We start from the raw sequence: 60948 nt of genomic DNA on the forward strand, positions 1-60948 counted from the left end.
AGTTATGGTGTTTTGGGTAAGTGTCTAATTCTATTTGCCTGTCTTTCAAGACCCTTCTTGTTTTGCCCTGAGTCTTGTTTCTAGTCTCATCTTCCTCTCCTGCACACCTACCTGCTGCTTTGGTCAAGTGGACTAATTCTACAATACCCGTAGTGGACTTGCACTTTCTAACATTTCTGACTTGGCCTGTGCTGGTCTTTCCACTGGCATGATCCCTTCATCTTTACAAGTCCACATGTCATAAATTTATAAAGACCAGGTATTTTCAACCTACTGCTACTTTTCCCAGTCAGACTTATTCTCTTCTAGTTCTGATCTCAAAGAGTACTTGTACCCATTTATTGAACTGACCACATCTTCCTTTACATTATAGTTTTTGATTCTGCACCTAGCAGAGATTATCATCTTGGTTGCATTTTATTTAACATGTTTATTTCTTCTCTAAGAAGTCATCTTCTTGAGGGCAGGTGAACTATGATATTGAACTTTGCATTAACAAACAAAATACAGTGCTGTTATTTAGTAGATGGCCCCAAAATACTTGTTAGGTTTAATTTATAGCACTAGTGTCCCTAATATAGCCCATGATTGATAAAAATTTACTAAAAAAATTGCTCCTATATCACAGTACACCTACTCTCTTCTTAGCACTCTATTAAATATTTTACACACATTGACACCAACATCAACCACTTTTTTCAATTTTTCAATTTTTTAATTGAAATATAGTTGATTTACTACATTATGTTAGCTTCAGGTGTACAACATAGTGATTCGATATTTTTATAGATTATACTCCATTCAAAGTTATTACAAAATAATGGCTTTATTTCCCTGTGCTGTGAAATTTATCCTTGTTGCTTATTTATATTATACAGAATAATTTGTATCTCTTAATCCTCTAGCCCTAACTTGCCCCTTCTCTCTTTCCTCTCCCCTTTGATACCCACTAGTTTCTTCTCTATATATGTTAGTCAATGTCTGTTTTGTTATATTTACTACTTTTTTGATTCCACATATGTGATATCAGATAGTATTTGTCTTCCTCTGTCTGGCTTTTTCACTAAGCATAATACCCTCTAGGTCCATCCATGTTGTCACAAATGGCAAAACTTCACTCTTTTTCATGGCTGAGTAATATTCCATTGTATATTAAATCACTACCAGTTTAAAACAAGTATATATATATAAGGCCAATATATAGGAAACTCATGCTAGACACAAATAAAAAAACTACAATTGATACACAAAACTAGAGAAAAAGGAACATAAGCATACACTAAAAAAAAAATCATCAAACCACACAAGGGATGAAACTAAAGGAAGAAGACAAGAGAAGTGATGAACTACAAAACAATCAGAAAACAAGTAACGAAATGGCATTAAGTGCATGCCTATCAATAATGCCTTTATATGTCAATGGTCTAAATGCTCCAATCAAAAGACAGGGTGGATGATTGGATAAAAAACCAAGACCTATCTACAAGTTGCTTGCAAGGGACTCACTTCAGAGCTAGACATACACAGACTGAAAGTGAGGGGACGGGTCTTTAATCCAGTTTGAGTTTATATTTGTATATGATGTTAGAGAATGTTCTAATCTCATTCTCTTACATGTAGCTTTCCAGTTTTCCAAGCACCACTTATTGATAAGATTTACATTTCTCCATTTATTCCAAGAGGGAAGTTTATAGCAGTAGAGGCCTACCTCAAGAAACAAGAAAAATCTCAAATTAACATCATAACCTAAAAGGAATTAGAAAAATAAGAATGTATAAAGCCCCAAGTCAGCAGAAGAAAGGAAATAATAAAGATATGATAAGAAATAAATAAAATAGAGACTAACCACCCCCACCAAAATAAAAAACAAAAACAATATGAAAAGGTCAATGAAAACATAAGCTGGTTTTTTGAAAAGATAAATAAAATTGATAAACCTTTAGCCAGGCTTATCAAGAAAAAAGAGAGAGGACTCATGCAAAATAAGAAATGAAAAAGGAGAAATAACAACTGATATTACAGAGATACAAATAAATATGAGAAAATACTATGAACAGTTATATGCCAAAAAATTGGACAATCTAGAAGAAGTTCCCAAATTTCTAGAAACGTTCAACCTTTCAAGATCGAACCAGGAAGAAATAGACAATCTGGACAGACCAGTCACTAGTAGTGAAATTTAATTAATAATAAAAAAAGCTCCCAGCAAATAAAATTTCAGGACTGGATGGCTTCCCAGGGGAATATTGCCAGACACATACAGAAGAGCTAGTACCTACCCTTCTCAAATTATTCCAAAAGATGTAAGATGAGGGAACACTCCCAAATTCATTCTAAGAGGGCACCGTTAACCTGGTACCAAAACCAAAGACACTACCAAACAAGAAAATACAGGTCAATATCTCTGATTAATACAGATGCAAAAAAACCCTCGACATCATTCATTTCTTTTAACAGTTAAAGGATGCCCTGAGAGTGGTTACTATAAACACCAAAGTTGAGGTTTGAACTTCAGATTGTCTTCAAAAGTTATGATTTTTGCCCTACTATTTAGTTTATATATACTTCAGCTGAAATAGTGAATGAGCAATTGAATGAAGAAGTGGATGCCTAAATCCCTCTCTGCAACATGTTTCTTAGGCTGACCACAAAAATGACTCATGGATCTTTGCCTTGGCTGTGTTTCTGAGCAGCACCAATGCCCACTACAGCATGAGAACCATCAAACACCACTGCTCTGAAGCAGCTACAGTATCCTTCCAGGAACTGAACGACCATGTTTTATTTAGCTAAAAGAAATGATAACTAAGACTATTTCTCTTTCCTGTGATTCAAAATCATGGTTGAAGATAAGAGGATGCCAAATGGAACTTTTATAAAATTTGTTTCTAAGTGACATCTGGAAATTGTCTCCTAGAGTGCTTCTCTTTCCTTAGATAATATCCCATCTGTATGGCTGGACTGAAAGAGCTAACCAAGGTAAATCCTCCCCTAAACCCCCAAAAGTAGATGATTCCAGTGAGTTTGTGTTTCTCTCTAGGTTTGTTTGGACTGTATGGGATTTCATAATGAAACTGAAGATAAACCAATACCCCAACATCAAAAATGAAAACCTGGGGGATGCCTTGAAACAGATTCCAGGTATCAGAGTGTGGCCTGGGTGGTAGATATTTCAGTAAGATGTGGGATTCAGCATTGAAGTTTTATTTGAGACTGGATGGAGACCCATGCTAATGGTGATTACTGATTTTTGAAAAATGATTGGGAATACTTTTTTGAATTAATTTTTATTGAAGTATAGCTGCTTTACAATGTTGTGTTAGTTTCTACTGTACAACAAAATGAATCAGCTATACATATATCCCTTCTTTTTTCTATTTCTTTCTCATTTAGGTCACCACAGTGCACTAAGTAAAGTTCCCTGTGCTACACAGTATGTTCTCATTAGTTATCTATTTTATACATAGTAACAATAGTGTATATGTGTCAATCTCAGTCTCCCAATTCCTCCTATCCCCCTATCCCCCTTGGTATCTATACATGTGTTCTCTACATCTGTGTCTCTATTTCTGCTTTGCAAATAGATCATCTATACCATTTTCCTAGATTCTACATATATGCGTTAATATGCGATATTTGTTTTTCTCTTTCTGACTTACTTCACTCTGTATGACAGTATCTAGGTCCACCCACGTCTCTACAAATGACCCGTATCATTCCTTATAATGGCTGAGTAATATTCCATTGTATATTTGACCACATCTTCTATATCTATTCCTCTGTTGATGGACATTTAGGTTGCTTCTATGTCCTAGCTATTGTAAATAGTGCTGCAATGAACATTGGGGTGCATGTATCTTTTTGAATTATTGTTTTCTCTGGGTGTATGCCCAGCAGTGGGATTCCTGGGACATATGGTCATTCTATTTTTAGTTTTTAAAGGACCCTCCATACTGTTCTCCATAGTGGCTGTACCAATTTACATTCCCACCAACAGTGTAGGAGGGTTCCCTTTCCTCCACACCCTCTCCAGCATTTAATGTTTGTAGATATTTTGATGATGGTCATTGTGACTGGTGATACCTCATTGTAGTTTTGATTTGTATTTCTATAATAATTAGTGATGTTGAGCATCTTTTCATGTGTTTGTTGGCCATCTGTATGTCTTCTTTGGAGAAAAGTCTGTTTAGGACTTCTGCCAATTTTTTTATTGGGTTGTTTGTTCTTTTTGATATGGAGCTGCATGAACGGTTTGTATTTATATTTTGGAGATTAACCCTTTGTCAGTCTCTTCATTTGCAAATATTTTCTCCCATTCTGAGGGTTGCCTTTTCATCTTATTTATGGTTTCCTTTGCTGTGCAAAAGCTTTTATGTGTAATTAGGTCTCATTTGTTTATTTTTGTTTTATTTTCATTACTCCAGGAGGTGGGTCAAAAAAGATCTTGCTCCAATTCATGTCAAAGAGTGTGCTGCCTATGATTTCCTCTAAGAGTTTTACAGTGTCTGGCCTTACATTTAGGTCTTTAATCCATTTTGAGTTTATTTTTGTGTATGGTGTTCGAGAGTGTTCTAATTTCATTCTTTTACTTGTATCTGTCTAGTTTTCCCAGCACCACTTATTGAAGAGGCTGCCTTTTCTTGCCTCCTTTGTCTTAGATTAGGTGACTATAGGTGCGTGGGTTTGTCTCTGGGCTTTCTATCCTGTTCCATTGATCTATATTTCTGTTTTTGTGCCAGTACCATACTGTGTTGATGAGTGTAGTTTTGTAGTATAGTCTGAAGTCTGCGAGCCTGATTCCTCCAGCTCCGTTTTTCATTCTCAAGATTGCTTTCGCTATTCGGGGTCTTTTGTGTTGCCATACAAATTGTAAATTTTTTTTCTCTAGTTCTATGAAAAATGCCATTGGTAATTTGATAGGGATTGCATTGAATCTGTAGATTGCTTTGGGTACTATAGTCATTTTCAAAATGTTGATTTTTCCAGTCCAAGAACATGGTATATCTCTCCAGCTTTGTGACGTCTTTGATTTCTTTCATCAGTATCTTATAGTTTTCTGTGTGCAGGTCTTTTGCCTCCTTAGGTAGGTTTATTCCTAGGTATTTTATTCACTCTGTTGCAATGGTAAATGGGATTGTTTCCTTAATTTTTCTTTCTGATGTTTCGTTGTTAGTGTATAGGAATGCAAGAGATTTCTGTGTTAATTTTGTATCCTGTGACTTTACTATATTCATTGATTAGCTCCAGTAGTTTTCTGGTGGTATCTTTAGGATTTTCTATGTATAGTATCTTGTCATCTGCAAACAGTGACAGTTTTACTTCTTCTTTTTAAATTTAGTTTCTTTTTTATTTCTTTTCCTCCTGTGATTGCTGTGGCTAGGACTTCCAAAACTATGTTGAATAATAGTGGTGAGAGTGGACATCCTTGTCTTGTTCCCAATCTTAGAGGAAATGTTTTCAGTTTTTCACCATTGAGAATGATGTTTGCTGTGGCTTTGTCATATATGGTCTTTATTATATTGAGGTAGGTTCCATCTATGCCCACTTTCTGGAGAGTTTTTATCATAAATAGGTGTTGAATTTTGTTGAAAGCTTTTTTTTGCCTCTATTGAGATGATCATATGGTGTTTATTCTTCAGTTTGTTAATATGATGTATCACAGTGATTGATTTTTGTATATTGAAGAATCTTTGCATCCCTGGGATAAATCCCACTTAATCATGTTGTATGGTCTCTCTAATGTGCTGTTGGAATTGGTTTGCTAGTATATTGTTGAGGATTTTTGTGTCTGTGTTCATCAATGATATTAGTCTGTAATTTTCTTTTATTTCAAACATTACATTTATTTTATTTTTTAACACCTTTATTGGAGTATGATTGCTTTACAGTGTTGTGTTAGTTTCTGCTGCATAACAAAGTGAATCAGTTATATGTATACATATATCCCCATATCTCCTCCCTTTTGTGCCTCCCTCCCACCTTGCCTTACATTCCTGGGTAAATCCCACTTGATCATGGTGTATGATCCTTTTAGTGTGCTGTTGGATTCTGTTTGCCAGTATTTTGTTGAGGATTTTTGTATCTATGTTCAACAGTGATATTGGTCTGTAATTTTCTTTCTTTCTTTTTTTTTTGTGATGCCTTTGTCTGGTTTTGGTATTAGGGTGATGATGGCCTCGTAGAATGAGTTTGGGAGTGTTCCTCCCTCTGCAGTTTTTTGGAAGAGTTTGAGAAGGATAGGTGTCAGCTCTTGTCTAAATGTTTGATAGAATTCCCCTGTGAAGCCATCTGGCTCTGGACTTTCGTTTGCTGGAAGATTTTTAACCACAGTTTCGATTTCATCACTTGTGATTGATCTGTTCATATTTTCTCTTTCTTCCTGGTTCAGTCTTGGAAGTTTGTACTTTTCTAAGAATTGGTCCAGTTCTTCTAGGTTGTCCATTTTATTGGTATATAGTTGCTTGTAGTAGCTTGTTATGATCCTTTGTATTTCTGTGGTGTCAGTTGTAACTTCTTCTCATTGTCTCTTCAGTTATTCCACACATGCAGGATTTACCAAGCCTATCTTGGGGATTTAATCCACGGTTTGTGCAGCTGCATGGAAAGATTTCCGCTCCTGTTCCTTAGTCGCACTGCCCCTGGGTCTCAGCTTTGGTTTTGACTCTGCCTCTTTGTGTGCCCTGCCGTCAGGCATCTGTTCCCTGCCCAGGCAAGAGGGAGCAAAAGTAGTGGCTGATTGGGGCACACTTACTCACTCAGGCCAGGGAGGGGTATGGCTGTCACAATTAGGTTGTTCATGAGTTGCCAGCGGCAGGGACCAGCAGGCAGTTGCAACAGACTGTGGTGCACTTCCTCTGGTGGGAGTCCCTCCCAGTGCCCACAGAGGCAGGAGCTGGTGGCTTGGGGTGGTGGTGGCCCCACCCTCCACATGCACTCAACAATGGCGCCTCACTTTTCAGGCAGACCTCGCTTCCTCTAGAGACATTCCTGGTCATGCATCCCCTCACTCCCATCCCTCTGCTGTATCCGTGCAACCAACTGCTCGTTTCCCCAGATCCTCTTCCAACCCCATGCTTTAGCGCTCAGCTCCCACCAGCATTGGTGGACTCTCATCTCAGGCAGGAGCTTCAGGTTGATTCCCAAGGAGGCTTTGGGATGTTCGGTGCTCAGGCCCCCGGAGCCCACACGGGTGGAGGAGACCCCCACCAGAGGGGTGGGTGAGCTTGCTCGGATGGGAGTCCCTCCCAGTGCCCGAGGAGGACGAAGAAGCTGCCTGTTGGGGAAAGGGGTTGTAATGTGGCCCCGCCCCTTGAGCACCACTCAACAATGATGCCCTGCTTCTATGGCATCCTGGACTTTTTCTGCAAACTTTCCCGGTTGTAGAGCTCCTTACTCCTGTCCATTCAGGTTGTCTTTTCACAGCCAACAGCAGTCCCCTCCCTGGGTCCGCACTCCAAATCCCACTTTCCAGCACCCAGCACCCCTCCACAGCAGGCAACTCATGACTCAGGCTGGAATGCGCAGTGCTGCAGTGTAGACCACTCGATAAGTTCTTACTTTGTCCTGACTTTCACATACTGTCTGCTTCATTCTCCTTTGGTCCCCTAAAGGTCCTTTTTTGTCCCAGCTGATTTTCCCACTATAAGGAAGTTTTTCTGAGTGCGGGGACCTCCCCTCTCTCCCCTTCAGCTTCCTGCCAGGGTTGCTGGTTCCTTTTTTGATTCCTCTTTTCTTCCTTCTTTCATCTTACCCAGTTGTGAGGGGATTTTTCTTGTCCTTTTAAGTGTCTGAAGTCTTCTGCTAATGTTCAGCAGGTGCTCTATAAGAAGAGCTCCATCTGTAAATGTATTCTTGAGGTATTTGTGAAGAGCAACAAATTCCGCATCCTCCTATTCTGCCATCTTGACACAGGAATACTTTTTAACGGGTTACTGTTACCTGAAAAACTTCAGCAACCAGAGTTTAAGCTCACTAAGGAAATTTAAACTCAATATTGGACCAAATGATCTTAGACAAATTTGTACCATATAAAGAGTTCCAGGTTACCATCAGTGCTATAACTTCCCAAGGCTCACATGCTTGTCTTCCTTACCAAATGCTCCTTTAGTTCTATATAGAGAAAAGAAGCTAATCAGATTGGAAGTTGCCATGCAAAAAATCACATTGAAAGAAAAGGACTTAAAAATTAAAAACATACATCACAAAATATATTTTACTAGTGCCTGGGTAGTTACATATTTCAGAGAAGGATATATACTTTAAAAAGTCAAGAATAGGGAATTCCCTGTGGTTCAGTGGTTAAGGCTCTGCGCTCTCACTGCCAGGGGCTTGGGTTCAATCTCTGGTTGGGGAACTAAGATCCTACAAGCCTCATGGTGCAACCAAAAAAAAAGTCAAGAAAAAAACACTGACATACCCACCAGTCAGATGACAAAATCCTTCATTTTACCTTTCTCACAACGTCACCTTTTCCCTTCTTACAGCCTGTCCAATAAAGGCCAACTCAGTAGATTTGGGGCTTCTTCAAATTCCAAAGAAATGTCTGGCCCTTGACAGGTTCCTGGAAGAAAACCTCTAAGTCCTTGAAATCCCTGCCTCATAAGAATATTTTGTATATCTATGTAGAGCTTAGAGCCATACCAGGTAGTTTATGCTGACAATGTGATGTATGGTGAGGGTCTTGGGGTAGACTGTATCAGTTTGACATCTGAAGGGTCTGGAGTCTGAGTAATTAAGAGGATTCCCACATGACTGCCTCCAGTTACACTACTGGACGCCAAGGCTTGAATCAGCTGACCTGGTTGGCAATATTCCATACATCTTGTCACACATTGTTTCTGGGAGACTTAGATGTTGCCTGTGCAACTCCACTGGGAGAGGACAATTAGGAGTCTTGCCTTGTCTCTCCTGGAATCCATTCTATGCACCTTTTGCTTTTGCTGATTTTGACTTGTAGCCTTTCATTGTAATGAACTGTAACTTTGAGCATAGAACTTTTTTGAGATTTTTGTTTATTTCTATTGAATTATTGAACCCATAGGGTGGCTTTGGGGACTCTTGAGTCCAGCTGGCTCTCAAAATGGGATTTTCTAGAATGACTCTGACTCACTGAAACAAGGCAAAATCATGGTTTTGGGAAAGGAAGTAGGAGAGGTAGTGATGAGGAAGGTCTTATTGTGCCCTAACTGAATAGGGCCTTAGCCTTCTCGATCCACAATCTTTAAATAGCCTTTTAACAGGGTTCTTGTTGCAACCATCAATGAGATCTTAAATAGAGCCTTTCAATTAGAAAGTATCAGATTTGACCTTATACTTAATATGGGATCCTGAACGATGTAAAATTTGCTTTGTTTGTTTCTAGATCTGCATGTGTCACCCTATAAAGTAGAGAAGAAAATTCTTTGACTCAGCATGGAGCTTGATGAACAATTTTTCACACAGGGTCAGCATTGAATTATTTTTTAAATGTGGGTGGCCATGCTACCTCATTTAGAATTGAGAATTAATTAGCATCAAACCTACATTACCTCTCAAAAGGCATCATTTGGACTAGAACACATTATAGGGATAATTCTCAGGTCTGGCCTATCATTAACCTCTCCTTACCCCAGTGAGATGGTGCTGAGGGAGTCTTAGGAAGATTCAAATGATGGATACTCTCAGTACCTAGGTCCAAAAGTCTGAAAATATTGGATGACCCCCTCACAGAGTACTCTAAGGTGGTAGAGAAGCAGACATGCATCCTTAGCTGCTGAAGTTGTTAAATGCAATATTTCACCTCTTGATAATTGGGAATTTTCAAAAGTACACTGTCTCTTTTGCAAGTTCAAGAACTGCTTAATGAAGGATTTAAAAAGAAATCTGAGTAATAAATGAAGAGATAAATCTACTGAAAAAAAGAGATCGAAACAGCTAAAAACAATGAAAACTCAGGATTTTCAGTTTCTTGATGAAGTTGGCAATGGGATCATTATGGGACTACATGGTGATGTTAAGCTTTTTGAAAGAAGAAAAACTTATTTTAAACTAGTCATGTACAAATTAAAGCAAGAATATCCCATGCAATTCTGAAATAACAATTATACATGAGGGAGATCCCTCTGTAATCATACGATAAAACGATCCAAAAATTAGCACACTGGTACTGACACCTGACTAAGCAGCAATCAAACAGAAGAGAAAGTTTAGAAATAGACTCAAATTCATATTGAAATTTCAATACTAGATGGATCTGGTGTTTGGCATTAATGAAAGAATATGGAGAATTCAGTAAAAGTAATACCATTTTTCTCTTTTTTGTTGAAGTACATTTGATTTACAATATTTTGTTAGTTTCAGGTGTACAGCATACACCAAAGTGATTCAGATATATATATATTTCAGATCCTTTTTCATTGTAGGCTATTACATAATACCGAATTTATTCCCTGTGCTATATGGTAAATCCTTGTTATCTATTTTACATATAGTGGTGTGTATCTGTTAATCCCATACTCCTAATTAAGCCCTCCTGCCCCTCTTTCCCCTTTGTTTTCTGTTTTGTAAATAAGCTCACTTGTATTATTTCTTTTATTTCTTTGAATCATCTTCAGTTTCCTTTATCAATATTTTATTGTTCTCAGCTTATAGGTCTTTGACTCCGTTGGCTAGATTTATAATTACATATTTTATTTTTTTTGACCCAATTTTAAATGGGATTGTTCTTTTACTTCTCTTTTAGATATTTCATTGTTAGTTAAAGAAATTCAATAGATTTATGTATATTAATCTTGTATTCTGCTATGTTGCTAAATTTATTTATTAGTTCTAATAGTTTTTGTGTGGCATCTTTAGGGTTTTCTACATAGAGTATCATGTCATCTGCATATAGTGCCAATTTTACCTCTTCCCTTCCAGTTTGTTTTTCTTTCTCTTTTCTGATTGCTGTGCCTTGGACTTCTAATTCTATGTTGAATAAAAGTGGTGAGAGTGGGCATCCTTGTCTTGTTCCAGGATTCAGCAGGAAGGCTTTCAGCTTTTCACCATTCAGTGTTATATTGACTGTATGTTTGTCATAAATGGCTTTTATTATGTTGAGATATGTTCCCTTTATACCCTCTTTGGTGAGAGGTAGCCATATGAAAAAAATACAAAATTGGAGACTCCCTTATTCCTTTTACCAAAATAAGTTTCAGATGGATCAAGTTGAAACATGAAAAACCGAACTAAAAAGTTAGACAAAGGGCAAGATGAAGAAAACATTTGCAACTTATATCAGACAAGGAGGTCATTTCTTCATGCCATTAGGAGCCTTGCATATATCAGTGAGAAAAAGAGCAATGGCTTCACAAAAAGAATCAGCAAAAATCGTAGAAGAAAATACGGATGTTATTTACTGATAACAAGCAGATGTGCAAATCAAAACTATGAGTTACATGTTTCCACTTCTAAAATTATCAAGAAATAACACATTTGTTGTGACACTTGATTGGCAAAGGGTTTGGGGAGAGGGGAATCTCTCATATTTGCTAGTTACAGTACAGATGGTAAAATTACTTATCAAAATTCTGAATGCATGAAAACCTCTGACCCAGCAAGTCCACATTAGGAATCTATCTTACAGATATACTTGCTGTTGTGGAAAATGACTTATGTCCCAGGATATTTGTTGCAGCATTGTTGTGAGAGCAAAAGATTGAAACAACTCCAAAATCCACCTGTCAGGTACTAGAAATGTAAGTCATGGGACATATGCATAAAGGAATACAGTCACTAAAATAAAGAGGGAAATACTATTTTAAGTAATGTGAGAAAATCTGCAGGATTCAATGTAAAGTGAAAAAAAGATGCATAAACTGTATAATTTAAATCATCACATGGATAAAATAATAATTTGTCCCACTCCTAATCTGCTGTCATCATGAAGCTTTGCCTTCTTATTTGCTCACCAGGATAAAATACCTTTTTTGGTCTACGCAACTACATCAAATGCCCAGGTTCTGTCCAAACCATGGGGACCAGGACAATATTTCAGTCCAAGCAGCATTTCCTATGACCTCTCTTAGTATAAACAACATAAATATGGCCAGTTGGGCTCTAATGTCTGATAGAGTTTTGGATGTAGTTAGTGCATTTTAAATACTTTAGCCAATAAATTACTAGTTGAATTGCAATACCTGCTACATAGAAAATACTCAGAAAATATTACTTGAAATAGTTTTCTTTTTCAAATTGGAAAATATCATCATATATGTGTACTTTTATAATGAAAAATATTGATAATTCACATTCATTGGAAATAAATTTGCAAAACACACAAAAATATAAAAATACCCTTCAATCCTTGCAATGACCTAGAAATGCTGTTAATTTTAGTGTGCTTATTCTTCTAGGATTTTATCCTTGCCTTACTGATTTATGTTTCTTTTAATTAGATCCATATTGTACATACCACAAATTAAATGATTCTTATCAATATTTCCAAGTTTATCTGCATGCAATAAATCACTTTGGGTTATCTGGGAAGGGGTTAGATCGGTAGACAGGAAATTCAGATCACAAAGTTCACATAACCTTTCTATCGTCTCTGAAATGATTTTTTGTTCTCTGTCGCAAACGAAGACTTCATTGGTCAGAAGAAAAACATGTGACTTCTGAGCATTAGTCAGATTTCAATGTAGCCCTGCTCCACTTTCACTTTCATTCTCAGTTATATTAATCGAAAACGGAGTATCAAATTTTGTCCTGAAGTTGACTCAGAAATTTCACACCCACAGAAGGTGAGGATAAACTTTAAACCTTATCATTTGCAAAATATTAATTAGACAGAAGAAGTTAGAGAAGGCAAGAGGAGAGACAGGTAAATTGTTGAGTTCTTCCCCAATTTCTCTCAGATAAACACTGTATATAGCCACAAATCTGTTGACTTACTGGTCATTTCCTCATCTGAGCCTATATTCCTGATAGCTTGGATAAGAATCTGAATTTTAGATCAGGTTTTAAATTGTCCAGATTTTCCACAAAAAGGGTCCAAATTCTATTTACTAACTGTGACATAAAAGAAGCAAGAGTTTTATTTTCTGTGGGTTTTTTTTTTTTGCTGCGGTTGTTATTGTTGTTGTTTTAACTTTGTTTTGCGGTACAGCATTTATAAGTAAATGTCCTAAGTGGCCCTTTCATTAGTAGAAGAACATTTGCAGTAAGTTTTAAAGCTTTAAATGAAAGCATAACATAGAAACAGAAAAGTGCTCAGCTCAAAAGTGTTCAGTACGTGAAACACACAAAATGAACCCATTCCTGTAATTGTTACCTAGGCAAAAAAAATAAAAAAGGGAGCAGTCTCAATACCCCAGAAACTTTCTTATGCCCTTTTCACTGAATAAACCCTCCATCCTGCTCAAAGATGCCTACTCTCCTTACTTTTCTCATCAGAAGCTAAGTTTGCCTCTTTGTGAGCTTTACGTAACTGGAATTCAACAACATGTATTCTATTGTGTCCAGTTTGTTTTCCTCAATATTATAACTGTGAGGTTAATCCGTGTTGTTGGGTTTAACTATAGTTTCATTATTTTCTTTACTATAAGACATTCCATTGTACAAATACATCACAGATTATTTAGCTATTTTACTGTGGATGGACATTTGGGTTACATTCACTTCAGAGCTTTTATATATACTGCTGCTTAGATCATTCTGTCCCTATTTTTTATGCACATGTAACTACATTTCTGTTGGATGTGTACTTAGGAGTGAAATGGCCAGGTCATAGGGAACTTAAGTTCAACTTAAGTCGATGATTCCAAACAGTTTTCCTGAGTCTACGTTGAGTCATCTTGAAATAAACACGTTTCCTAAAAGAAAAATAACCTTTCAGAAGCATTACTAGTCTGAAATAATGTGTGTATATTTAATGATTCTACCTCTTCATAGTGGCAGACAGTTTATATTTATTTGGATATGGTGTATCCATGGCAGCTAACAAAATAATGTGTGGAATGAACTTTGCTGTAAGTAGATATCTCTGATTCAACAGGCTGTGTATAATATTCCAGGAAGTGGGAGGAGCAAAATGGATGAAAAGGAGAGAAGAGGAAGAGAACAAGACAGAAGAAGGAAAAGAGAAAGAAAAAAGGCATCAAGGATGCTGATTCTGTCAAACTTTGGTGAAATATACTGGGCATACAATCTTAGCAAAAGTTAGCTACAGCTTTCCTCAGTTATAAGGACTTGATCTCTTTCTTCAGGTTTGCTCATTTCTCCTACACTTTGGGAAGAATATTTGCTGGGTAGCTCTGCCACTGTCACCTAATTCTGGTGGTCAGGTTTGGGGCGGAGCACCTCAAGATACACAGAATTAGCCCATCTGACAACCAGAACCCACTACGACCTGGGGCCCTGGACCCTTCAGAGGGCACTCATACACCTGAAACCAATACAACACTGTTGACCAACTATATTCCAATATAAAATAAAAATTAATAAAAAAAGAAAAAAATGTTGCCAGAATCAGAAGCATCTTGTAATTCTCCTTTTTATTTCTACTCAGAATAATATTAAGTAAAGAACTTATATCAGAATAAAATCCAACACCATCATGAAAATTATAAGACAAATCTAAGTAAAACCCCTAAGGTTACTGCCTCTTGTACAACATACGTATTTCACAGAGACAAGGGTTTCTTTTCGGTCATAGAACCATGAAGCTAAATCGAACATGAGAAGATGATAATGATGATGATGACAACAATGATGGTAACAAGTACAATAGTAAAGGAGGTCATATTCATGAAGTCATGTTTGAGCATCTTGAGGTAGATTTCCCACATTATGTCCTACCAGGTCAAACACCCAGGATGCTGTGAGCCAAACTCAGATGTAGACCTGACTGACATAGGGCATGTGCTTTTAAACATGATTGCATTTATTTATTCAATAAATAGTTATCAACCACTGACCATGTGCTGGACACTGTGGAAGGCATTGGGGAAGACAGGAGGAATACTGTGGTTAGTAAAACAGCCATGGTCCCCATGCTCATGCAGTTTTTTAGTTCACAAGTAAGACATCAACAAATTGTCACACCAATAAGTGTAATATTTCAGCTTCTGAAAAGCATTGTAAGGGACTAGTCCAGGATGCATGAAGAAGTATAGAGGGGTAACCCAATGTAGATTTGTTGGTCAGAAATGCCTCCCTGGGAAAATGAGAGTTAAGATGAATTTTTTTATTGGAGTATAGTTGATTTACAATGTTGTGTTAGTTTCTGGTGTACAGCAAAGTGATTCAATTATATATATATATTTTTTCTTTTTCAGATTCTTTTCCATTATATCAAGAGTTTATTACAAAATATTGAATATAGTTCCCTGTGCTATACAATAGGATCTTGTTGTTTATTTCATATACAGTTATTTATATCTGCTAATCCCAAACTCCTAATTTATCCTTCCTTCCCGCTTTCCCCTTTGAAAACCATAAGTTTGTTTTCTATGTCTGTGAGTCTGTTTCTGTTTTGTGAATAAGTTAATTGTATCATTTTTTAGATTCCACATATAAGTGGTATCACATGATATTTGTCTTTGTCTGACTTTCTTCACTTAGTATGACAATCTCTAGGTCCATCTGTGTTGCTGCAAATGGCATTATTTCATTCTTTTTTATGGCTGAGTAGTATTCCATGGAATATATATGTACCACATCTTCTTTATGCATTCATCTGTGGATGGACATTTAGGTTGCTTCCATGTAAGATGAATTTTTACTAGGAGAAGATTGAGTCAGGAAAGGAAGGAGGGAATGGAGTTCCAAGTAGAAGGAGACTTTGTTCAAAACTCTTCACTGAGGAACAGCTTGGTGTGTTTGGTCCTGAATGAAGGTCCATGTGGTAAAGTAGAGATAGCTTGGGTTTAGAGAGGAGGTAGGCAGGAGCCAGACTATGTCGATTCTTGCAAGTCACAGAGGAGACTGGATGTTATACGCACTGCAACTGGAAGCTTTTAACTTTTTAAAACTTTTGGGCATAAAACAACAGAATTCATTGTGTGTGTATTTTTTTTTTTTAAATCACTGCCTACTGAGTGGAGAATGAATTGAAAACAATCAAAAATAATGATTATAAGTCATGATATCAGCCCTATCAATTGTTCCCTCTGCAGCTTCCTGTATCGATCAGCCTGTTTGTAGAAAGATTTAAAAGATCTAAATGCCACACACTTGCTCCTGAAAAGCAACAATAAAAGGGAAGCGCTGGAACTCCCTCCATAGCCCCCAAAAGTTACAGGCATTTCCAGATATTATGTTGTTAAATGACCTACTGTAAATGTTTTCCTACTCAATGTTTTCCAGCCAGGAAAATAATCCCTTAGGTCAATTCAAGGTTACTCAAAACAGCATGTTCTGGGATGGAATTCATATCGAAACTGAAAGCAATAAACAGTTACTTTTATAACAGGCTCAATTCTAGGAAATCAGCTGCTCTTCTGTTCTAGCAAAACAAGAACATGACTCTTAAAATATTTAAACTTGTACCAGACTGCATAAAAATTGTTCAAAGGACAATGAAGCCAGTTCCTGAGGATGGCTTTGAAGATGGTTACTAGACACCTCCTTTTTCCACTGTGGCCCCCTGTGTTTCCCTGGCTAGAAAAATTTCACATGCAGCTTCTGCTTGTCTGGAAACATCACCAAAGGCTCAGAGCTCGCAAAATGTATAATTCATTTTAAGCCGCATGCCTCTGGACTCCTGTAGGACATTTTTTCACATGGTTTCCAGAGCACAGGTCTCTGTGCACAATTTACAATGCCCCACATTTTTAATTCAGCCCCCTACTCTCTAGCAGTGGAAGAGCTACTGGGATAACATATTATAAAAAGGTAAAGCATATGTTTAGTAGTGAACATTTCACACCAAAATTCTTGCTGGAAGGGGAAATGTTCATGTCTGTAAAAATTTATTGACATGCCTGTTGGAGCAGAGGTAGCAAATACAAGGATGTAAGTCCCAGTAGAAACCTGTTTATTCCAAAAAGCAAGGTAGTGAGTAGAGGAAAGCAGACAGAGTAAGGAAGAGAGAATGGAGTCATCAAGGTAGAAAGAGAATGAGTTTTGGTGGAGCAGAAGGCTTGTATACCCATCAAAGCTGTGATGAGAAAAGAAGTCTTAGGAAAAGAGATGCCCCCTTCAGTACACCTTTAATGGAATCTACTACACTTAATGTATGATTTTTATATAGCCTGCATTTGAGAGTAGGGTTTATAAGAGCTGCTGTTTCCAACTCTACCTCACATAAATTCCAATCCAAAAACTGAGTGTTCACCTTCACCATGACTGAAAATTCATGCTACAATAGATCAGACAATGACTCAGTATGGTCTCAGCCAGCCCTGGAGAACCACCTAAATGTCATATCACAGGAATAAAATGGAGTCATTCTTTGATCTGATTTTCCCTTTAGGGGATGTATTAGTTAGGATTTCTAGAGAAGCAGACCCAATAGGAGATGGATCTATCTATCTATCTATCTATCTATCCATCTATCTATCTACCTACCTACCTATCTAGAGGTAGGGGTGTGTGTGTGTGTGTGTGTGTGTGTGTGTGTGTGTGTGTATAGATAGATAGATAGATATAAAAATAAAAAGATAATATGTCTATCTATCTATGTATCTATCTGTACACACACACACACACACACACACACACACACACACACACACATATACATACATTAAGGATTTGGCTCTTGTAATTAATTGAGAAGTCCCATGACCTGCCATCTGCATGCTGGAGGCCCAGGAAAGCTGGTCGTGAATTCAGTTTGAGTCCCAAGGCCTGAGAACCAGGGAAGCCATTAGTGTAAATTCCATTCCAAGGGCAGGAGAAGATGAAATGTTCTAGCTCAACAGTGAAGCAGCAGGGGAAAAAAAGGAATGAATTCCTCCTTCCAATACTTTTTGTTCTATTCCTGTCTTCAGTGGATTGGATTTTGCCCACCATGTTAGAGAGGACAATCTGCTGAGTCCACTGATTCAAATGCTAATCACATCTGGAAACACCCTCTTAGACACATTCAGAAATATTGTTTAATCTGGGCAGTCCAAAGCCAGTCAAGTTGAAACATAAGATTAACCATCATAAGTTCACCTTTTGTCAATTTGGCACCCATACACAGTTCCTTAAATCATAGTTATTCTCCAAATAAAGACAATAACAAGGTCATAGTTCCATATAACATGATACAGCTATAGTACACACATTCAAAAGTGCACTAATCCCTTCCCCAGAAAAGGAGGTAAAGTTCTTGAGTAATGTTTACTCTTCTCCTTGATATCCCATAACTTAAATACTGTGATGTAAAGTTAACAGTGCTTAAAACTATGATGTAAAATCAGTAAGTCTTATGTTACTTGAAAGACTAAGAGAGGAAAGAAAACAAAAATTTGTATATATACACATACATGCAAACATATTATAGCTAAATAAGGAGGAAATACTAATACTCATGACAATTACAGTCTGTGTTTCTGTAACTAGTCATGTGGTATGTATAACTACCTTTTGCTACTACCCACTTCATATTCTCTTTGCCTTTAACAAGCATCTCAGCTGGTCATGGTTCTTTACATGATATGGGGTGACCCAAACCTTCATTTCTGAAGGGTCTGGACCATTAGTAGTCCTGCCTGGATTGGGTTGTTTTAGTGTTCTGTTGACCTTAATCATTATGAAACGGAGCAGGGCCTCTGGTCCTTCCCCCCCATGTCCTCTGCCTGCCTTTTGTCTGTAGGAAAACTTTATCCAAAGAATAAGTTTAATCAGAGAAGTGAGAAAATATAGAAGCAAAGAAAACAGTCAAACAAGACCAAATAATATTAGTTTAGACATTAAACAAAGACAAGGACCTTTAGTTCCCTCTTCAAGGGCTATAGATAATATTCTGAGCCATATCGTGTGAGCTGTCTTCTAGGTACTGAGACCCCCACCAGGAGAAAGAAGTTAACTACATGATGACCAGACTGTAGCCATGACATAAGCTGCCACAATTCTGAGAACCGGCCTCAGGGAAATGGGAACAAACCGATCCTGGAACTGGAGATTCACTACTTAAAACAATCGAGATGATGCTGAGCCCCTTGCACAACCAATTTCAAGATGACTGTCAGAGTTTACTGTGCTACTTCTGCATGTAGCCCCCTCCTCCTGCCTATACATCCCTGAAATTTCCCTTTAAAAGCTCTTTCCCACTGACTATCAGTGGGGGGAGTTGGTCTTTGGACACAAGTCCACCTCTCTCCAGTTGCTGGCCTCCAAAATAAAGCAAACTGTCCTTTCCACCAACCTTGCCTCTTTATTGGCTTTCAAGTGGAGAGCAGCTGAACCCCACTTTCACTAACAATTATGCATGGTAATATTAAGGGATGCCCTAAGGATCCTCTATATTCCAGACACACTCTTCCCCACCTCCATTATGGAGTAGTAGTCCAATTTCCCCTAGGTAATCAGGGTCAATCATTCCAGCCAACACTGTCACTCCCTTCTTTGCCTGTTGATTCAGAGGCACAAGGACACCAAAGTGGCCAGATGGCAGTCTTAACTTCTAGTTCATTGGAATCTTTATTGTGTCTCCTGGTGGAAGCATTCCTACCTCTGCAATTAAGACCTCTAAACTAGCAGAGCATAGAGTTGTGAAAAGAGGAGGCAAAACTTTTCCTAGGGGGTTCCTAGTGGTAATAGTGAGTGGTGCCACTCCTATTTCTATCCCTTGATTCCTGGACTCAAGAGTCTTGATTGTCAAAGAATCAGCAACATATATTGGACACTGATTCAGAGCATATACAGTATTTTGAAGAAACCTGCCCCAGCCTTGCAAGGTTTGTGGACACCTAGCTGGCACTGTAATTGAGTTTTAAAAGGGTTATTTCACAGTTCTATCAAGCCAGCTGCTTCAAGATGGTGGGGAACAGTAAGATCAATGAATTCAATGAGCATGGGCCTATTGTCACAGTTCATTTGCTGTGAAGTGAGTTCCTTGATCAGAAGCAATGCTGTGTGGAATGCCAGTGTGGTGGATAAGGCATGCTGTAAGTCCACGGATAGTAATCTTGACAAAAGCATTACATGCAGAGAAGGCAGTATCATGGGCCATGTCAGTGGTTGGTGTTGATCTCCGCTACTGGCTAGACACTCAACAGTGGTGGTAGCCAGAGCAGCTTTGGTGAGCAGAAGTCCATGTTGCTGAGCCCACGTATGACCTCCATCCCTGCCACCTTCCCTCTTGATTACCAAAATCCTTCTCTGCTGAGGGTCACACTTAGGTGAGAATTCACACAGGATGCAAATATCTTCATGTTTTTTACCCATTCAGAGAGAACAGTAGACATACCTTTTCTCCAAATTCTTTCCCACCAATTTTCCAGTCATGTTCCTTTTAAGTCCCTGATCATCCAGCCAAACCATTGTCCATTAGGCCATGAATCAGTATATAATCTATGTCTGATCATTTCTCCTTTTAAGCCAGGTGAACATCCAGGAGGTGCACTGCTCAATACCAGCTGGCATTCAAAAAAAATCAATTCCAGGTGGACTGTAGATCAAAATATGAAAGAAAAAATAAATTTTTTTGAAAATAACAAAGACATTATTTTTACATCCTCTGGGTTGAGAAATAGGACGCAGAACATTAAACAGAAATAAAGAATTGATGAGTTTAGATCTATACACACAGACACACATACACACAGCTCAGATTCAGAATATATAAAGCAATCTTTATATCAAGAAATAAAAAAGACAACCTACTAGAAAAATAAGCAAGAGTTTTGAATAGGTGTGACAAAAAGGATATCCAAATAAGCGATAGATATGAAAAGATCCTTAAACTCTCTGATTATCAAAGAAAAGCAAAGTAAACCTGCATTTACTACACTCACCACACCCTCACCAAGATGATTACATTCTAAAAGTCTGACATATCTAACCGGTGGTTAGTATGTGGAACATTGGAAATTCTTATACATTGATGGTGAGAGTATAAATTGAGACAACCACATTGAAAACTATTCATTAATATATGAAGTAATATGTTTTTACTGAACTCAACAACCTGAACGACTATAAAAACATAATGTTAAGCAAAAGAAGTGAAATACAAAAACAAAACATCCTGTATAATTTAATTCAGATTAAGATGAAAGACAGTAGTAATCTATGGTGTTAGAAGTCAGATTAAAGTTTCGGAATTAGTTATCTGTTACTACAAAACAAATTTCCCCAAAATTTAGTGCTTGAAAAAACAACATTTATTATCTCACAGACTCTGAATGTCAAGAATCTAGGTGAGTCCTCTGTTTCAAGGTCTCTCCCTGCTGCAAAGTGCCATTTGGGACTGCAGTTATCTCAAGGCTTGACAGGGAAGGATTCACATCCCAACCTTACTCTTGTGGTTGTTGGCAGCATTAATCATTATGAATCTGGGGCTAAAGGCTTCAATTCCTCACTGGCTGTTGCCTAGAGACCACTCTCAATGTCTTGCCATGTGAGTGTCTCTACCATGGCAACTGGCTGCACCAGTGTCACCAAACCAAGAATGGAAGGGAGGGAGGGAGAGAGAGAGAGAGAGATCAGTCTTTTATAGCCTAGTCATGGAAGTAAAACCTCACAACTTTCACCATATTTTTAGAAGAAATTCACTAGACTCAGCCCACTGTCAGAGGGAAGAGGATTGCGCAGGGGTGTGAATACTAGGAAGTGGAATAGTGTAATGAAGCTAGGATCATTGGGAGCCATGTCAGAGGCTATCTACCAGTTTCCCTGTGGGAGGAGGGAGTTGAAATTGCAAGGTTCTATGACTGAGCTTCTGGGAGTATTTGTAAATATCTATTCCTTTACTGACATGAAAGCACGAGAACATATCTACTTTTGGAAAAGTATCTAATATCGATACTAATTAGATACTTTTTATCTAATTAGATACTAATACTAAAAGTATCTAATTAGATACTAAAAGTATCTAATGTAGATGTGTAATTTGGTCACTTCTCTTTATGTATATGGTTTTCCAATAAATATTTTTAAAGTGAACACTGTGGAGTGACATCAACATTAGGGCAAAGACAGATGCTTTCTTTGTCTCCCCCCTACAACGTACAACCATTAAACATCCACAATTCAGCATAGATACCTCTGACCAACACACCAGAATTCCATAAACCTGTACATCTAAAGGTGGGTGAACTGTAACACACAAAGGACGCAGAACTGGGGAAACAGTGGAGGCAGTGCCTGCAGTACTTGTCCCCCAGCTGCAGCAGTTGAGCTGGCAGCCACAGAGAACCCAGGAGCAGCAAGGGAGGTGGCACACACGACTCTGACCTCCTGGCCATAGCAATGCTTGTGGAGACAGATATCTAGGCAGCAGCAGCGGTGGGACCTGTGACACCATCCCTCCAGCTACAGAGGCACCCACAACTCCAGCCCTCTCATCCATCACCACCCACAGCAGCGTTGTCAGCGAACCTAGCAACCCTGGATATGGCAGAAGCGCCCATGATCCCAGCTCCCCCTCCCCCTTCTCCTCCCCCAGCAGAGGTGGAGCCTATGACTCAGGAGATCTTGGATGCGGTGGAAGGACCTGCCATTTTGGTGCCCCGGACTGCGACTCCAGGGACACGAGCAGTAGCAAGGCCCTAACAACCCTAGAGATACAAGCAAGGCCAAGAAGGCACCAAAGTACACCTCTGACAGAGGCAGTGGAGGGTGGAAAGTGCCAACTTTCTAATATAACCAACCAGAGTCACGCAGGTTACAGAAATCAAAAACCTGTGCTATAGCGCCACCTACTGGAAAACAAAAGACAGGCTCTCATTTCTAATTTCTAACCTGTTGAATCATTAGAATCAAGTAAGACACACACACACAGACACACACAGACACACACACACACACACACAGCTTTATATAAAGATGTTCGCTACTTCAAACGCACCAGCAAAGCAACAAACAACTCATCACAACATGAAGAACAACAGTAACACTGTATCACAAAAAGAAAGTGACAATTCACTAGAACCTCAGAAAGGCAGTAAAATGAGCTCAGGAATAAATGAACAGAAGGAATACTTTGCTAAAGGGATTGAAACTCTAAGAAAAAGTCAAATAGAAATTCTGGAGCTGAAGGACTCAATAAACAAGATGAAGAATGCATTAGAAAGTGTTGGAAATAGAGCAGACCACATGGTAGAGAGGATTAGTCAGTGTGAAGACAGAAATCTAGAAATAATACAGGCAGAAGAGGAAAGATAATTACGATCTTTAAAAAATGAGGAAATTCTATAAGAACTATCTGACTCTTTTAGGAAGGGCAACATTAGGATAATGCGTTTCCCAGAAGAAGAGCAGATGAAGGGAGCAGAGAATTTATTTAAAGAAATGATAGCTGAGAATTTCCCAAGCTTGGGGAAGGAACTTGATATTCAAGTCCATGAAGATAAGAAAGAGAACACCTAGTTACTTCAATGCAAAAAGACCTTCTCCAAAATATATTATATTAAAACTGTCAAAAGTCAACGGAAAGAAAGAATTGTAAGGCAGCCAGAGAAAAAAAGATTTTAACATACAAAGGAATCCCCAATAGGCTATCAGCAGTTGCTCAGAATAAACTGTATGGACCAGAAGTGAGTGGAATGACATTCTCAAAATACTGAAAGGTAAAAACTTTCAGCCAAGAATACTCTATCCAGCAAAGTTTTTTCATATAAATGGAATCCTAACATTTGTATAGAATCTCAAAAAGCCCTGAATAGTCAAAGCAATCTTGTGAAAGAAGAACAAAACTGAAGCCATCATGCGTCTAGCTTTTAAACTATATTACAAAGCTATAATAATCAAAATAGTATGGTACTGGCATAAAAACAGACACATAGATCAACGGAACAGAATTGAGAGCCTACAGATAAACCCACACATATATGATCAATTATTTTACAACAAAGGAGCCAGGAAGATGCAACAGGGAAAGAATAGTCTCTTCAATAAGTAGTTTAGGGAACACTAGACAGCCACATGTAAAAGAAAGAAACTGGATCACTATCTTTCACCACACACAAAGATAAACTCAAAATGGATTAAAGACTTGAATGTTAAGACCTGAAACCAAAAAACTCCTAAAACAAAACAAAGGGATAATCTCCTTGACATTGGTCTTGGCAAAGTGTTTTTAAAATTTAACACCATAAGCAAAGGCAACAAAAGCAAAAATAAACAAATGTAACTACATCGAATGAAAAATCTTCTGCCCAGCGAAGGAAACCATCAACAAAATGAAAAAGCAACCTACAGAATGGGAGAAAATATTTGTAGATCATCTACCTGATGAAGTTAATATCCAAAATATATAAGAACTCATACAACTCAGTCGGAAAAAAATATCTGATTAAATCTGGGCAGAGGACCTGAATAAACATTTTTCCAAAAAGGACATAAAAAGGGTCAACAAGTAACTGAAAAAAATGTTCAACATCACTAATTATTAAGGAAAGGAAAATCAAAACCACAATGAGATATCAACTCACACCTGTCAGAATGGCTATTATCCAAAAGACAATAAGTAACAAGTGTTGATAAGGATGTGGAGAAAGCAAACATTTATGCACTGTTGGTGGGAATATAGATTTTGCACAGCCACCATGGAAAACAGTATGGAGGTTCCTCAAAAATTAATAATAGAACTACCACATGACCCAGCAATTCCAGTTTTGGGTATATCTCTGGAGGATATGAAAACACTACCTTGAAGAGATATATTCACTTCCATGTTCATTGCAAGATTATTCACAATGGCCAAGATGTATGAACAACATAACTATCCATCAATGGATAAGTAGATAAAGAAAATGTGGTATGTATATGTGATAGAATATTACTCAACCATAAAAAGGAAGGAAATATTGCCATTTGTGACAACATGATGGACTTGGAAGGTATTATGCTAAGTGAAATAAGTCAGACAGAAAGACAAATACTGTATGATCTTACTTATATGTGGAATCTTAAAAAATAACAATAAACTGAACTCATAGAACAGATGGGTTGTTGCCAGAGGTGAGGGGAGGGAAGGTGGAATGTGTTAGGTGGTCGAAAAGTACAAACTTCCAGTTATAAATAAATCCTGGGATATAATGCACAGCATGGTGACTATAGCTAAGAATACTTTACTGTATATTTGAAAGTTGCTAAAAGAGTATATCGTAAAAGTTCTCATCATAAGAAAAAAAATGTAACTGTGTGGTCGCAGATGTTTACTAAACTTTTTGTAGTAATCATTTTGCAATATATACATATGTCAAATCATTGTGTTTTATACCTAAAAGTAATACAATGTTATACGTCAGTTATATCTCAGTAATAATAATAATAAGACATAGAGAACTTTCTATTATTAATATCTTGGGTGTTGAAAGATTTAAGTTACAAAGCTCTGAAAAACAATGTGCCAATGCTACCGGACAGTAGTTGAAAATAAGGAAGACAACCAAATAAATATTTGCATGTTGGGGAGGACTGGGTTTGAGGGAGGCAAAGGAGGCTGTAGGTTGCATTCATCTAGAGCAAAATCTCCTCATAGGGATTATGATGCTTCTTGATTGTTGGTTTCTTGCTTCTCTTTGAACACTGCAGTGTGTAGTAGGCATTCAAAGTGTTTGCTTTGAATGTTTGCCTGACTGATGAAAGATGCAGTTACAAAAATCTGTTGACCATTTAATGACTGATTTTTTTTAAGTTCTTTAAAATTGTTTAGCATCTAGTTTGTCTATTGAGGAAGTGAATTTTTCTTCATTGAAATTATACAGCAGTTTATTCTGTGTGTCAAACTCAAGTTTTCTCAGAAAAAAAATTCTATCAAAATTCCTAAGTGTTTAGCAGGAGATGACCTGAATTGCATAGGAAGGCTGGTTCCTTAAAATCAAACAAATGGGGACTTTCCTGGCAGTCCAGTGGTTAAGACTCTGTGTTTCCACTGTGGGGGGCAAAGGTTGGATCCCCATCGGGGAACTAAGATCCCACGTGCGGCGCAGTGCAGCCAAGCAAAAACAAAAACAAAAGACAAACACAAATGGTAAACTCACATAATGTAAACACACCTTGGGGTTATATTCACTGTTACTGTAGACTTATTATGGTTTCTCACAGCCCCGAGGACAGTTTGGAGTAGAAAAAAATGCAAATGATTTCCAAGTTCTCTTCCATGTACAATCTGGCTTGTGGTTTCAGATTGGCTTGTGGTTTCAGTTTGGATGGGGATTCAGTTTCCTGCAGCGACATTTCAAAAACTCCTTCCACTTTCAGTTGTTTCATACTGTAATCCTCCGCCCTCTGGTAGAGTGGAGTGGAAAGAAAAGAAATCTCCAGGACTGGATAAGAAAAAAGTATATCAGAAACCAACACAGCTAACCTGAGGGACAGATTTAGAACTCTTGCCAATTTCTCATTGAAGCACCTTTCTTACCAGCTCTAAAAGATCTCTGCTACTGATTTCACCGTTAAGGTAAGTCTGGGGCAAGGGTGGAAAGGGTCAGGATGTCTTAAAAAGTCTGTTCACGATACATTGCAGCTGAGCTCAACGTGGAGAATCAGCTCTTATTAAAAGTAAATTGTGGTGTTGTCAGGCAGGCAGCAGAATTCATTGAGTGCCAGTTCCACTGAATTAGACAAGAGCACATGTGGGGACTGAGAGTTTGAAATGTCTTCATACTGTTTTTCTTCCTTTGCCACCCTATGATCTGTGGGGATCATAATTGCCACTTAAGTTACCTTTGATAAAACCTGATAAAGATCCTTCAAACTGAAACCTTAACTTTTGAAGAACTATGACTGTACTGTTTTCATGAGAAAGAGCATTGAACGAAATGTAATGTAAATGGTTTGCTTACCTTGTTAAGGACAAAAAGAAGAAAGAAAAAAGTTGAAACCCAGAATGAACAATGAAGAAGTTTTATGAAAATGGCTGTATATTTTAGTCATAGTCCTGCACTTTTTTGAAGATGAATTTCTTCCTTTAGAAAGAACCCTGAATGAATTAGTCTTGATTTATTGACACCCACTCATTCCTTAAGGCCTTTTGTGTCGGACTTTGTTTCCACTCCTCTAATGATTCTACTATTATGAATCACTTTTTGTTTTTTATGTATTTTTCATTGTTGTTTTGTTTTGTTTTGGCTGCACCGCACGGCACTTGGGACCTTTAGTCCAGGGACTGAACCCCTGCCCTCTGCAGTGGAAGCGTGGAGCTTTAACCACTGGGCCTCCATGGAAGTCCCAACGAATCACTTAACACTGTCTGGAAATTTTGTTTACTCCTTGAAACTTTCTCCTCCTTTGAATTTCTTTTCACGGCACATACTTCGCGCATCTCCTTCTTGCTTGATTTCCATTTTTCTCATTAAGAAGAGCTTTTTCCTTTTCAAACCAAAAACAACACAAAGTAAAGGCAACCAACATAAAAGTAACACAAAACCCATCTAGAATTGTATGACTGAAAACAGAGATGTCTTCTTCTAGAAACTCCATCAGTAGTCCTTCCGAGCCTTTTCTCTTATATTTCTTAGCATTTTCCTTCTTTACACATTTTTTCCTTTCCTACAGCTCTCTCTCTCTTTTTTAAGCTAGCAGTTATACTGATGTATATAAATAGTTATTTATTTACTTTCTTTTTCTGAAGATAGGCTTAGAGTGTTTAGTGAAATGCCAGTGTCACACAGAGAGCCAGGTGGAGGTCTGAGATTAGAAATCAGATCTGCCCTATTTCAAAGTCAAAATGTATATTTGTATTTCTGTGTGTTTTGATGCATTCTTGCATTGTTTTTATTTACAAAAGAGTATGGGGCTCTAACAGAGTTAGGGAGAAGAATGCAACTCAGAGCACACATCATAGGCTGAGTTATGATAGAGTAATAGTCATGTATGGGGCTCAAACACATTGAATCTGCAGAGATGTTTTGGAGATTGGGCTGTTCTAAAAACATTAAAGATGTTACCCGGGTAACATCTGGGGACAATGTATAAAATACTTTCATTAATATAGATACACAGCACTAAATGTTATTCATTAGGAGGTCTGAAAATTCAGACAGGCTAGCTTCCTTTCCCATTAGTGACCTCATTCCAAAGCACAAGAGCTTGTAGGTTCCCAAAATCTGCAAATAGATGTAGATTGTGTATCTTCTGTCTTTCTAGCTAACTGTTATAGATCATCACTGCCAGGTCCCCATATCTTTCGAACCTAGAAATGATTATGACCCCTGCTATATACAAATCAGATAACAGAACTCAACAAGCATAAGATGCCAATACTGCATTGGAAGTGGATTAGAGTAAAAAGAAACTTTGCATTTGGGAATGTAAAATTATGTGTGATCCCCTCTTTTTGGATGTGGCTTGGACTGAACATTTCCTGGCTCCCATGCCCTGATGCGATGATATTTGCAATGGATATATTATCTGTTGCCAAGCAGTTTCTGTTTTTATTTATCTGTCATCTGGATAATCTCTGGGGCATTGGCTATGAAGAAAGGGGGAGAATGGGTCTTTATAACTTTTTAAAAGCTATCAAGGGAATCCAGACCTTTGCACTGTAAGATTTCAGTTTTTTAAAAGAGGCAAGCAGATGGTGGATTTTTAGCTTCTGTTGAAAAGAATCACTTCTAAAATGGAAGAAAATTGTTCTTTATGATGTAGCAAGGCAGAAAAGCAAGCATTTGTTTTAATCTCAGATAGCTTAAACGCGTTTTATTGGGGACTCTTTAGGTTACAGAAATTGATGCCCAGAAATTAGAAAATAAATGGTTACGTATTATTTAAGAAAGTATTTTCACTCACTTTCTCATTCATAAAATGAACACTCATTAAAGTTTTGACTGAAGAACACACATTAATAGCTACATAAAAAATTCTTTAAAAGTAGAGCTTTAAGAAGTAAACAACTGTTATTTGTTAGATAATGCTACATAATGACCTGGCAGGGTTTAGTATAATACACTTTGACTGGACATAGCCCGAAATTAGAGAAAAGCAAGTTGATAACAGTGTGAAAGCAAGAAGCGTCATGTAACAAATAGTGGCCATAAAGATTCAATCTGGGGATTCAAAGAGGTAAAAACTAAGAAATAGAAGCCAGCCAAAACCAGTGGGGAAGCGTCAGACTCAAAATAGCAGTAAACTAGTCTCAGAAAATGGTTTTCCATAAGGCCACCCAATATTTAAGAACCAGTGGGGTAGCCTATAGTAGAACTCTGAAGGGACTAAGACATATGTTGCTATGACCCTCTTTGCTCTTTTGTCTTTTTTAAACTTCTTCAGAAACTTAGGCCATGCTGCAGAGTAGTATGCCTGCAGGTTGAGGAAGCAAAATGATTTTTCTCTGTTTAAAGTCTAGAAATTCCAGTCTATCCCATCACTTCCCTTGCAGGTCAGGTGACCCCCCTGAACATGGCCCCAGTGGTTCACATGCCAGAACCCTTGTGCCTCATTGAGAACATTAATGGGCTACTGTTGGTTAATCCGAAAGCTCTGAAGACCCTGTCTGCCATTCAGCAGCCCGTTGTGGTGGTGGCTATCGTGGGCCTCTACCGCACCGGCAAATCCTACCTGATGAACAAGCTGGCTGGGAAGAACAAGGGTGAGTGGCCCCAGCAAAGCCCAGCCAAGTCCCTTCTGTCCACCCACACTCCCAGAATGCAGGAAGGTGATGCAAGGACAGGAAGTTAGAGATGCGGAGGAATATTGAAAGCTAATGTTTGGGCCACAGATAGTTAATTATCTTCTGGGAGATAAAGGGTTGAGTTCTGTTTCTGACATATCACCCCTTTTTTCTTAGAAAAATCATACTATTTTCCAATTATAAGGGTAAGACATCATTAAAATACTTCTACATATGTAGTTACAAATGATTAAAATTTTAATAGTGTAATATTCTTGCAAAAAAATCCATCAAATTTCCAGCCTACAGTACTTGGTATTCTTATTATCTCATCCCTCTATTGTAATTCAGATCAATACTGGGTTATACTTTCTGCCATATCTTCATCTTGCTTTCCTTAAATGGTAACTCAGTTATCAAGAAAGTCTCCAATTTCCAGATCCCCTCCTCAATTACACCCTCTCCACTCCCCATTGCAGGTTTCTCTGTTGGATCCACGGTGCAGTCTCACACCAAGGGCATCTGGATGTGGTGTGTGCCTCACCCTGAGAAGCCAAACCACATCCTGGTTCTTCTTGACACGGAGGGACTTGGAGACATAGAGAAGGCAAGGAACAAGGATTCCTTTTTTTTTTTTTTTGCGGTACGCGGGCCTCTCACTGTTGTGGCCCAGCCGCTCCGGCGGCATGTGGGATCCTCCCGGACCGGGGCACGAACCCGTGTCCCCTGCATCCGCAGGCGGACTCTCAACTACTGCGCCACCAGGGAAGCCCAGGATTCCTTTTTAATCAACCTCCTCATCCCTGAACATTCTTTACACAGGGAGATTTTTTTTTTGTGCTTCTGCTTGACCAGGGTATACCTTTTTTCCCCCTCTCTATTTTTAATAGTCAAAGTTTGGAAACCTGAAGTGAGAAAAATATATGTATAAGCCAGAATCATAATTGGGAGGCTGTGCTAACATGGAGATAGGCACTTAACCGAACTGCAGAAAGGTGGTACGAACAAAATCACTGTCATGAGTCTGACCCTGTAGAGGATAGAGATATGCAGTAAGCTTCAGGGCAGTGGGACTTGAGTCCAAATCAGGGTCCAGGCACTAGGAGCTCTCGGACTCTGACAAGCAAGAAAAAGTCTCCTCAAATCTTCTATTTCCCCTTTGGTCTCATCCATTTTATCATTTGCACAGGAGTAACGTGGGAATTTTCCACTTCTACGCTGGTAAGTGTCTAACAACCAGCCCACTGGGGAAGAAAAGCCTTGCTTTGTAGTACTTGCCAGTTTTCCAAGTACTCCCATAACAGCTCACTCCAAGCTACCAAAGTCGTCACTAAACTCAGGGCTCAGGAAAGATGTACACAGCCAGCTCTCGTGAGCTGGCTCGAGCACAACACTGGATCTTTCCCTTGAGCTCTCATTTTTTATGTCTTCATTTTGCCTTTAACTTACCACAATTCAAAATAGTTAACTCCTTTTTTCTTTAGTTTCCTCACCTGTAACATGGAGACAGTAGTTAATAACTTATCTCGACAGTACCAGGAATCAAAACATGTTTCTGCTCCAGTCCTGCTGACCTGTGCAGAATTATCTCTGATCCATTTTACATTTTAAACATTATCTGAAACCTCAACAAGGGGGAAAAGTATGACAGTAGTCTGTGGAGAAGAGGCTCTGGGGCTCAGGCTGATAAGGACTTTACCTTTCTCATCCCTACCAGATTAGACAATCACCTGGAGAACTGTCAGAAGTGGCCCCCATGTACAGGGACTGTGTATCTTTGTATCTTAGCATCTTTTTTGTTGTTGTTGCATCTTCTGTGTACAGATCCCAACGCAAAGAAAGTGCCCTGGAGCCCAAGGTTGGGGGTATCCAGTTTAGATTACATGTTCTAAAAGAGGGAGAGAACCATTTAGAGGTTTGTATTGAATACACTGAAGGTTCTCCTTTGCAGGGCTCCTGATCCATTTGTGCATCAGAGAAATACCAAGTCAGTTCAGAGAACTGCCTTATTACCTGTGCAGTTTATTCACATCCTTCACCCCCAGTAGGCTCCTGAATATGTAGCCGTAATACATCCCTACTCTTTGAGCAATTCTGGTGCTGAAGCTTAGCTGTATGCCGTCACTTGTCCCATCCCTCTCTCTAAAACAAAAAAAAAAAAAAAGAAAAAGAAAAACGTATCGAACCATCTTGTATATAAAAGCTACTCAATAAAATAGATGCATGTATTATGTATACAGACCAACTTTGTTTTACACAATTGAAAACCTTGATTTTAAGCACTCTGGTTACCTTCACGAACTTTGACTATCCATTTTTCAAATGCCTAACCAGTTATAAGAGGGACTGATAAGTTAACAAAATATGGTTTTGTATAAAATTATCAATGCTAATGGCAGAACTATTCAAAGCTCATATGTTTCTCACAACCATTTCTGTTCGTCTTGGCTAACATTTGTAAGTCAAGGGTCTTTTTTTTTTTTTTTTTTTTTTTTTTTTTTTTTTGCGGTACGTGGGCCTCTCACTGTTGTGGCCTCTCCCGTTGCGGAGCACAGGCTCCGGACGCGCAGGCGCAGCGGCCATGGCTCACGGGCCCAGCCGCTCCGGCGGCATGTGGGATCCTCCCGGACCGGGTCACGAACCCGTGTCCACTGTATCGGCAGGCGGACTCTCAACCACTGCACCACCAGGGAAGCCCAAGGGTCTATTTTTAATAACTGTTCATATGGGAATGCCATGAGACATGACTGAAATTTGTTCTGACTTCTAGGGTGACAAGAAGAGTGACACCCAGATATTTGTACTGGCACTACTACTGAGTAGTACCTTTGTATATAATACTATGAACACAATTGACCAGAGGGCTATCGACCTCTTGCAGTATCCTTTTGTTGTCCAGGATGGCACCAAAGCCAGAGAGAACTGCTTTATTCACCAGCTATGTTCATGAGTCCTTGTGTATCAAACACAAGAATGAAAACATTGTAAACATTAAAAGGACAAGACAACCCTCAGAATGGGAGAAAATATTTACAAATGAAGCAACTGACAAAGGATTAATCTCCAAAATATACAAGCAGCTCATGCAGCTCAATATCAAAAAAACAAACAACCCAATCCAAAAATGGGCAGAAGACCTAAATAGACATTTCTACAAAGAAGATATACAGTCTGCCAACAAACACATGAAAGAATGCTCAACATCACTAATCATTAGAGAAATGCAAATCAAAACTACAATGAAGTATCACCTCACACCGGTCAGAATGGCCATCATCAAAAAATCTACAAACAATTAATGCTGGAGAGGGTGTGGAGAAAAGGGAACCCTCTTGTACTGTTGGTGGGAATGTAACTTGATACAGCCACTATGGAGAACAGTATGGAGGTTCCTTAAAAAACTAAAAATAGAACTACCATACGACCCAGCAATCCCACTACTGGGCATATACTCTGAGAAAACCATAATTCAAAGAGTCATGTACCACAGTGTTCATTGCAGCTCTATTTACAATAGCCAGGACATGGAAGCAACCTAAGTGTCCATTGATAGATGAATGGATAAAGAAGACGTGGCACATATATACAATCGAATATTACTTAGCCATAAAAATAAATGAAATTGAGTTATTTGTAGTGAGGTGGATGGACCTAGAGTCTGTCATACAGAGTGAAGTAAGTCAGAAAGAGAAAAACAAATACCGTATGCTAACACATATATATGGAACCTAAAAAAAAAAAAAAAAGGTTGTGAAGAACCTAGGGGCAGGACAGAAGTAAAGACACAGATGTGGAGAGTAGACTTGAGGACATGGGGTGGGGGAAGGGTGGGCTGGGATGAGGTGAGAGAGTGGCATGGACATATATACACTACCAAGTGTAGAACGCATGGCTGGTGGGAAGCAGCTGCATAGCACAGGGAGATCAGCTTGGTGCTTTGTGACCACCTAGAGCGGTGGGATAGGGAGGGTGGGAGGGAGGGAGACGCAAGAGGGAGGGGATATGGGGATATATGTATACGGATAGCTGATTCACTTTGTTATACAGCAGAAACTAACACACCATCGTAAAGCAATTATACTCCAATAGAGATGTTGGGGAAAAAAAGGGGCAAGAAAAAGAGTCCTTTTATTTACTGATGAAATGAGGATTGGTTATAACCCAAAGGCAATATAAAAGTATAGGAGGGCATGGAATTAAATATGGTTTAGACGCAGTTCTATTTCCAACAGTTTTCCTTAATTGCATCTCAGCTATGTGACAGAACTGTCAAATCTGCTCAGAACAGTTACCTCACCTGATCTTGATGGGGAAGACAATGCAGCTGACTTTATGAGCGTCTGTCCAGACTTAGTGTGGACTGTGAGAGATTTCTACCTTGACCTGGAAGCAAATGGGCGACCCATCACAGCAGATGAGTACCTGGAGAATTCGTTGAGGCCAAAGCAGGGTAACAGGGACTTCAGTTTTGGAAAGAGGGAGAAAAGTAGCACAAGAAATCATCTCTTGTGTGTTGCTGGTTAAAGTTATAGTTTCCTATATTTACTCACCTGACTAAATCATCACATAAATAATTAATACTGTTGATTTAAAGTGAACTAATACATTCAATATTAAATTGTATTACTCCCTTGTTCTTGGAGCAAGTTACTTTTCCATTTTCCTTTCCCTGATTGATCACATTTTAAGTTTTTGCTTAGGGTTTGTGAAAATGTAGTGAAATAAATAACAGTAGGTAGAAAGCACATTTATTTGTGGGAAAGAGATTAAAATGAAAGTTAACCCTATACTAAATAATCCTATTTTTCCTTCCTCAGGCACCGATCAACATCTTCAAAATTTTAATTTGCCCCGTCTGTGTATACAGAAATTCTTTCCAATAAAGAAATGCTTTATTTTTGACTTGCCCACTCATCGGAAGAAGCTTGCCCAGCTTGAGACACTGCATAATGATGACCTGGATCCTGAATTTATACAGCAAGTGGCAGATTTCTGTTCCTACATCTTCAGCCATTCCAAGACTAAAACTCTTTCAGGAGGCATCAAGGTCAATGGATCTCGTGAGTACCTCTTCAAGGATTTTCCTTCAATCCAAAATAGAGAATGGGAGCACTGTTGTAGTTTTCTCCTTCCACTGTTGAAAATACATAGTCAGCTACTACCAAGAAAACCATATGTATCATATTTATTAAACTCAGGTGAGTACCAAAAATATTTCTAGGCTTTTTTAGCAATGCCTGCAAAGTAAGATAAATCAGGAATATAACCTGATGAAAAGGTCAGGTTAAAAAAGTTCTACCTGTAAGTGGTCCACTGTTGAACTAGACTAACCCACATGGGTTGGCAGCATTTGTTCTACCGATATCATGGATACTTATTATGCCTTTGATAGGCAGAAGATGAGGAAAACACATACATTCTCTGTATAAATAGAATGTGCTTGATACAAACGTTAAACAAGCAGATGCCCAAGTTGTCTAGAGCCCTTAAAGAAATCTGAGCAGACTTCTTGGTCCCGTTGTTCCTAAATACTCTATGTCTTGGAACTTTGTCAATTATTGCTACGCTCTAAAGGGAAGTTGAGTGCAAACAAAAATAGCTAAGGACAAGGAAGACAAACAGGAATGTTCCAACAAAGAGTAAGGTGAACTGGTCTAATTGGCCTACTTTGTGATCTTTCCAATGAGGGTAACACTCATACGAGCTTTACAGGTTGAAGTGGAGGAGAAAATGGAATTCTGAAGGAAACAGAAACCTGAGGAAGAGAGAAAGAATGGGAAGTATAAAGAGGCAAAAGGTCTATAGTATTTAATCAAATGAATACACACAATTTTATATAACCATTTCCACATTTCTCAATGAGAAAATGATAAATGTGGATCATCACATAGATCTTGAACTTTCCTCTTTGAACGCTTTCTTTTCTCAAAGAATTAAAGATCTGTCTTCTTGGTCACATAATTTCCCAAAGGAACTTATTTGGGCCACATGAACACTGTGCAGGAGGCTGAATACGCTAAATTAACATTCTCAGAATTACTCAGTTCAGAGCATGTCCCTTTTCTCTGCAAATAATTCAAGCATCTCTTCCTCCTGTGAAGATCTAGAGAGCCTCGTATGGACCTATGTCAATGCCATCAACAATGGGGATCTGCCCTGCATGGAGAACGAAGTCCTGGCCTTGGCCCAGATTAAGAACTCAGCCGCAGTGCAAAAGGCCATTGCCCACTATGACCAGCAGATGGGCCAGAAGCTGCAGCTGCCCACGGAAACCCTCCAGGAGCTGCTGGACCTGCACAGGGTCAGTGAGAAAGGGGCTATGGAAGTCTTCATGAAGAACTCTTTCGAGGATATAGACCAAGGGTTCCAGGAAAAATTAGAGGTAATTAAGTTTTATTGCTGGAGTTCATGGGGCTTAGGGGCAATATAGGCAAGGTATTGCTATGAGGCAAAAATGAGGCAAAATGAGGACTTAATTAAGAGAAACAATTCTTAGTAGACTGAGAGACAATGACTATCACTTATGTGACCAAGATATCACTATTATTCTGAAAACAAACAAACAAAAAACCAAACAAATAAACATGTAACTACTCTGGACCCTATAGATTCTGAAACTTTCACATGCAGACAACTCAACTTACTATGTTACACCCATGGACTAATTTTTTTAAAAGTAATCTTATCCCTTAAAAAATGTATTCATAAAGTACTAATTAACTTTCCTTTTTTATTAATCAAGCATACAGAATTGCCAAATGGATCTACTAAAATATTATGTCCCTAGGTTTAATAGCACACACTCATCCATTCTACCTCATTGGGAATCCCAGCCCAGTATAATACTGGGATGGTTGTAAAACAGTTGGTTGCATTTAAAATTAGGGCATGAGGCTAGAGATCTGCAGTTTGAAGAGCCTATCTAAAGCAGAAAAAGCAAAAGAATGGGGTTCCAGGAGATTTCAAAAACAAAAGTAAAGTCATTTTTCTACAGTGTATCATCCTTGGAACTTCTCTAGGTTTGGTAGGGAGGATATAGTATTGCTTGTAGTCCTTGAATTTACAGAAAAAATACAGAGATTCTTTTTGTAAGCCATTTCTAAAAGTACTGTAGTGTTGCTAACGCCTTTTCCATGGGACTTTTTCCCTTTAAGACCCTGCTAGAAGCCAAGCAGAATGACTTTTGTAAAAGGAATTTGGAGGCTTCACTGAATCGCTGTTCAGCTTTACTTCAGGATATTTTTTGTCCTCTAGAAGAAGATGTGAAGCAAGGGATTTATTCAAAACCTGGGGGGCATCGTCTCTTCCTTCAGAAGAGAGAAGAGCTGAAGGCAAAGTACTATCAGGTGCCCAGGAAAGGAATACAGGTATCCCTAGTTTTATGTATTAATTATGGGGAATTGCTAGGGGTCTTCTTTTTTTGGACAGGAAGAATGAGAGCTGTGGTATTAAACTGAACTATCACCATAGTCACCAGACTTTTATCGCAACCTTCAACACTAATTGCAACAAAGGGACTTTTTTGGTTACACAGTACAGAATCCCAATAATTGAACTAACTTAAGAAAATAATTCACGGGCTCACATAAACTAAAGGCAAAATGTTTAAATTTAGTTGTAAGTGTAGATATGTTCAAGAGTTTAACATAATCAGTTGATTACATGTAACAATGTAATCAATTTTCCCCTTTCCTTTTTCTTTCCAATCTCAACTCCAGCTTTCTGTTCTGTTTTCCTCACCATTGGCGTCATTCTCAGGCAGGCTCACCCCACACGGCAGCAAAGATGACACCAACAGCTCGCAGCTTAACTAGTCCTTTGTGCCCTCAGTCTCACAGGAGAGAAAGCATCTTTCCCACCATCCATATCAGTCTTTAAAACACCCAAGCTGCAGTATTTTCCCGCGTGTACCCAAATATTTTGCATCAAGTGGCCTTGGGTACTCTAATAGGCCAGCCTGGAGCTTGTGCCCACCCCTTGACAGAAAAGGCTTGACATAGTTTCACCAAGTACAGACTGAGCACTTCCAGGGAGGAAAAGATGCTGGGAAGAAAAATAAATAAAGAGGTTTATAACTTTTCTAATCATTTCCTAGCTCTAACTGCATTTTTTGGGGTTCCTAGGCTGAGGAAGCTCTGCAGAAATATTTACAGTCCAAGGAGTCTGTGAGTGATACCATTTGGCAGACAGATCTGGTTCTCACAGCAAGGGAAAAGGAGATGGAAGGTGAGAAGAAAATGGAGAAAAAAAAAATGCAAGACAGAAATTCTATACATTTTAAATTAATTTGGCCTGGTTCACCTGGGATCATTAAACAAGAGCAAGAATGGCAAAGATGTACCATTCTTAGCTCCTCAGTCTATATTTGAATAGGGCACATACCGTCAGCTACAATATGATTACCTGGAGGGGAAATATGACCCCAGGGAATTTTCTCTATGAAGTAGCAGCAATAACAAGTGAGTGGGAGGCAGAAGGAAGGGAAGAAGTTTGCCATTTTCTTCCTTTTCAGTGGCACGTGTGAAAGCAGAGTTTATGAAGGCTGAAAAAGAAAGGTTGGGGGCAATTCTAATGCAGCACCAGCAAATGATGGAGCGGAGGGAGAGACTCCATTGGGAACAAGTGAGACAAATGGAGATAAAAAGATTGTACCAACAGGCCCTGCAACAGAGGGACCAAGAACGTCGGCTCAAGGTACTCATCAATTATTTCATTTCTGGATTTTAATCATATACCCCTCTCTGTATTGATGAAAACATGAAGCAGTGACAATGTGGGAGAGGCAGCATAATATTGTGGCTCAGGGCAACGACTCTGGAATCAGACAGCCTGGGTAAAAAAGCCAGCTCCACTTCTTATAAATATAGTACATATATTATAAATATATTGTTTGGAGATGGTTATAATATCTATTTTATAGGGCTGTTTTGATACTTAAATGAGTCAATATTTGTGTTTAGAATGATGCTTGGCACAGCATAAGCACTATTAATTTGTTAAGCAAAATCCAAGGATATTTCTAACCCACGGTAATTAGTCTTTTTTGTTATCTTGTTAATTGCTCTAGCTAGTCGTTTCCACTGGTCATAGATTACCTTGCTAAATTAATTTCATATTACTGTGTCTATGCCCCTTTCCCTTCCTTAATTGTCACTGGTTCTGAAAGCCTTTAACTTGTTTCATCCAGTCCTCTACTATTATTATCGCTCAATTAACAGTAGTTCTTATTTACCAAGCACTGTACAAAGCACTTTACACACATTCTCTAATCTAATCTATTCACTGTGAATCACAACCATTATGTCCTTATTTTTCTGATTCCAAAGAGCATAACTAAATGCCAATATCATACATCCTAGCAAGTTATCAAAACAGCCTTCCCAGTGAGTGAGATCTACAATGCTTTCGTTTCTACAAACCCAGTCTGAAATTCTTATGTGAGCACGCTTATGAGACAAAGGACACCCTCCTCCTCCTCCAGGGTGGCTGATCTACCTGTAGGTCCTCGTTTTCCAGACACTGCTCCAAGACAATTTTGAAATTACAGACCTGCACTGAAGGACAGTATTTTCAACCTGGTGTTTCTGATCTCCCCACACTGTCCTTCTACTTTTACCCCGTAACTGTGGAGACATGAAACAAATTCCTTTATCTAAGGCTCAGACTCCTCACCTGATTGTGGATATCACCTAGACGCCTAGTTGTTGTATCAATCTCTCCTTGTAATACTAGATCTGACATTCCTCTGTGTATACATGAGAATTGAAGTCAAGATGTGACTCAGATTCCCTAAGGACAAAGGGGGAAGGGGCCTTAGGATATAATTCTTGGAACACCAATAGTTCAGGGATTGAGAGATGAGGATGTTTCTGTAGCTAGATAAAGAAGCATGGAAGAAGAATTACACAAGTAGAAAACCAAGTGTGAGACGTAAAATGGACATGAACAGAAAGGAGGAATCAGGGTCTGTCTTTTGTTACTGATTGATTAAAATAACTAAGGGAAAGTCAATGATTTGGGCTCCTTCCCTCCCCCCTCCTCCTGCAGAGATCTGGACATTACGTTTTGCTAAGCTCTTTGGTTTTATGTATCACTCTTTAGGAGGAGGCTGAAAAGCTCAAGGAGAGATTCCAAGCTGAGAGTAGAAAACTTCAGGATGAGATCCACCATCTCCAGAAGAATGACTCACCAGATGATACATGTATCTTACTCTAAAGAACTAAACACTAGAACTTCATTTTCTTGTTCACTTTCACTGAAGACACAAAGGAACAAGAAACTATAGAACTTGAGACAATCACCATTTAAATAAACTTCATAATAATTATATTGAGCTTTTGTATTGAGTTATAAGGTTATGATGCTCATAATTGGTAAAACGTGCATTTCACTAATTTCAATAGTTTAAATGTTGTTTGCTTCCTTAAAGAGATTATGACTTGTATTATAAGGGACATATTATCATTGCCGCTATTGGCAGTGATATTGGGCAGGATCTATAAAGGGAAACTTTCTCTTGTACACCAATACCACCCCTCTAATTTTCCATATTTGTCTCAGTGGGGATTGGAAGAGACCTGGGAGGGTGTTTCTACAATAAACTAAGTCACATGGAATTTGCCCAGTGACTTGGACTCAGGTGGGCATCACTCCTGCCAAGTGGTTTTGTGCTGGATGCCATCAGGGAGAGGCACTGATGATAAAACACACGTAAAAAAAACTAACCAAGCTTCGTAGTGGAGACGTGTGTGGTTCTCAACTGGGTGGAGGCTGCTCAGTCTATGGGCAATTATATGACTCCTGGTCATGGTCAGTAGACAGTCTGCTTAGACTATTTTAAGCTGTAAGCAAATAACATCATAATGAAATAGAGGTACTCTAGAAGATGGAAGGAACTACCAGCATGGAAATTGTGTCATAGGCTGAGGAGCTAAAGAAGCCTAACCTTCCTGTTATCCTCACCAAGGGCATAACTTAAATAGGACATTATATATTATGAAGCAATTTATATTGGACTTGGTGATTGTGTATCACATCTTTATAATCCTTTAAGTCTGTAAATAAATGGTATAAGGCAGGGGTTCCCAATGCCTGGGCCATGGACAAGTACCAGTCCATGGCCTGTTAGGAACCAGGTCACACAGCAGGAGGTGAGCAGCTAGGAAGCTAGCAAAGTTTCATCTGTATTTACAGCCACTCCCCATCGCTCGTATTACCACCTGAGCTCCGCCTCCTGTCAGACCAGCGGCGGCATTAGATTCTCATAGGAGCGCGAACCCTCTTGTGAACTGTGCATGCGAGGGATCTAGGTTGCACGCTCCTTGTGAGAATCTAATGCCTGATGATCTGAGGGGGAGCTGAGGTGGTGATGCTAGCGCTGGGGAGCGGCTGAAAACACAGATTATCATTAGCAGAGAGGTTTGACTGCACAGAGACCATAATAAATCAATTGCTTGCAGACATATCAAAACCCTATCAGTGAGTGGCAAGAGAACACAAGCTCAGGGCTCCCACTGATTCTGCTTTATGGTGAGTTGTATAATTATTTCATTATGTATTACAATGTAATAATAATAGAAATAAAGTGCACAATAAATGTAATGCGTTTGAATCATCCCGAAACCATCCCCCCTCCCCCAGTCCATGGAAAAATTGTCTTCCATGAAACCTGTCCCTGATGCCAAAAACGTTGGGGACTGCTGGTATAAGGTATGCAAGATAATGTTCCACAAGATCTCATGGGACTTATTTAATTTTATGCTTGCTTATAGTACTAAAATTAAATGATTTTAATTCTTTGCAATCATATATGAAAGCCTACTGATTTTTATTAAAAACTATGGATTCTGTAAATATATCTGTGTATATATATTTTAACTGTAAATAACCATACAATTTTTTAAAATAACTATACTACTTTGTGGTTTTTTTCCTCCCAATAATTACAAGTCTATAGGGACTTCTGAATTTCCCTAAAAATATTGAGAACTTTTTTTGAGAATTATTTTAATATTGGAAATAAAACACATTTTCTTATACCTTTCTATTTGCTTTTTGTTTCTTTGTTTTATAAATCCCTAGTGAAATAGGTTTTAAAAGTTATAGAAACATTATACAAAACTCTGTTTTGTTTTCCTTAAATTGCTTACTTATTTATATAAGGTGTTTCCCAATTGGATTACATTATAGGAGCTTGAAATTCTTTAGTTGCTCAAAATATGATTTACTGTTTAAAGAAGAAAAGCACATATTTTAACATCTGTCTTTTTTCCTGTTCTTTGCAGAGTTTTATTATGCTGAATTTCCCATAATCAGATAGGGCCTTGTGCTGTTCAGCTGTATTTCTGGACTCGAACTGAACATCCAAAGGTACCAAAGACCATAACATATTTGGTTGAGCATTTACCTAATAATACTTTATAACTGCCTTTGCAAGCTGTACAACTAATAAAGGAAAAAAAAATACATCTTAATACCCAAGGAATTGTCATGGTTGAAAAGAACAATGTCTTCAAAATAAATATTGATTTCATTCCTACCTCTCTTAGAAGAGATTTTTAAAAATTGCAACTAAGCAAAATTAAGTCACTTATCTAAGAGTCCAAGCTTGGTACTGGTAGCTTAGAGTATATTACAAAGTGTCTGATTTCTAGTATAATACTTTTTAATTATATTTTCAGGAAAAAAAATGGCTTCCTCCTTTCTCTTAGAACTTACAGAGGCACATGTTGCTTTCATCAGTCATCCACAAATATTCTTACCTACCACCTTTCATTGGATGTATAATTAGGAGTGAAATGCTCAAGCTATTGGCTACTTATGTTCAACTTTAGTAGTTGATTCCAAATACTTTTCCAAAATACTGAAAATCATCCTTAAAATTATAATGGTTTCTAAAAGCTTTCCAGTAGTAGTATTTTTAGTCCAAAACAATGTATATGTGTTTAATGACTGAGAATTCATAGTAAATATTTATATCTATTTAGAAATGATATACTCATGCAAACTAGTAAAATAATGCGTAGAACGCACTTGGCTATAAATATATGTTTCTGATTCAACAGACTCTAGATAACACCCCCAAAAGAGGAGGAGCATGATGGAGGAGAGTGGAGGAGAAAAAGAAGAGAACAAGGCAGGAGAAGGAAAAGTGAGGTAAAAGGAGCAAAGGATGCTGATTCTGCCAAACTTGTCTGAAATATGCTGGGCATGTACTCTCAGCAAAAAGTGGGTACCACTGTAAAAATAACAGTTCTCCTGTTACAAGGAATTGATGTTTTCCTTCAGGCTGCATCATTCCTCCCACAGTTTTGGGAAGGATTTTTCCTGAGTAGTGGTCCAATCAGTGACCTAACTCTGATGTTGAGGTTGGGGATGGAACAGCTCAAGTAATATGAGGGAAGTCCATCTAACAACTAGAATCCAGGATGTCCTGGGACCTTGAATCCTTCAGAGGGCACTTGTGGGAACCCTAGATCAGGCAATTCAGAGGCACTTACTGGTCTTAGACTATGCTGTGTCTGTTAATTCTGTTTTATCAACACAAGTGCTGGTTTTGAAGGCATTGGAGCTATAATAATGACAAATAGGCAAAATGCAAATCAATTGCTTTTGATAGCATAGTTTGATTGACCGGATGCTGAAGTCACAAATTTGAAAATTTCTTAACCTAAAATGAACTAGCCTTGAAAAGTTTTGGAAATGTATAATGGATACTTTCAAGTTTATGATAATCTACTCACATACATATTCAACATTTGGAAATAGATGTCACAGGTAACAGAGGATGCCAAATTATCTAACTATTGTTTTAATTTCACAGATTGGATCTTAGGACCAAGGGTGTAGATGCTCTTTCCAATTGGCCTCACTTGAGAGGCACCAAATCTGTTTCTACGGAATGGAGTTAGGGCAAAATGAGAAGCAATCAAGACTCCAGGGCTGTATCTGCAGTAGTGCTTATGATCACCATTGATGATGTGGCTTGAAGTGAATATGCTCAGTTAGTGGTAGAAGAGGAGAAAAGGTAGAGTCAGCTCAACCTGTGTTGAGGGACAAGGAACAGAAGGAAGATCAGTGCCTCTCAGGGAGGGACAGAGGACAGCCTTTTGTCTTTTTTCACATTCACAAATACATGATGCCATATCTAGAATACTTTCTTTTATCTATGTGTCTATCCTACAAATATGAAATCTTCGTAATCACCTTACTCCCCCCAACAACAGTTTAAATTTTCATTGGGATTACATTGAATCCATTAAAAAATATTTCTATCAGCTCTGCTTTGAAATCTCTGTATTTACATCCATTTTGAAACTTTTTTACTGAGTAAAGAAATTTGAGTTGTTTTTTTATTCAGTACTTTAGAAATGTTTTTCCACTTTCCCTAACTTGCACAGTTTCCAGAAAGAAGTTGTTCACCTTCTTACTCTTGTTTTTCTGTATGTAGTGTCTGTTTTTCTTGTAGCCTTCAAGATCTTTTATGTTTAGATTTCATTATTTTGCCTATGGTGTGTTTAGGTGTGTTTTTCTTTGTATTTATCCTACTTGGGTTTCTCTGGACTTCTGAATCTGTAGTGTGCTTTCAGTAATTTTAGAAAGTTCCCTTTCCTTTCCATTTCCTAATATTACAATTACATGTATATTGTTTTGATATTGTTTTGTGAGATGTGCTGAGCTACTGGTTGCTCAGTTATTTCTTTCACTCCTTGAATATCTTCATGGTTCAGTTTGATTAATTTCTATTGACCTATCTAAAGTTCTCTGATTCTTTCCTCCACTGGGTACTCATTCAGTCATCCGTTAAACCCATTAAAGGACTTCTTCATTTTCACTTACAGCATTTCCATCTGACTCTACTAATAGTTTCCACTTCTCCGCTGAAAACTCACATCTGTTCACTGTGTTCATCTTTCCACTAGATCCTTTAACATAATAATTATAGTGTTTTAAAAGCCCTGTCTGATGGTTCCAATACTTGGTCTATCTCTGTTTCTGCTGCTTGTTTTATTTCTTCACAATGGATACTTTTCACTTCATTTTTTTCTGTGTCTCATAATTTTTTATTGAATGCTGGCCATTGTGTAAAAAACAGTTGAGATTGAAATAATGTTTATGCTTAGAAATGGGTACATCTCCTTTCTGTTAAGATGTTTGTGGTGACCATTTATTTAATGTAGTTATAATTCAGTTGGATATGGGTTTTGTTTTTTCTACAGCTAACTTCAGTGTACCACAAGCCTCAAATTTCTCCAGTGGAGTTCTATAATTACACTGTTCTTTATATAAAGCCTGGAGTGCCAGAAAGTTTGTCTCAGTATTGCTGTTCCACTCCCAGTTTTATCAGACCCTGAACACTGGTGTCACATGGGTCTTTTATTTCTTTATGATCTTATTCCTATCACAATGATGGGCTGCTAGTACCTGTAACTCAGTTCAAGGTTCCTGGTGAAAGCATGGGTCATCTCTGTTCTCCAGGTACTGCTGTGCAACCTCAAACCATGAAATGCCCAACCTGCCTGTCCCACCAAGGGGGCTCCCTCATTTCTCCTGCCCTACATTTAATATTTTTCTGTGAGCACCTGATGGAGGCCAGCTTTTTAGTGTTTTACCAAACTTTGTGTAGCAGGATATTAAATAATGAGACTGTTCCTGTCTGAGTATTTTCACTAGGTTCAGTAGCTGAGTACTCTAGGTTTCAAATAAACCCCCACAATTTCTAAAATAAGATGCTAGACCATCTTTTCAGGAATTCAACTAACAGAATATGAAAAACTTTATATCAACTAAATGGAGTCCCATTAAATTCTATCATTTTAATAACCCATTTTAACAAATTGTCCTTTACAATACTGTACTCTTACAACTGAACTCTGAATGTAATTTTAAAAGGTATTCTTCCTCAAAACATTTACAAACCATGGAATCTGGAAGAAATAATCCAAATTTACTTTTTCCTCCATTATCAATTAACAAAAAACCTTGTTTACAGTCAAAAAGAACTAACTAGACTTAGATCATTCTTCTCTAGAAACCCGTCTTTATAGCATCATAAACAATATTAAAAATAAAACCAAAAACACAAGAGATAAGGGGAGCTTCTTGGATCCAGGTAGGCAATAAAGGACTGTTATTATTCAGGCTTGGGTCATGTGTCCACCCTCCTTCTACATCAGTCTCTGTGTCTCAGGAAGTACAGGGCCACTATACTTAGCCCACCTTGGGTTCATCTCTCAAAATGGCCAAGATTGTTTCAGGACTCATTAAAAAAAATCTGTTTTTGATATATTGTTGCATATATTTTTAGAGTTATAACAGAATTTTCACCTCTAAATATTGTATGATTATATTTTACAAGATGAGCTCATGCAACCCAACTAGAGACTATATTTTTCTAGCTACGCTTGCAGCTTGGTATGGCCATGTGATTAAGCTTCACATGAAATATAAACAACAGGGAGATCAGCTGGGTGCTTTGTGACCACCTAGAGGGGTGGGATAGGGAGGGTGGGAGGGAGATGCAAGAGGGAGGGGATATGGGGATATGTGTGTATGTACAGCTGATTCACTTTGTTATAAAGCAGAAAATAACACACCATTGTAAAGCAATTATACTCCAATAAAGATGTTAAAAAAGAAAAGTATATGTATGTCACTTCTGGATCTGGATGAGAGAACTTTGAACTTTTACTCTGTGAATCCCTTTTTCCTTCCTACTGCCTGGATCACTAACGTGGCAGCAGTCAAACTTTGATCTTGCAGATGAATACTATGACTTGATGGGTACAGAAGAGCAGTATGCAAGGAAGCTGCATCCCTGAATGATCTTGTGGAGCAAAGTTTCCACTCAAGCCAAGAGCAGAAGGACTATAACATGTCTTCTAAGCCAGTGGTCCTTTTTTTTGGCACCAGGGACCGGTTTCGTGGAAGACAATTTTTCCACAGGCACGGAGCGGGGAATGGTTCAGGCGGTAATGTGAGCAATGGTTCAGGCGGTAATGCGAGCGATGGGGAGTGATAGGGAGCAGCAGATGAAGCTTTGCTCGCTCGCCTGCCACTCACCTGCTGTGTGGCCCGGTTCCTAACAGGCCGTGGACTGGTACTGGTCCAGGGTCCGGGGGGTTGGAGACCCCTGTTCTAAGCTGTAGCAACCGCCTCCTAAATGAGCTCTTTCTCCAGTGAGCTCTTTTTTCTCCCTCTTTTCCTGCAATCAGAGTGATGCAACAAGCACAGCTCTGAGCATGCTTGATAATCTTCAAAGACTGCCTGCCTCTGGAATAAAGTCTATGACCTAGGCCACAATTGACCTTTCAACTTCATCTTCAATGAGCCCATCAGCTACAGTGGACTTCAAGTGATGTGCAGCATTTACTCACTACCATTATATATTTGCTCATTCCCTTCCTTTAAAATACATTTCCTCTAATCTCTCTTTGATGAAATCTGAGTCATCCTTCAAGATACAGCAGAAATTACACCTCCTTATGAAGCCATCTATAACCCTTCCAAATATAATTGTTGCTTTGAAATAGACTCAAATATTTCATTTGTTACATTATGTTAGCACTGATATCTTCTCACTTTATTTTATACTATTTGCCCCCTTCAAGGTATAGTTTTGCCAAGAGTGAGAAATCTGCTTTAAACACCCAGTAAATATGGGTCTCCAATTGGATTACATGTACCAGTAAAATGTAAGTTCAAGTGTTGCAGGCAAAGATAGCATTGCTCAATTTTAATAATCCCAAATAAAGACAATTGAAAACATTGATCAGTGTGGCAGCCACACTGGCCATCTCATGGTTTTCTGAGCACACCAAGCTTGTTTTCACCTCCGCAACCTGCTGTTCTCCTGCCTGGAACACTATTCCACTTTATCTTCAAATGGCTTACCCCCTCACTTCAGTTACAACTTTTAAAAATATTGCCTCCTCAGAGAACCCTTATCTGACTAACATAGCTAGAATATCCACCTCCTCTGTCCATTACCCATTGACTTGTTACCATTCTTTATCTTCACCTGAAATATTATATGCATATACTCATCCATGTGAACACAAACATATTCATATACTAATTTATTATTTGAATAAGTATATTTCCTTTGCATGTTTTTCTCATAAACCTCTCTCTCCTTTCATGATTGTAAACACTTCAATATCTGGGACCATGTCACAATCTGTACCTACTGCAGGGATTAGCATACAATAATTACTCAATATATGCCTGTCAAATTGAATTGAATCAATATAGTGCTCTTCACATTTATTATTCATTTACCTGTGTTGATTTTTTTAATTGACTAAAAGATTAAGCAGTCCATCTTTGCAGGTACATACTAAGTGCTAAAATAGTTTAAAAAAAGAAATACAGCTTTCAGTTTACTGCCATTGTTGCTTCGAAGATTCATTCTGGTAGCATACATATGTAGCAACCCTTTGAGGTAGGTATTGAGTAAATATTTTTATTGCCAACTTTGAGTTAAGGAAATTGAAAATCTACATTGATTTTAGTATCTTAAACTGTAAAAGCACAAATGAATACTAGAGATTAGCTAAATCCACTTAGAGATAAATAAACTGCAGCTAAGAAAAACTAACAGAATTCCCAAAGTCCTTACAGACTTTTAGTGGACTAATGCCAGAAAGACTAATGCCAAAAAGTTGAAGTATTGGCAATGTTGAAATAGAAAATTATGCTTACTTCATACATGTTTTGAAGTTTAAAAAAGAAAAAACACTGATCATCTAATTTCACCATGATATTATATTGGAAGAGTATATTTTAGCTTTTAATATTAAGAACAATAGTATATAATCACATCTTAAAGGTAAAGTTTCCTAATGAAGATGAGATTAATAGCATTACATCATATATCAAAGAAAAAAGAAGGATTTTAATACTTCAATATGAAGTTCGGGAGACCACACAAGATGGTAGAGTAGAAAGACACTCTCCTGAGCTCACCCCCTCTCATAGGCACACCAAAATCACAACTATTTGCAGAACAACCATTGAGGAAAAAGACTCGAACCTACTGGAAAAGATCTTCTAAAACTAAGATCTACTATCTTTCTATCTATCTATATCTATATATATATATATACCTCACGGTAATTACAAACCTAGAACTTATAACAGACACACACAAAAAAAGAAAAAGGAATCCAGATATAACACTAAGGATAGTCATCAAATCACAAGAGAAGACAACAAAAGAAGAAGAGGGGAATAAAAAAGACCTATGAAAACAAGCCCCAAAACAATTAACAAAATGGCAATAAGTACATACTTATCAATAATTATTTAAATATAAATGGACTAAATGTTTCAATCAAAAGACACAGAGTGGCTGAATGGATACAACTATAAGAACCATTTATATACTGCCCATAAGAGAGTCACTTCAGATTGAAGACACACACAAACTGAGAGTGAGAGGATGGAAAAACGTATTCCATGCAAATGGAAATCAAAAAACATCTGGGATAGCAATACTTATATAACACACAAAAAAAGACTTTAAAACAAAGACTATAAAAAGAAACAAAGAAAGACAACACATAATGAAGGGATCAATCCAAGAAGACATACCAATTGCAAATATATATGAACCCAGTATAGAAGCACCCTAATACATGAAGCAAATATTAACATACATAAAGGGAGAAATAGACAGGAACAATAATAGTAGGGGACTTTAACACCCCACTTACATCAGTGAATGGATCATCCAGACAGAAAATCGATAAGGAAACAGTGCCTTAAATGACACATTAGGTCAGATGACCTTAATAGATATATACAGAACATTCCATCCAAAAGCAGCAAAATACACATTCTCTTCAAGTGAACATGCAACTTTCTCCAGGATAGATCACATCACAGGCTAGGCCACAAAACAGGCTTTGGTAAACTTAAGAAAACTGAAATCATATCAAGTATATGTCCCGACCACAACTCTATGAGACTAGAAATCAACTACAAGAAAAAAAAACTGCAACAAAACCAAACACATGGAGGCTAAACAATATGCAACCAATGGATCACTGAAAAATTCAAAGAGGAAAACAGAAAATACCTAGAGACAAATGAAAATGAAAACATGACAATCCAAGATCTATGGGACACAGCAAAAACAGTTCTAAGATGGAAATTTATAGCAATGCAAACTTACCTCAGGAAACAAGAAACATCTCAAATAAACAACCTAACCTTACACCTAAAGGAGCTAGAAAAAGAAGAACAAACAAAATTCAAATAGTAGAAGGAAAGAAATCATAAAGAACAGAGCAGAAGTAAATGAAATAAAGACTAAAAAAAAAATAGAAAAGATTAATGAAACTAACACCTGATTCCTTGAAAAGATAAAGAAAATAGATAAACATTTAGCCAGATTGATCAAGAAAAACAGAGAGAGGGCCCAAATCAATAAAATCAAAAATGAAAAAGGAGAAGTTACAACAAACACCACAGAAATACAAAGGGTTATAAGAGACTACTATGAACAACTATATGCCAATAAATTGGACAACCTAGAAGAAATGAACTAATTCCTAGAAATGTACAATCTCTGAAGGCAGACCAGGAAGAAATAAAAAATATAGAGTCCAATTACCAATAATGAAATAGAATCAATTATTTAAAAAACAAAAAACTCCCAACAAACAGAAGTCCCAGACCAGATGTCTTTCTCAAGGGAATTCTACCAAACATTTAGAGAAGAGTTAATACCTACCTAACCTTCTCAAACTATTCCAAAAAATTGCATAGGAAGGAACACTTCTAAACTCATTCTATGAGGCCAACATCCCCCTGATTCCAAAACCAGACAAAAATATCACAAAAAAAGAAAATTACAAGCCAATATCACTGATGAATATGGATGCAAAAATCCTCAACAAAATATTAGCAAACCAAATCCTGCAACATATGAAAGGATCATACACCATGATCAAGTAGGGTTTATTCCAGGGATATAAGGATTTTTCAGTATCTGCAAATCAATCAATGTGATAGACCACATTAATAAATTAAAGAATAAAAACCTTATGACCATCTCAATAGGTACAGAAAAACCTTTTGACAAAATTCAACTTCCATTAATGATAAAAACTCTCTAGAAAGTGGGCATACCAGGAACTTACTTCAACTTAATAAAGGTCATATAGGACAAACCACAGTTAACATCATACTCAACAGTGAAAAGCTGAAGGCATTTCCTCTAAGATTAGGGAAAAGACAAGGATGCCCAACCTCACCACTTTTATTCAACATGGTTTTGGAAGTCTTAGCTACAGCAATCATACAAGAAAATAGAAATAATCCAAATTAGAAAGGAAGTAGTAAAACTGTCACTGTTTGCAGATGACATGATACTATGCATAGAAAATCCTAAAGACACCATTAGAAAACTACTAGAGCTCATCAATGAATTTGGTAAAGTTGCAGGATACAAAATTAATATAAAAAGTCTGTTGCATTTCTATACACTAACAATTAAATATCAGAAAGATAAATTAAGGAAATAATCCCATTTAACATCATATCAAAAAGAACAAAATACCTAGGAATAAACCTAAGGAGGCAAAAGACCTGTACTCAGAAAACTAAAAGATGCTGATGAAAGAATTTGAAGATGACACAAACAGATGGAAAGATATACAGTGTTCATTGATTGGAAGAATCAATATTGTTAGACTGTCCATACTACCCAAGGCAATCTATAGACTCAATGCAATTTCTATCAAAATACCAAGGGCATTTTTCACAGAACTAGAACAAATAATTTTAAAATTTGTAGGAAACACAAAAGACCCCAAATAGCCAAAATGATCTTGAGAAAGAACAGCTCTGGAAGAATCAGGCTCCCTGACTTCAGACTATATTACAAAGCTACAGTAATCAAAACAGTATGGTACTGGCACAAAAACAGACACATAGATCAATGGAACAGACTAGAAAGCCCAGAAATAAACCCACACACCTATGGTCAATTAATTTATGACAAAGGAAGCAAGACTATACAATGGAGAAAAGATAGTCTCTCCAATAAGTTGTGTTGGGAAAACTGGACAGCTACATGAAAAAGAATAAAATTAGAACATTCCCTAACACCATATACAAAAATAAACTCAAAATGGATTAAAGACCTACATTTTATACTGGAAACCATAAAATTCATAGAAGAAAACCTATGCAGAACACTTTTTGACATAAATCATAGCAATATTTTTTTGGATCTGTCTCCTAAAGCAAAGGAAAACAAAAGTAAAAATAAACAAATGGGCACTAGATAATCTTAAAAGCTTTTACACACAAAAGGCTCCATTAACAAAACAGAAAGACAACCTACTGAATAGGAGAAAATATTTGCAAATTATATGACCAATAAGTGTTAATATCCAAAATATATTAACATCTCATACAACTCAACATGAAAAAGAAATTTTAAATTGTCAGAAGACTTGAATAGATATTTTTCCCAAGAAGACATATAAATGACCAATAGGCACATGAAAAGATGCTCAACTTTGTTGATCATCAAAGAAACGCAAATTAAAATGACAACGAGATGTCACCTCACACCTTTCGGAATGGCTAATATCAAAAAGACCACAAATAACAAATATTAGTGAGGATGTGGAGAAAAGGAAACCCTTGTACTCTGTTGTTTATTTATTTATTTTTTTTGTGGTACGCCGGCCTCTCACTGTTGTGGCCTCTCCCATTGTGGAGCACAGGCTCCACACACGCAAGCTCAGTGGCCATGGCTCATGGGCCCAGCCGCTCTGTGGCATGTGGGATCTTCCCGGATTGGGGCACAAACCATGTCCCCTGCATCTGCAGGCGGACTCTCAACCACTGCGCCACCAGGGAAGCCCTATACACTGTTGATGGGAATGTAAATTGGAAAATCATAAGGAGGTTTCTCAAAGACTAAAAATAGAACTACCATATGACCCAGCAATTCTACTCCTTGGTATATATCTGAAAAAAAAAATGAAAACACTAATTGAAAAAGTTACATGCACCACAATGTTCATAGCAGCATTATTTACAACTGCCAAGACATGGAAGCAACCTAAGTATCCATAAATAGATGAATGAATAAAGAAGATGTGTGTGTGTGTGTATATATATATATATATATATATATACACACACACACACAATGGAATACTACTCAGCCATAAAAAAAATGAAATTTTGCAATTTGTAACAACATGGATGGACTTGGAGAGTATTATGCTAAATGAAATAAGTCCGAGAAAGGCAAATTCTGTATATCACTTATACATGGAATGTTAAAAATAAAACCAACTTGTTAATATGACAAAAAAGAAAAACTCACAGATATAGAGAACAAACTAGTGGTTACCAGTTGAGAGAGAGAAGCAGGGAGGGGCAATATTGGGGTAGGAGCTTCAGAGGTACAAACTACTATGTATAAAATAAATAAGCTACAAGGATACAACACAGGGACTATAGCCAATATTTTATAATAACTATAAATGTAATACAACCTTTAATAATTGTGAATCACTATTTCACACACCTGTAACATATAATATTGTACATGAATTATAACTCAATATTAAAATAATTTCAGTATGAAATTCTATTTACATGGTGTTTTATTCTATTACTTATGATACAAGTTTGCCATATTAGGAACCTGATTAAAGCTGTGAAAAGTGAATCTCTAACATCTAAATGTTAGTACTTAGTTTTCACCTCTGCTACTGTCAAAGAGCCAATTTCAAAAAAATATATTGGTGAAATTGGGAAAGACTCTTAAGGTCTTCTCAATTCACTCAGAACATTTTGGAAATAGAAAGGTAGCTAATGAACCAAAGACCACACTGTTCTAGCAAAACAGCTCCTACCTATATCTATTCAGAAGACAACAGAGGCCTATAATTGGCCTATAATAAAAGGCCAATTTAATTATAACTGTCATTCTGTTGCTCGGTATAATCGAATGAAATTTTAAAGTGCATTAAAATGTTTCTTCTGTATGCCTCAACTTTATTGAGAATGCCGGAATTATTGCTCACAATGAAATTTAAATATGATAAGGAAGTACTCTAACAGAAGTAAAAAGTAAAAGCTGAGATAAAATTCTGTAGCATTGTCAGCTTTAAGAAAATGTTACTTAGAATTTATTTGCTAATTTAAAATATTTTCTTTTGAATTTTTACTTTTTATTATTTTAAAGCAGAATCCCAAATTATATAAGCTTCAAGATATCAAAATCCAGATGCACCTTAGCATAAACAAAGAAAAAAATCAGGAAGAATGTACATCAAAATCGTAGTGATTATCTCTGGACTATAAAATCAAGGGTTTTATATATGCACGTACATACTGCACATATTTTTATTGTCCTGAATAGAGAAGGCAGGTTAACTACAAGAGTACTCTTTTTAAAACCTGTAGGAGAGAGCAAAGACAAAACAAGAAATGCGTAAGTAAAAATTACCAAAAATACCATTCACACAAACAAAACCTTAAACCTCTTTCCCGATTAAAAAAAAATTACCAAAAATACCATTCACACAAACAAAACCTTAAACCTCTTTCCCGATTAAAAAAAAAAAAAAATTACCAAAAATACCATTCACACAAACAAAACCTTAAACCTCTTTCCCGATAAAAAAAAAAAAATTACCAAAAATACCATTCACACAAACAAAACCTTAAACCTCTTTCCCGACAAAGCACCCCTGAGAAACAGGCTGTTGAACTATCTCATCCTACAGTTACTTTGTTCACATTCACGCCTGCTGTTCTGTATTTAGGGCGGGCTAAGGACACCTAAGCCAACTGTAAAAAAGGGCCAGGCTTGGGTTTCCAACGCCAGGTGTTGAGGAACCGCGCGGACTTGCCACAGCCTCACCCCACAAACCGTTCTCCAACCTTGATTTAAAAAAAAAAAAACAGTTTAAAAACTCCAACAGTTAAAGCCACAAAATAAGCTCATCTACTTTCGGTTCTCCTTATCCCCACCGGCTTTAACATCCTGCTCGATTTTCAGCTTCTAGAAGAGTCGATTTCCGGAGGAGCCAGACGCAGGAAGAGGGCGAGGGGCGAGCAAAGGCAGGTGAGAACTGAGAGCCTGTATTCCAGCTACAGCGCCCGCGCCAAATAAATTCCCTCCCAAATGTGGTCATTCGCGCACTTTTCCGTTAACTAACAACCGCACAGAACCCCCGCCCATCCCGGCCCCAGACTGCAAGCCGGAAGGTAGCTGGCGGCCGCGCAGGGCGATGGTATGTCGCGGCTGCGAGGCCAAATCGAGGGCACCTTGTTCTGGGATGTGCTGCTCCCCCTCGAGATCCACCCAGGGCTGCACAAAAAGCCCTGCAAAGGAGAAGGAGCGCATCGTACCTCAACTGCGGAAAGGGGGCTGAAGTCCATTCTCTGACTGAGGACCAAAATCCAGCCCCTTTGCTGAGGTGCTGCGTGGGGTGGCTTCATCCCACCCCTCCTCCCTCCTTCAAACGTTTTCTAATTGCCCCCTGCCAAGCCTTGGAGAAACCTAGAAAAAAGACAAGAGGGTCCTTACCTTCAGACAATATATCCCAGGATATAGTTTCTTGCTTATTTTTGTATTAACTATATTAAATTTCATAAATTCTACAAAGCTATATTACATGGAATAATTTAATCTCGTTTACACTCACCAACTGTTAAAAATAACTATAAAGTTTACTCTTATTTGTTTACCATGCACTTTTTAAATGCATGGTCCATGAACAAATTACATCAAAATTAGCTGTGGTACTTGCTGCAAATAGGGATTTGGGACATTTTTTATCATCACGCTAGATGACTTATGGATAATAACTTTTGTAAACTGTTGATCATCTACACAATCTAATAATCTAAAATACCTGTTTAATTGAAGTTTGAAGCTTCTTTGCTTGGATAACTATCCTCCTTTGCAGTAAAAACAAAAAAACAAAAGCAAGCAAACAAAACACCCCAAATGCACAATTGTGTAAGCACAATTGTGTAATGCACAATTGTGTATGAGATATATATATATAGATAGATAGATATATAGATATATATATAGATATACTTAGCTCTGATTTCTAAGTTTTTTCTTTATTGACCTGGGTATCACTCTCTTCCACATGACATTTTAACAAACAATGTTGTTTTCATTCTGGCATTAGTTTATTACTTTATTTTAGGGCCCACTCTTCACTTCTGCCATGGAGATATTAGGATCACAAAGAATTATGACCATATTTTTCATTAATCGATCATTCAATAAACATTTAATTAGTACTTAATTCACCAAACTCCATACCAGTGCTAAGAAAACCAACCATAAGCTTCTTCACTTGCGCTGCATGCCTCTCCTTTCTCTCTTGAAGTACATCCTTGACTCTTGGCCTGTGCAGAAAATGATTTTCCTTGTCTTCGCTTGATTAGCACAAATTTGATTTGCAATAACGTAACACTAGATTGGATTAAAGGAGTTTTGAAAGCATAGGAGCTACAAAGATTCCTGGAAATGAAAGTCCTCAACACCCTTGCCTGAAGGCTGCCCCTACAATGGTCACTATTTTTCCACAACTGCAGGTAAGAGTCTTAAAATTCAAAATTCCAACATGCCCAGATTTTATCAGGTGGTTCTTTCTAAAATGGAAGTGCTTTGTCCTTGACCAGCCAACGAGTGACAAAAATCTCTTATTACAAGTTGATAACATGCCAGAAGACTAGCTGAATAGTAACTTCCAGGTGCATTCAAAAATTTTCTATTCTTATTTGTTCACCCATGCAACTACTAAGACCCCCAAAAGAGGGGATCATTGTCACTGGGAACCATGAGTCACCTTTGTCCCAAAGCATGTCTCTGTGCTCAGTATATGTGGTGGAGTTTTGATTATACTGTGGGTTCATCAATATTTGGTTTTTCAATAAAGCTTTAAAATTCCTAATCCCCCTAATCTCTTTAGATACTAAATCATATGGGAAGTTAGCTGGAATGGCATCTAAATCCCAGCCCCAAATTTGTGAAGTTAGTGAACCAGAAGAAAATTTTTTCTTCAGGGTCAACTCCATTTTGGGGGGAGTTCGTATGCTGTCTACTGCCTTAGACTCTGCAGTAGCTAGAATGAACTCCTTGTAATTCTACAAGCCGGACATATTCTCTTAACTCTGGGCCTTTGTCTTAAAAAGACACTCATGCTTCCTCATCTGATACCCCTTATTTGTTAACCTCTGTTCCTCCTTATGATCCCCTACTTCCTAACTTCCTGAGGCTGGAAGGGGTGACCCACATCTGTGCTGCCATGCCTTGCATGTTGTCACTCCTGAAACAACACTTTTTATATAATTATGAACTTGAAATTGCCTGTGCACTTTTGTCTCCCCTACTGTCTCTTGATCTCATGTATTGGTCAGAATCATATATTGTTAGTTGCCAGTGCAGAGCCCACCACATAAACAACCAGTGTAGGCTGAGTAAATACAAGAACTGCCATTCCATTTACTATGTCCCCATTATATTCCCTGCTTTCCCAGGTATCTCAAAATACTGGATACAGTTTTAGGAACTAGTGCAGATGGGAATCACCAAGGCAGAAAGGACATGCTCTCCCATCTGAACCTGTTGTCTTGTTCTCTTAGGGACAGAAACTCTATATGCTCTGTGTCCTCAAACTTCCTCCCATGACAATTACCAGGAATTAAGCTATTGCCTTTATCTCACAGGGTAATTATGGTGTTTAAAACAGTAAAGAAATTACCAGAATCATGGAAACCCCTCATAGTTCCACTGTAGTTGATGTTTTTTTAAATCAGTTCAGGTGCTTCTGCTGAAATAAAATCATGCTTTTTCTACGAGAACCAATATCTCAGTGCACGTAATACACACAGGCTGACAGCGTGGTAGAATCTGAACGTTATCCATTGAGCCATGAAACAGCAACTCTGTAATCAGTCTTCATTTCTTCTTTGCTTCTAAAGGCGGAGGAGCACAGCTCTGCTTTCCTGAGGGAGGTGAGGTAATTCTTAGTCACCTTGCAGTTTCTCCAACCAACACTGGAATGAGAAGTCTGAGAGTTGAGCAAGTCCTGAAGCCCACTGGTCTCATCTAGAGAAATATGCTCCATACTGCATGTCTGGATGGTCTAGAAAGGGGATAAAGGGGCAGGGAAAAGTGCTGTGTCTCCATCAATCTGCCCAGTATACATGACCAGTGAATGGAATATGCAACATTCAACACAAGAATGTTGACATGCAATTAGAGATGTTTAACAATTAAAAAGGGGTCAAGAGTGAGACAAAGGACAATGAAGCTGAGTGAAAGCAATATTCACCCATTTTGTAGTTCAAGCATAAGTTGTCATCTGTTGTCATATTTTATATACACAAAGCAAAGGTTCCAGGCAAAAGGCCTCTCACATACTTGAAAACTAATTAATAATTATTGACATTGCAGGAATAAAAGATCTATTTCAAGTAACTTTTGCACAAATTTTTTGGAAGCCAGTTTCTCAACCATCCTTGCACGTGGTATTTTATACACTAAGTCAGCAGCTCTGCCATTCCTAGAATTCTCTCCTTACTTCTCAGCCTTATCTTCAGCTTGAAGACAGCTTATGCTGTCTTCTCACCTGTCAGCTTGGTCTCAAAACAGGGTATTTCTTAAGGAAATACTTCTGTGATGAAGTAGGGATTAGGGGCAGGAAATTATGAGAAATGCAAAAAAGAAAAAAAGAGAGAGAGAGAGAGGAGGCCTCCCTCTAAGAACACAGGAAAGAGCTTAAGGAAGCTCAGGAGAGCTGGCAAGTGTCAGGTGGGTTCTTGTGGTCTCCTCAGTCTCAGATTAAATTCTGCAACATATGTGTACCTTGAAAATAACAAGAAGGTGAGAGCATTTAAACAATCTCTCTACAGCCTGGGGAGGTCCCTCTGTGTGCAGCAAAGATTCATCTCCAGGTGGAGGCAGTGAGATTCTGTGGCAGGGACAGGATTCTCTCTCTGGGGCGAGAAGCAGGACCTCAGGTTCTAGCCCTGGAATATGCATAGCTGGCAGGGTATCAGGTTCTGATCACTTCTCCGAAGCTATCATATAATTTCAACACTAATGACTTCATTATTTCTGCTAACCCTTATGTCAATTAATAAACTCCTTGTTGTAAATTAGAAATGAATACTTCCTCTGCTAACTCCTAAGGTGATGATACCAGATTAGGGCAATTCACATGCTCATTAATGACCCCATAGGTTTAAACCAGAGGCAGATTGGAAGCACACAGCACACTGCTTATTGAAAAATACTTTAAATTACCACATGGATAATTTAATAATTTGTTTTCTTGTTTGCCCGCTAGGATAAAAACATTGGATGGTGCAACTATAACAAATGAGACTGGTTTTGGTCCAAACCAAGGAGACCAGTACAATCCCTCATTCCAAGCCATCTTTCCTACATGACCTACCTTAATATAATAACTCCCTGTCTGTACACAGTTGAACATTAAGGTATGGCACCATTGCTTATTAAATACTTCTCTAAAAAATGAATGACCAACAGATTGTGATACTCAAAAAAATATTGCTTGAAAAAATGATTTTCTTTTTCAAAAGGAAAATTACTTTTTGTTGGGTATGTTTTTCTACTATTATAAAATAATTTGTAGTCATTGAAAAAATCCACAATATTCAGAAATGTATAAAAATAAAAAATAATCTCTAGTACCTTCAATTAGTGAGAAATAAGGTTGATTTTGGAGTATGCAATATATTATTCCAGGCTTTTCTATACTAATTATTGATTTATAAGTATTTCATTGATAGAATAATTTTATACCTACCATAAATTGAATTATTCTCAACCAACATGCCAAATTTATTATGAATATTAACTTTAGTTCATCTGGAAAAAGGTTTGGGGGTAGAGAGCAAATTCAATTGCTTCATATTGTTGTGAATTAAAATTTTAATCAACAGAGAACATCCTCCCCATAACAATTTCGAAAAGAAGGAAGACTTTTATTATTGAGTAAAAAGAACCAAGTATATGCATATAGGTAGGCTGAAAGTGACTAGAAAGTCAGGATAAAATTTCACACTTCTTCTATAGCCAAGCAGGTAACACCCTTTTGCACTGTTTTTAGCCAGTATGTGACATGTTTCCTTGGATCAATGGTATCCTGTTTTCCCATGAGTACTGTGCAGCACAGTTTGCTGTGACATCCTGAACTTCCTATACTATCTTTTAAAGAATTCACCCTAATCTCACTTGAAAATTGAAGTAGCTACTGTCCAGTTAATTGTCCTCATCTGAAAGAATAATAAAACATTTCTAAGTTCTCAATTGTCAGGAAACCTGAAGCTCTAGGTTTCTGGGTGTTCATACTTCAATAGGGGTGAAGCCCAAACACTTGGAGACTCCTCTGGTTTGTATAGCTGCCAATGGTTTTATTTAGACCCTGGAGTTTTATTTACATTCATAAGTTTAGAGAAAAGACACTGATTCTTTGTTACCAAAGAAACCCTCTGAAAAGGGGATAGGGAAATGAGCTTTTTCCAGCAGGTGTTGTTCACTTTTATTTACCTTATATTACACACAATTCACAAGAAGATTCAACTGTTCCTGGAATTATTTTTTGGTTGCCTGATAAAAACAACAGATTGTACTGGTCAGGAGAAGCAACAAGTGATTTCTCAGCATTAGCCCTATTTCAAAGCAGCCCTGACCTACTTTCACTTTCAATCTCACTTGTAGTAACAGTAACTAAAGTTTCAAATTTACCTTTGACCAGAATTTTACATTCATGAAAAATATAGGGATGAATTATAGACCTTATAATTTGCAAAATATTGATCAGGGTAAGTTAGAGAAGGCAAGAAAAGAGACAGGTAGGATAGGAGGGTCCTTGCCCAGTTTCTCTCAGATTAGAGTTGATGTGGCCCCAAACTCTGTTGACACAGTGACCGATCATTTTAGGATCTGAGCCAATTTTCCCGAAAGTGCAGGTAAGAAACTTAATTTGGACTAGGCTTTACATTTTCCAGTTATTTCACAAAGTCATCTAAATATTGTCGGATGACTGTGACATTGGGGAAGAAGCAAGGCAGGGCATAGTCATTTTGTTTTTCTTTGTTGTGGGGAGAACACATTCATAAAATAGGCCCCAGCTGGCTTTTTTATAAGGGTAAAGACATGTCCTATAACATTTTTAAAAAATGTTAGTGTATGTATAAGACAGGAACAGAAAATTGCTCAGCTCAAAAGTACACAGTAGGTGAAA

General features: G+C 37.8%; 1 protein-coding gene across 5 annotated transcripts; it reads left to right on the forward strand.

Moving 5' to 3' along the window:
- Positions 1-26203: 26203 nt before the first annotated feature.
- On the forward strand, positions 26204-40928 carry LOC101317269 (guanylate-binding protein 5-like). 5 transcript variants are annotated; one of them, XM_019919905.3, is made up of 11 exons: positions 26252-26518; positions 29438-29647; positions 30148-30275; positions 32439-32548; positions 33922-34118; positions 34486-34728; positions 35770-36050; positions 36823-37035; positions 37792-37894; positions 38181-38362; positions 39770-40928. In XM_019919905.3, the coding sequence occupies exons 2-11, from the start codon at positions 29458-29460 to the stop codon at positions 39881-39883; spliced, it is 1761 nt and encodes a 586-aa protein (XP_019775464.1). In that variant the 5' UTR covers positions 26252-26518; positions 29438-29457; the 3' UTR covers positions 39884-40928. The 5 variants fall into 5 exon arrangements, with proteins under 5 accessions (XP_073643687.1, XP_019775464.1, XP_073643678.1 ...); XM_073787577.1 differs by having other exon boundaries at positions 33922-34079; positions 34483-34728; XM_019919906.3 differs by lacking the exon at positions 29438-29647 and having other exon boundaries at positions 26254-26518.
- The last annotated feature ends 20020 nt before the right edge of the window (positions 40929-60948 follow it).

This window comes from Tursiops truncatus, chromosome 1 (assembly GCF_011762595.2).
Source record: "Tursiops truncatus isolate mTurTru1 chromosome 1, mTurTru1.mat.Y, whole genome shotgun sequence".
Classification (NCBI taxonomy): Eukaryota; Metazoa; Chordata; class Mammalia; order Artiodactyla; family Delphinidae; genus Tursiops; species Tursiops truncatus.

Bases quoted from the DNA above. Each gene is read 5' to 3' on its own strand.
- LOC101317269 (XM_019919905.3), top strand. From the start codon at position 29,458: ATGGCCCCAGTGGTTCACATGCCAGAACCCTTGTGCCTCATTGAGAAC. The intron at 30,276-32,438 runs GCAAGGAACAAG...TCTGACTTCTAG, and splicing joins GACTTGGAGACATAGAGAAG to GGTGACAAGAAGAGTGACAC. The intron at 37,895-38,180 runs GTGAGAAGAAAA...CTTCCTTTTCAG, and splicing joins AAGGGAAAAGGAGATGGAAG to TGGCACGTGTGAAAGCAGAG.